This window comes from Labrus mixtus, chromosome 7 (genome assembly GCF_963584025.1).
Source record: "Labrus mixtus chromosome 7, fLabMix1.1, whole genome shotgun sequence".
Lineage (NCBI taxonomy): Eukaryota > Metazoa > Chordata > Actinopteri > Labriformes > Labridae > Labrus > Labrus mixtus.
Window position 1 is genome coordinate 22,629,164 of NC_083618.1, and position 72,089 is coordinate 22,701,252.

The 72,089-nt window shown below is 43.3% G+C and overlaps 3 protein-coding genes across 4 annotated transcripts; all 3 read left to right on the top strand.

The window, feature by feature from the left end:
- The first annotated feature begins 448 nt into the window (after window positions 1-448).
- Window positions 449-2,857, top strand: LOC132976999 (E3 ubiquitin-protein ligase TRIM35-like). Its single transcript, XM_061041330.1, has one exon. It carries the CDS (start codon window positions 657-659, stop codon window positions 2,340-2,342), a length of 1,686 nt encoding a protein of 561 aa, XP_060897313.1. The 5' UTR covers window positions 449-656; the 3' UTR covers window positions 2,343-2,857.
- A 3,762-nt stretch (window positions 2,858-6,619) lies between these two features.
- On the top strand, window positions 6,620-58,766 carry mtss1 (MTSS I-BAR domain containing 1). Of its 2 annotated transcripts, XM_061041795.1 has the most exons (14): window positions 6,620-7,409; window positions 25,410-25,471; window positions 27,115-27,188; window positions 39,658-39,742; window positions 40,818-40,909; window positions 41,028-41,102; window positions 48,055-48,212; window positions 48,408-48,515; window positions 48,664-48,761; window positions 49,329-49,401; window positions 51,977-52,108; window positions 52,372-52,522; window positions 52,951-52,977; window positions 53,818-58,766. In XM_061041795.1, exons 1-14 carry the CDS (start codon window positions 7,338-7,340, stop codon window positions 55,017-55,019), a joined length of 2,409 nt encoding a protein of 802 aa, XP_060897778.1. In that variant the 5' UTR covers window positions 6,620-7,337; the 3' UTR covers window positions 55,020-58,766. The 2 variants fall into 2 exon arrangements, with proteins under 2 accessions (XP_060897778.1, XP_060897779.1); XM_061041796.1 differs by lacking the exon at window positions 52,951-52,977 and having other exon boundaries at window positions 6,621-7,409.
- A 4,484-nt stretch (window positions 58,767-63,250) lies between these two features.
- Window positions 63,251-65,191, top strand: LOC132977001 (E3 ubiquitin-protein ligase TRIM35-like). The gene has a single exon (XM_061041331.1). The coding sequence runs from the start codon at window positions 63,428-63,430 to the stop codon at window positions 64,874-64,876; it is 1,449 nt and encodes a 482-aa protein (XP_060897314.1). The 5' UTR covers window positions 63,251-63,427; the 3' UTR covers window positions 64,877-65,191.
- The last annotated feature ends 6,898 nt before the right edge of the window (window positions 65,192-72,089 follow it).

Consider the following 72,089-nt stretch of genomic DNA (forward strand, 5'->3'; position numbering starts at 1 on the left):
AAGAAAGAGCGGTGTGTAGAAGAGATCATCCTTTTTATTCTGGTGTGTAGCCTATACATAAATACATGAAACGGGGAACAGATACACAGCTTCTTTCGTTTTGTAACAGTTGAAATTGTGGAATGTACCTGTAAGACATGGAAATAAACGTCACCACCCCTGCTCAGGACTGATGCCAGCCATTTTGGTGCCCTAGGCGAGGTTAGGATTTGACGCCCCCCTTTATGATTTGAGTGATATAAAATCATTATATTAAGTTTTTGTTGTTTCTGTGAGGGGAGCCCGTCCCAAAGCTTGCTGCTGTACTCGTCTCCAACACCTTAAAGAGGAGCATGCTTCTTCATTCAGCTGTGGGTGGTGACGTTAGACAGACTTGGCTCCATAAATTTGGGTGTGTAGGGAGTGGTTTGAGGAAGACCAGCTGAGTTACTGAAAACAGATCACCTGATCTACACACGGAAGGAGAGGCAGCTGTTTACACCTCAGAACAACAACTTCCACAGAAGGACACAAGAAGGGACATCGAAGAAAAATATTTCAAAGACTGAATGTGGAATTTAAGGCAAAGGAAACTCCAAAAAGAACACAACTTTGTCGAGTAGTAAGTGTTCTAACTTGTTTTCTGCCTCGTGAGTCCAGCGTTAGTCGGGGACAAAATGTCCTCACGGTTAGAGAAGAATCTCTCCTGTGCTTTTTGTTATGACATATACAGAAAACCAGTCATCCTACCATGCAGCCACAGCTTCTGTGACGACTGTCTGAAGAAGTGGTGGGCAGGGAAACAAACCCGGGAGTGTCCGCTTTGTAAGAGGGAATCTGGAAGAAAACCTCCTCCATCTAATTTAGCATTAAGGAACCTGTGTGAAGCCTTTTTACTGGAGAAGGGTCAAAACGCATCCAGACGATCAGAGGTTCTCTGCAGTCTGCACTCTGAGAAACTCAAACTCTTCTGTCTGGACCATCAGGAGCCTTTTTGTGTCGTCTGTCGAGATTCTAAAGAACACAACGACCACAAATTCAGACCCATCGATGAAGCTGCACAGGATCTCAGAGAGGATATCCAGAGATCTATGAAAACTCTGCAGAATAAATTGAAGCTCAGCCTACAAGTTAAAATGAAATTTGATCAAACAGCAGATCATATTAAAGTCCAGGCCAGAAACACAGAGTGGCGGATAAAGGAGCAGTTTAAGAAGCTTCACCAGTTTCTACAAGAAGAAGAGGAGGTCAGGATCTCTGCTCTGAGGGAGGAAGAGAAACAGAAGAGTCAGAGGATGAAGGAGAAGATTGAGGCTCTGAACAGAGAGATAGCAGCTCTGTCAGACACAATCAGAGTCACAGAGAACGAGCTGAGAGCTGCAGACGTCTCATTCCTGAAAAACTACAAGGCTGCAGTGAAAAGAGTCCAGCAGCGCACCCTGCTGGAGGATCCACAGCAGGTCTCAGGAGCTCTGATCGACGAGGCCAAACACCTGGGTAACCTGACCCACAACATCTGGAACAAGATGAAGGAGAGGTTCTCCTACACTCCTGTGATTCTGGATCCAAACTCGGCTCATCCAAAACTCGTTCTGTCTGAAGATCTGACCAGTGTGAGACACGGAGAGGCACAGAAGCTTCCAGATAATCCAGAGAGGTTTGATGGGAATCCATTGGTCATGGGCTCTGAGGGATTGGACTCAGGGAGTCACATCTGGGTGGTTGAGGTTGGAGACTGTCTTCGGTGGATTGTTGGTGTGGCAGCAGAGTCTTTCCAAAGAAAAGGATGCACAAACATGAGATCTGGGTCATGGACATTAGCGTACGCTGACTGTAAATACTTAATAATGTCCCCACTGAATCCTGCTGCTGTCATCCCGGTGCAGAAGAAACTGCGTCTGGTCCGAGTGAATCTGGACTTTGATGAAGGCCGGTTGTCGTTCTCTGATCCTGATACCGACACACAATTACACACCTTCACACACACCTTCACTGAGAAGATGTATCCACTGATTACCTCTGTGCACGCCCTCCCACTGAAGATATTACCAGAAGGTTCTTATGAGAATGAAGGAGAAGAAGAAGGAGAAGAAGGAGAAGGAGAAGAAGGAGAAGGAGAAGGAGAAGGAGAAGAAGAAGAAGAAGAAGAAGGAGAAGGAGAAGAAGAAGAAGGAGAAGAAGAAGAAGAAGAAGAAGGAGAAGGAGAAGAAGGAGAAGAAGAAGAAGCTGAGGATGAGGATAATAACTCCTCCAATACTGAAAACGATGATGATGAAAATTCTGATTCAGTTGAAGATGACAAAGATAAAAATGATGATGTTGATGACACATGGTTAACTCCTATTTCTCCATTCGAGCTCTGAAATAATGGGCTCCCCATGTATGTTGGATAGTGATCAGTAATCACTCATAGTAACAAAACAGGAAAATTAAGTGTACGTCAAAGGGCGGGGCTGATGACATATCATGCATCAGATGCAAACTTTGTACACATAGTGAAGCTGCTTTGTACTCTTTCTAATGTAAATAACTTCTTTACCACTCTTTGGTTAATACTGTGCATACGTTCAGTTACACGTCGCTCTGATAGAAAGACCATCACAGCTTCAGACTTCGTCCTCCACCCAACCCGACGTTTACATAATTCAAGGATCAAAATGTTTGTGTTTCTTTACATTTCCTTGGGTCACTTACAGATGTCAAATGTTTTCCTTCTCAAGTCTTTAAAAACACTAACACTAATACTATTATTTCATACATCATCTTATGAAATGTTACTTTATTTGATGTTCTTTTTATTGATATATCTTTATGTCAGCATGAATTGCCTTTGTATGAAATGTGTTTCTTAATAAACTCACTGCAGTTGTTGCCTCTGGCCAGCAGGTGTCACTGTTGTCTCTAGAAACACAACATGTAGACTCAACGTTTGTCCTTTGCTTTTTTAAATGATGCTCACCGTTCACCAAAAGTAAACAGACCTGACTTCATTTAGAAACTTTTGGCTCATAATAACCGTCCTGCATTCATAAGAAATACAAACTCATTTACAACAACCTCTTATTATAGAAAACACTTTAGCAGCTGTGGCTCAGTTGGTAGAGTCGGTCGTCTCTCGACTAAAAGGTCGGGGGTTCAATCCCCAGCTCCTGCAGCCATATGTCAGATGTAACCTTGAGCAGGATACTTAACCCATGCAAGTTGCTCCCACTGCTTTGTCAGTGGTGTATGAATGTGTATGAGTGGGATTACTTCTGATGGACTCTTTACCCAGCAGCCTCTACCATCAATGTGTAGGTGTGACCTGTGGTGAAAAAGCCAGTAGTAGTCAGAAGACTAGAAAATAAATATACAAATAAAGACATAGAAGAGAAGTGTAAACAGGGTTTGAGGATTTTTATTGATCACTATTTTCATTGTCAGTAACGAGCTATGAGCTGTTTTTCGTGTGTGTGTGTGTGTGTGTGTGTGTGTGTGTGTGTGTGTGTGTGTGTGTGTGTGTGTGTGATAATGATGATGCCACTGACATGGACGATCTGTAATTAAATCACTGACTGAACCACATCTCAGTTTATAAATAGAACAAAATTAAGGATTTGTTTTTCTTATTTTGTTTGATTTTTGCCATAACATTCTGCACGGTCACTTTTGGTCTCCATGGAAACCAGGCCTGTGTTGGTTGGGTACCTCCTGTGATTCAGCAAAACACACACACACACACACATACACACACACTAACACTGATGAGACCGGGAGGAAGGCTGTCGGAGATGTGACTCAGCCTGTTGCCGGGTGAATCAGTGAAACACACGGTGACACACAATTACACACACACATACAGAAATTGCAAATGTGTGTGTTTATTATGGGCTGGTTGCTATGTAATTAGAGTGATGAGAGTGTGAGCCGCCTGTGTGTTTGTTCAGTTTAAGGAGTGTAAACACAGAAGAGATATATTTAACATATACTATATGTAAGATTTGGCTCATGTCACTGCTCCAAGTTTGTGAATTTTTACAAAAAATAAAGAAGCAAAACGTTTCTGCTGGACCAAAATCAACCAGCTGACATCAGAGGGAACAATTTTATAAGACACATAAAACAAAAACATGTGCAAAGAGGAGTAAATTGCAGGGTGTTTTTTTTTTAATTACAGGTTGAAATATATCAAGAAAACACTAAAGATATGAATAGTTTACGATAAAATGAGGATGAAAAAAAGTTACAGTACAATGGCAATAGTGACACATTATAGACCTTCAAAATAAAACCGAAAATAAGAAGAGACTTGGGCAAAAAGTGTCACCTAGAGTTTCACCTTAACCTAAAAGCGACACCTGCTGGAACAATTTGTGTTTGCACTTCATGGCTCCTACACCCTCAGACTCAATAAACAGTCGGGGGAACTTTTAATGAGCTTTTATTGATGCACCATGGAGAGCATCCTGACTTCCTGTTGCACAGTCTGGTACTCCAGCAGCCCCCCCACCCCACCCCCCCACCCAGCAGACAGGAAAGACCTGCAGCAGTGGCTGAAGACAGACCAGTGGGTCATCGGCTCCTCACAGCTCAACCTGGACAGGCAGCAAAGTGCATGGATAGATCTACAAAAGTAATTAATCTCCATATCTGATAGATTTGTTTAAGTTTCATTTATTTAAGTTTGGTTATATCCCGTTCATGTGAGTGTGTGTTCTCTTCACTTTTGTCACTTTTCATTAAAGTTTAGTTCACTATGTTTTCTTCTCTTGGAATCAAGCCGTCCTCTTTCTGTAGCTCCGCCCCGCCCGACTGCCCCGTCTCCGCAACACAACCCACCTCCACCATCCACTGACACGCAGCAGCGTCAAGCTTGCGGAATTTAGCGTCAACCGGAAGTCTTATGGTGCACTGAAGTGAAGCTGAAATACAGCAAAAGAAAAAGACAATAATGTAGCATTGGTTGATGAGTTTATGATGCTAACTATATGAGCGTATACATACACCTCATTGCTGAATTATATTAGAACTTATTAATATTCAATCTCATTAAAAAGTAATATTATTTAAATGTGCACAGTTAATCCTGCTGTAAAATAAACAACATGCACAGACCACGTGTTTTGTATTTTCTTTCTTTATGTCACAGCTGTGATTAATGTAAAACAGGTCTTGATCATACTCTCAGATTCTTTGGATATTTTTTTGGATTTATGTAAACCTGCAGATATTTGAAAATGAATCTCCAGAAATGAGTAAACACAGATTTCAATGTTGTCTCATTTTTCATTTTAGGAATTGAAGCCTGGCCTGAAGGTGTCAGTGAATGTAGTCTGACATGTCAGGTGTAGCTGAAGTTATAGTGACAGGTTTAATGTAGTTTTGGTTAATTGTTCTCTTAATTTAGTAAGTTGGTTGATTGTTTACACAATAAAGTTTAATATGTTATCACTACTGCAAAAAAAGTGTTCCTCAGTATTACAAAGAACCTGGGCTGCCAGCTTGGAGGACTAGAGCCGCTGTACATGGGCGCGACAATTAGGCCATCTGCACCCATGGAAATAAAGGGTTTCAAGCAATGATACTGAATGCGTATCATGAATACATAACTTGATTCGTCTGAATGCAACTATGATGTAGCTGCCTGTATGTATACTACATTTGTTCTCTTTCCTGAAGCTTGTTTTTTGTGTCTGATGTGTAAATATGTATCTTATTAAATTTCTGGTCACCTCCACATTGCTTATGTGACCTCAGTGTTATTATTCTTCATTCGTCTCTGGAGCTGCTCATGTTGGTTGTAAGCCATTTATTAACTCTGCCTGCATTGCAGTAAGACAACAGAGAGGTGACTCGTCAAGTTAACAACGTCACATAAACCTGCCTTCAGTAATTCCATTGTTGCTGTTAAAGTGAGGGATTACTGTATAAAGTAAATACACATATCTATAATCTTTACAGGACATGGCAACATACTGTAATTGTAAAAGATCATTTAACTTAAGCATACTGGCGGAATGTAAATAAATAAAAATACAACACACATGTAAATATGTATCTTATATTAACTAGCTGCTCACCTCTACATTGCTTACAAATACATCAGAAGAAATACACTTTCTGATAGTTTGATGTAACGCTTTATTTTGAAACATCTGGCCGGATGTGAGGCTTGTCACTGGGTCTGGCTTTTTGCGGCGCTCAGGTTTACATTCACTCAGCATTCGCGTGACACTGGAATAATCGGAAAAATCATCCTCCTATTTGGAAAAATATCTTTAATAGCATTTTAAGATTAAATGACAACTCAGAAGGTCCGGGATAGTTGGTGCACAACTTGACTGACTTTAACATACGACGCAGAACAATAACAAACCAAAATAAACTGCTAATTTAAACGTCAAATAATCTTAATTCATGCATTGCATATACCTTTTTATTGTATTTTAAATTAGGTGTATTACGTTACTTTCTGAGTATGTGTTTCTCTTCACGTAGAGCGACTTTTTTTAGTTCTAGTTAAATAAAATATATATTTTTTTGTAGCTTTATTTGTATTTTTTTCACTTGAAGCTCGTAAACACGTTGAAGTCGGAAGAACGACATCCCAACATGGGGAAATCTAACCGTCCGATGAGTACGTGAACGCAGCATCATTCACTTCAGGTTAGGACTCCCGTTGGCTGTTGGTGGAGTAACCGGAGGAAAGCGGCGGCTCGGTCGTCCAAACTCGGGAGAAAACAACGTGAAATCAGACGTGTTCGTCTCCGGAAAACCAAACTAGTGGGGGATTTATCTGGAGCCTGACCTCGGATAAGAACGGTATCGATCTTTTTAGTCGACCTGATTGATCGCGGAGTGTGTGTGTTGTCGTTTGGGGAGCAAACACACACACACACACACACACACACACACACACACACAGTCACAGGTTGCTAGCGGAGTAAGCTAGCTGCGGTTAGCTGTGTTTTCCCTCTACCGGCCGGGGCTCAACTTTAAAAAAAAAACCCTCTCAGACATTTTCCAGACAGTCTGCTCTATGATTCAGGCATGATGTGGTGTTTTTTCGGAGGTGTATCAAGTTGGCCGGCTGGTAGTATCGGCTGACTAAAAGCCTCAAATTGTCGACCTGGATTTTTTTTTTTTTTAACTCCTGTGTGATTTTTTTTTCTTCTTCTTCTGTTTTTTTGGCTCTTTTTTTTTTTTTTTTTAAAGGTGAACTTTGCCCTCGGGGTGTTGTAACTCTCTCTCCCTTTATAAAATCAATAGAAAAAAGGGCCACCTTGGAGTATTTCAGAACTTGTCGGGAAGTTTTGTTGCTGGACGTAAAAAAAAAAGTTTGGGAAGTTCAGGAGGATTTTTTCCGAGCTTGTGGAAAAATGGATGCGGGTATAGAGAAGGAATGCAGCGCCTTGGGAGGGCTCTTCCAGCTCATCATGAACGACATGAAGGTAAGAAAATACAACTAAATGAACCATTCTATTCCCCCTAGATTACCTAATCATGTCCTTTGTCATGTCATTGATTTAATAGCTTTATTGTTTGCGCTGTTTGCACCTAACCTGCTGCATTTGCATTGAAACGCTGCAGTCTCTGCGATGCATATTCAGGATATCTTCTTATTCGGCCCATTTTGGAATCATTTCTTCATGCAGTATCAGCTCAATTCAAAAGGCTTCATAAGCACGGGAAGCCAACGATTGCATTTCTAAAGCTAAACTCAAAATAAAACACAAAATGAAGGAGTGACACAGATTCAATGTAAGAGTGACAGAGCTGTGCGGGATCACAGTTTTATATAAAGTGTCTACACACAAAAACAGTTTGTGTTTAAGTTAAAATTACAAGCTGATAATGTTCAAACACATACAGATGATTTACAAAACGATATAGTCACAATAAAGAAATGTAAAGAGAATGTGGTTTTAATGTTTTTTTAAAGAAATAAAAGTACATTTACATCTGTATGGTGTGTGTATGGATACAGCACAATAAGGCCGGGGCGATATGAGCTCAAATCAATATCACGATTACTTGAACATTTTACCTCGATTACGATTATTGAACGATTATTTATTTTTACTGTTAATATGCTCAAATATTAAAGCTGGGGTATTTTTCTAATGTAAGAGTGCGCATCTGATGAACTATGTTGATGTTATTTATTGAATATTTGGAACTGAAATCGAAGCTTCGCTAGAAATGAAAACAACACATTTCATTTTTTTTTGTTTTTTTAAGATTTATTTTGGGGTTTTTGTGCCTTTTTAATGGAGAGATAGGACAGTGGATAGAGATGGAAATCTGAGAGAGAGAGAGAGTGGGGAATGACATGCGGAAAGGGAGCCACAGGCCGGATTCAAACCTGGGCCGCCCGCTTGGATGACCATGGCCTCCATACATGGGGCGCACGCACTAACCACTGCGCCACCAGCGCCCCCACATTTTAGTCAGGGCCTCTGCTGATTCCCACCCCTAGTAATATACAGAGATAATTAGACTGTGTTCTTCATGGTGCTGGTGAGCTGTTGGACCAGCTGACCTTAAGGTGCTGCATGCTCCATACTTTTTACAGAAAAATCTCTTTTGGTATTTAGCCGACTGATGACATTGGAACAGTTTGGGCTGTATAAACTGTTAATGAGTATTTAATTCTTAAATGAAGTCATGAATGTATACAGGGCTAAATCTGAGGCTTCTCTGCAAACCATTAGTGCTTTCACACTTGCAGAAATATCCTGAAAAACAACTGATAGTTGCAGAAGGAGGTGATGTGTGAACGCAAACAGCCGGATCTTTCACTCAGACTTCCAGACCTCTAGTATTTTTTTCGCAGCAAGTCCAAGTGAGCTGATGTGAGAACTCAGCAGGATATTATCAGGAGAATTCACCTGGAGCCAATAGGAGGGGGAGAGTCGTTTCTATACACCGACCAAATGTTGTCTGCACGTGACCTCTACGATCTCTGTGCACGTAATCAAACTGCTGCGTTACGTTTTCTATTCTTCTCCGCTTGTCAAACAACACTTAGCGTTGATGAAAGTAAAAATTCTCATTATAGCGTCGTATAGCGGACTCTTCTGCTTCGCCTTTGTTTGTTCTTTTCCCGTTCATGCCTCACCTCAGGAGACCCCGCCCGTCCCCCCTCCTGTCTCACAGGGATAGTCTCCCACTGTGAGGTGCATGTGTGAACAACCAGATCAGGAGGATTTCAGGGCCGGTCCTCCTGAAATTCTCTAGAAATGTTCAGGAGTGCAGATCAGTTTATGACAAACTGAGTCTGTTCTTCATGTCTGTCACGACCCCTCACTTTCTCATTCAGCGCTACAACGAAGTTTAAAAAAAAAAACGTGGCTACATTTAAAATGAAGCTTTGTGAGTTAGCTTGAGACACTTAGCACGGCTTGACATGTGGATTATTTCTGCCTGGATTTAGAATGAGTGGACGTGAGTGCTGCTCATGTTGATTGGGTAATGAATGAGCAGAGGTTAAAACTGGAAGTGGGCCATCAGAGAGAGAGAGAGAGGGAGAGGAGCAGGGCTGGATGGGGGTGGATTTTACCAGCTGTGAGTGTGTGTGTGTGTAGTGTGCGCTCTTTGATGTTTGTTAAGCAGGCTGCCCTTTGCTGCCTGTCTGTCTGTTTCACTGCTCTCAGATGTTCATCGTTAGCAGCTTCTATTTTCTATTTGGCCCTAAACAACTCTCGTCTTTGTCAGGAATAGGCAGGAGGGGGTTGTTGTGTGACGGGAGTTGTACCCCTCTTACACTGGAATCAGTGGTTTGTCATGGGGAACGAGCTAAGTCAAGAAAGAGAAGCTTATAGAGTCACTTAGATGGGACCTTTTTGAGACATGTACCAATTCAGCAGCCCCCTGTTCATAAGAGATGTCCAAAAAGGGAGAATTGAACTTGACAATTAATCACACAAAGCCTTTAAAAACAAACGGCTCTGCTATGATTTTTATGCAAAGTTAGATCTTATAAATGTCCCCAATGTAAAAAAACAAAAACAAAGGCGTTCACATTATTGGAAATCACCTTGCTAAAAATTGAGCAGTTTCAGTCGTCTAATAAGAGGAACCAAAACCACAAGAATCTAAATAATTCATGCATAAAAAAGAGGGTGGTCTAACGGTTAAACCATCTGTGACTGATATGAACAAGCTCACCGTCTTCTGTACGTACAGAATCAAAGTGTCAGCTCCGTACAGCTGCAGAAAATCAGCAGCCCAGAGGAGCACGAGTCGGATGTCATTGATCACATGATGAGGGTTAAGAGAGCTGACCCCGAGTCCTGTAAACAGACAGCTGACAGATAAGACTGTGGCTGAGAATCGACTGCTGAAGATCGCTGAGCATTCACAGACATTCTGGGCAGACGAATCCAAACTTCTTAAACACTGCGAAAGGCAAAGTCAACCGCTTCCCCTGGTCCGCAGTGTCCATGTTTTCTGATGTTAAGTCACTCCGTCCCAGGCGTTTGCAAAGAGTTCAAAATACTGATCTCCCCATTGGATGAAGACCTCCTGGATACAATATTCATGCTTTCACTTTTTCATGCAGATAAATAAAGCTTGTGTTACCTTTCAGCTACCTGCAGGTTAATGGGGAGCGGACTCAGGGTTGGATTCAAGAGAGATCCAGGAGTTTACATGAAGAAAAGCAGATAGACAATAATCAATACTTTTACACCACGTGTCATGAACCAATAAAAATGTTATCTTAGTGATCAATAGTGTCGTAAAGTGCCAAAGCTTTAAAATAAAAGTTATGTGGTCATATTCCTAACTAAAAGCTGCCAGAGATCAGAAAGAGAGATAGAGCTGCGGTGGTCTGTTTAGATTCTCAGGTGGGCTCAGAGTGATGTTGCACGAGTCCCTCTGGTGGGTCATGAAGATGCAAAAAGTTACACGGAGCAGAGGAAGTGACAGCGGGGGGGGGGGGGGGGGGGGGGAACACCGTGTAAATCAACACAAATAATGTAGCTGTGAAATCTGGAGCTCAGACTTTTGTTGCCATGAAGATGGGGCGGAGGTGGTGCCTTTCATACCGCGTGCACACACACGTTTAATCTTCATGACCAGATGTTTGGTTGTCGTTGTGCTTCTTGTTGCTCCTTTGCATAACTCTAAAGTCCAGTGAAGTGTTTGAATGTTCCTCTGCAGACTGTGGTAAACAGACACAAACGCTGACAAGCTGTCTCAGATGAACCATCCCTCCACACCTATGTTCAACCAGACAAACCCATCGGCTGGGGGAATTCAGTTAGCTGAGAATTAGAGACGTGTCCCAAATGTCTCAACTGAAGTCCACGCTCAAGGCTGTATAAAAAAACAACTCTGATATCCACCAAACACGTTTCACCCTTTTCTTCTTCTTTGGCAGCAGCAGACTGATTCACAGAGATGCACCATCCACTTTTACCAGGTCTGACCTGATTCTGATAGAAATGTACTGATATGGTTCTGATTCTGATCTTTTGGTAGTCAGGATTAATAGTTTTATTGTTGTTGGTATTCTGGGTAAGGCTACACAACGCTGTGTGCTGGCTTCACAAACAGGAAGCGGTATTTTGTACTTAATTGATCACATAGAAGAGTTCCATCTCGTCTGAACGTCGTCATGGAGATGATTTGTGAACCCTTCTTACAGTTCAGTCCGTTCGCTTCGACGTGAGACTGTGCGAGCTGAGAACGTTTTAAGTGCCAGACCATCTTTCTTGATATGTGATGTGGATCTGTGCCGTCAGTCCGATATCCAATACGTGAATTACACCAATATCAGACCTGATGCAGATATTAGATCAGACCTGTCCCATCTTTACCAATTACTATACAGTGACACCACCCCATCAGTGTGATTCTGTAATTGCTGTTAGTGATGATAAATCTCCAAGTGCTGTCCTCTGAAGAGATGTTCTTAATGAAAACAGACTTTGACCAGGGTGATACTAAGGAAGAGTTTTTAAATGGAGGACAAACGAAACCATGGTTTCAAAACTGTTATCAACATCATTTATTTTTAGTAGTATCATATCAAAGTATAAAAGCTGGTGACAACCCTTCACTCTTTGTGATTTGTGACTTTATGATTCTTTATTTATTGCACCTCGTGTTATTAGCATATTTCTCTTATATTGTCGAGGCCTGTTCGTCTTTAGGAAGCTGGTGAACTCAGGTCGTGTACTGCACACATTATCTTTCATTTTGTAAAGACTTTGAGACTATCAAACCACAGACGATGATTGAGCATTTTGAAGCACGGATTGATTATGTAAGAGAGGATGTTGTTTCTTTTTATCTGCGCTGATTCTTGATGATGTTAAGACGACAGACGTCAGCCTGGAAGTGTTCTGGTTTGATCTCAGCTCGGATTCAAACGGACAGGAAGCACACAGTGCTGAGAGCGCTGCGGTTTGATCTGCATCTGATGCGGGATTTTAAGGGAAATGAGTTGAGTTTGTGCCTGAAGTTTCAAACCTTTAGGATGAAACGTGACAGGGCTTTTAGACATCCTGTGGTTTGAACACATGAGTCACTTCTGCTGTCAGATAACCGAGGAGAGGGACGGTCAGGGCGGATCGCGTGTGTGTGATTCAGAGCTGGTGGTATCATATCCTGGTACTTTACCAACATGGCACAAAACCAATGGGGGCACTCCTGCCATCTGCCACGCACACAGACACATACACACACATACACACACACAGTCATGTCTAATTAAGTAGAGAGTTGGCGCTCAGATAAATCTCTCCTCGGGGCATCATAACAGGCCTGTGAAGAGCTCACACTCTGATCACACTGCAGACATGAAGGCACACTGACTTCTTCAAGATCACGTGTCATTTTGAGATTGAACTTAGCGGCATTTTAAACTAAATCAGAAACATGTATACTATTGTGACATGTAATGAAGAAAGACAATCAGCCTTGTACTTAAGGCTATATACTGAACTGACTCAACTTTGTTAAATGACGCGACCCAGAGACGCAGAATCAAAGAAGTTGCGACGAATGTTGTGCTACAAGGTGAATATCAAGATGGACTAAGTGTTTTATCTCCTGTTGGTGTTTAAAGGTAGACTCAGAGTATAGCTTCCTGTCTTGCCTCTCAAAAGCTGAACTTACCGACATAACAGCATAGATCCCTCATGTCTGTAAAGTCCACATCAGAGTGGTGAATGGTAAAAAGCTTGTATATTTCTTTTCTAGTCTTCTGACTACTCGAAGCTCTTTTACACTGCAGGTCACACCTCCACATTCACACACTGATGGTAGAGGCTGCTGTGTGAAGTGACCATCAGGAGTAACAATTCATACGCATCTGTACGCCGCCGATGAAGCAGCGGGAGCAACTTGTCTTGCCCAAGGATATGTCGGACATGTGGCTGCAGGAGCTGGGGATCGAATCCCAAACCTTCCCGTACTTGAGACCACCAACTCTACCAGTGAGCCACAGCCAACAGAACATAGTTGTGTGTTCATAGTTAAAGCCTATTCATTTTCACATTTGAATATTCAGGGTTCTGGCATGCCCCCCTAGGAAAAGATAAAACTTCTGATTCATCCCCATTAGCTGTTAATTTTCAGCGTTATCATCTGGCTTATTGCAGCCTGTCACCACCTGCTGTCCCGTTTGTTAGAAAACACACGTGAGCGATCGGAGGTGAAGCAGTGATCTGAAGCAGCGTCGTCACGGGACCTTCAAGTTGTATTGGCGAGTCGCAGACAGCTTATTGATTTCTGTCTAGGCTATATCAGGGTGACATTATGAGCCATCGACCATCTCTGCTCCTGTCACCTCTCCATCTGCACACGCTCAGTTAGCGCCTTCACCTCTCTCCACAACCACTTCGTTCATTTTTTCATTCTCCCTATCCACCTTCTTCCCTTCCTCTTCTTTTTTCTCTACGTTCATTTTTTTTTTCTACCCGTCCCTCATCTCCCCCTGATGTAATTTTTACCCACCAGGATTGAATTAGTGTCTTAGAATTAGATTTATTCTCTTTGTTAAGACATCTTTAAAGGAAAATTCCACCAAAACAACAGTCAACCTGACCTCAATCCTCTGGAGTGTATTAAGTGAAAATTGTGTGTGTGTGCGTGCGCACGTGTTCCTCATCCTGCACTCTGTGCTGAAGGTGAACTGAGAATGTGCTGGCAGCAGCGTGTGTGTGTGGAATAGCAAAGAGCTTTCAACAGCGAGATACAGCCGTGTTCAATTTCCACACGATCACACACACGGACACACACACACGTGTGCGTAGTAAACAATGGTTATAGCTACACACTGCCATTTATAATCTGTGCTATGTATAACTGTGTGTGTTTGTGAGTTTGTGTACAGGAAATACAGACCTGAGGGATGATTGCACAATTAAATCAAACACACACACACACACACACATAAAAAACACACCCTATAATGACAGGCCTTAACGTCACGTGATGTCATCGAGGCTTAGTCACATCACTGATATGGTATTTTATAGTTCCTGATAGTTATATAAAAGTGTGTGTTGGGAGCGGTTGGTTTTCAGAAAGGTCTCAATGCTGACAGGAAAATAGCAGCCTCAGGTGAAGCAGGGCGTGGACACACACACACACACACTGAACAAATACTGAATGATCACACTTTTGTTGCAAGACTTGCCAACAAACACACCATTTAGAGGTACACACATTGTCACACACACATGTACAGTTTGTGTCATTTCTAGGTGTTAGCTGCTGCATAGTAGGGAAGGAAGGATCATTTATAAAAGAGGAGGATGAGAGGAAATGTGAGACAGAAGGAAGAAGATGAGAGGGTGAGGATGCAGGGGGAAGACAGTGATTTCAGAGGAAAGGAGACACATCATGGACTTTGTATTAGAAGTTGGACGAAGCAACAATAAATTCACAAGAGGCGACCTTTGGAGTTTAGAAATGATGTTGATGTGGAAAAGTTCCAGAAACTGCAGTTCCTTTGAAGGCTGGATCCAAGATGAGTCAATAGACTGGATAAAACATGGACGTATTCTCGACGTAATCAGTCATTATTTGTAAAGCAATAAAGTCCAGTGAATAATAACAATAATGCCAGATCACCTCGCTGAAAGTTGGGAAAGCTCAGAGCGAGGAAGGTTGCCATGTTGGAAATGCCCACTCTGCCTCAATTTGGATCAATCTAGAAACAGACGAAGAGCCGACACTAAAGCGGACCTTAGCTACAAACTCCAACTATCAGTAATATAAGCCACGCCTCCAGTTATTCCTACTGGCCAGTAGACCCTGATGAGACGTTTTAATCGTAGTTAAGAAACTAGCAGAGAAGATGCTGCCTATACCAGCATTCTGGCTCTATGTGGATTATGGGATACTAAAAGTTGGACCTAACGCCGGTTGTGCCCTTCAAATTCAGTTAAAGATGGCTGCTTGTCTAAACTTATTTAAAGTACGCGTTCGATCAAACAAATCCATTCTGACATGTTCAGTTTCTTGACTGTGGAGGAAACCGGCTCATTTGATGAGATGCAGCCAGAGAGACTTTGAAGTATGCGGGTAAGGTTTGTAGTGAAGGAGGAGGGAAGGATGAACATGAGTCGACAGGTAGAGAGATAGAGGTAATGAGGTGTTCCGGGTGACTGCGGTTCAATAGAAGGTGTGGACTCAAACACACACACACACACACACACGGAAGAAGCATCACAGCTTCAGCACTGAGCGGGCCTTTTCACTCAGATGTCTTATAAGAATTTAAAAAAAAAGCTCAGTAAGTTATCAAGAAGAGACAAACAGAGAGAGAGAGAGAGAGAGAAAAACACAAATGATATGCAAAGAAGCAGAAATAGTCAAAAGTCACATGGACATCAGCTGCCGTTTGCTTCCTCCTCTCCACACTTACTCTCACAGCAACACAAATGTTAGAGAGGAGGAAGGGAGCAGTGTTAATCTTCACACCATTTTCTAATTTAGTCATTTGTTATTGATTTAATTTAGTCAATTAGTCACTGACTAAAATTGCACATCATTTTAGTTGACGAAATCAGACGCAAGCTTTTATTTTGATTATCAGAAACTGCAGGGGGCGGGGCTTCATGGACCTGCAGGCCAGAGGCTCCAGGCTGCACATTGTTGCACTCGCCACACACACACCTTTGATGACGTATGGTTTACAATGATTTTAGAACAGCTGAGGGGGTATGTGATAATCGTCACTTGTAATGTAGTTTTCGTTTAGTCACATTTTCGTCAATTAGATGAAGTAATATTATTTATTAAATTGCCAAATAGCGGAGTCTCGTCATAGTTGACTGATTTAAAAAGACCTTTGTCAACAAATATTTTCGTCTTTTATTTCGTTGACGAGATTAACACTGGAAGGGAGATAGACAAAACGACAGGACTGCAGGTTAGAATCAGCAGGACTCATTCTTCACATATTCACTATATGATGAAATAATGATCACATACAATACAAGAGGGGGGAAGTTAGTGAACAAACAAAGTAAACTGAATAAAAAATCAGACACTGCAGCAGAATATACATCGATCAATACGGACCAGAGATGGTGCAGTCAGTGTGGTTTGAGGCGCTGTGAGGAATTTGCCGGTGGTGTTTCATGTCTGTCGTTCTGCTGCTAACCCGTCTGCCTGCTGATGGATAGACAGACAGTCAGACATGATTCTGTTAGTGTGGCGCTAACATGTGGTCATCATTGACCGGCCTGGCAGGAGAGAGCTGCTAGACAGAAAGAAAAACGTAGATTGAGCTCCTAAATCTTCGTTTATTTACTCCTCGGCGTCTCTGCTGGGTTCAGGTTTTCAGAATCCGTTTGATTGGACGAAATTTGTGTGCACATACTTCTCTGGTTTAACATTCCTCTCAATGCACAGAGATGAGCATACACAATGGACACCAAAACACACAAAACTACCATCTAAAGGCTGATTTAAAATGTAAATAAAGTGCAATGTAGAGTGCAAAGATGCTTCCTAAGCATGCACCAGGTAGAAGGTTTGGCACATGACTAACAGAAAGTAAAGTTGCAGACGCAGTGGGTGTTTGTGTCCTTGGGTTTTATTGGATTATTGCACATGAATAGTTCCTGACACACTGTGAGTGAGTTATGCGTTCATCAGAGTGATGCTTGAGGAAAGACACTGATTTTAAGTCAGCCTGTAAAAAACCTCCATCAGGCCTGTCGTCTGTGTAAAGATGTGACTATCTGCATTCTATACACAACTTTATTAGCGTGAGTCATACAATCAATCCCAACATCACACTCAAAGGAAACAAAGCTGATGGGAGTGATCGACCAGCTGTTGATATGAAAGAAAGAAAAGATTGTGAGTTATGTAACGGCGATAAGAGGAATCATCATAAATCGCATATTCTCCTCTCTCTGTGTTTGTCTCTGTTCATAAAAAAACTCATTGTTTCATGAATAAAGGGCCGAGCAGTCGACTGTGCTGAACACAGAAGACTTGAACAAACCATTAACCTGATGTTGACACACCCTTTTCTACTTTCCCCCCTCTCTGTCTGAGTGAACCAGAGTTACTCAAACAGGTCGTTAAACAAACCATCAGTCTGCTGTTTGAACAGTCTCAGCCTCTCGTCCCCCTCACTCTCTGTGGAGACAATCCCACCATGTTAGACCCCAAAAGTCCAGTTTGTTTGACTAGAGGGAGTGCTCTAAACTGTGCTCACGCATGGTACACTTACTCGGCGCGGTTGGAAGAGTTTATTTAGGGCTTCGGTATGGTACTGTTGTTCATGCACAGGAACACAACGTGGACAAATGATGCCTTTTCTAATCATTAAAACAAGGAGTGTGAGAGTGTGAGCAGGATATTATCGGATGAATAAACATCGAGCGAGTGGGAGGGGGTGGTGACGTTTAATCCCTGTGATCATCGACGGCCATAGACTGTCTGTGCGAGACCGCTACGATCTCTGTGCATGTGCAGCCATGGAGCAGTGTGAGTGCAGGCCAACGGGGGACAGCTGGTGCAACATCCCAAATGTTAGCATAGCATGAAGTCTGTGGTGGTTTAGAAGTCCAAACTATGCTTTGTTTGAACTCATGCAAAGCGGATGCAACCCGCATCAGAGCATCTTTATTTTGTTCTCTCTCAATAAAAGGACGGCTTAACAACAGGGAAAGCTTTGTAGTAACCTTGTGTTGTCAGGTTTCACTCTCAAACTGGTTTTGGAGGAATTTTTACCGTCACATTCTTTCAACAAATACCTTCTCTGCCCCGTGACAATCTTTGATTTACGATATTCCTGTAAATCACGCAGCGGAATATTTCCCCCGTCTGCAAACAGTGCAAGGCTAAATGTTAAGTGGAACTAGTTGAACCTAAAGGGTCCACCTCCACCTGAAACATGTCTTTTCAGAACAGTGATTTACTGAAGGATGAAGAAAAAGATTTATTTTTTTTCATCTTAGCTGAGCAGTATTTGAACCAGAGTTTATTCTCATCACCTGTCAGCCGCCTCAGAGTGAAGCTGGCCGGGGATTTCTGTAGTAATGATTCTACATTAGAGCTTGTGCAGATTTATGCAGAGTCATAGTTTACTGATGGTAGCTGAGGTTGTTAGAGGAGCTCACACACACACGCGCACACACACACACACACACACATCCAAACAGCTAAAAATAGCTCGGTGCAGCTTGAAACGAGCGAATGAATTGGTCGATTTGACGAGCCTCTAATGAAAGACTGGAACTGGCTGAAACACGTTACACCCAAATCGCATGAAAATCAATGCTTAATAATAATTTATCCCAATTAATCCTGTGAGGGGAAATTCATATTTTTCCATTCTGTTTAATGAACATGCTACACAAACATGCACAAACAGGATCCTATGGACGTGCATTAATGTAGAAATCTGGGCTGGGCTGCCCCCAGCGAGCGCTCCAGAGCAGTTTTGGGGTTCGGTGTCTTGCTCAAGGGCACCTCGACAGTGCTCAGGAAGTGGACTGGCCCCTCTCCAGCTACCAGACCAATTTCTGGACTAAATCCGTGCCGGGACTTGAACCGGCGACCCTCCGATTCCCAACCCAAGTCCCCACAGACTGAGCTACTGCCGCCCCTTACGTCTTCCTTTCAACACATTTCCCTCTGAACGTAAAACAGTTGTAGGCCCCGGCTTTTAGTCTCTAAATGTTTCCCAGATTCTATCCAAAAGCCGGTTCTTCTTTTGTGTTTTGAATGCGTTTCCAGTGAAGAATCTTTTATCTCTGCTCTCCTTTATCATACACACACATCTATCTAAAGTTACCTGATTATCTTCCTGATACCAAACTCAAGCAGCAGTTCTGTCAGCTGTCAGCTGCATGCACGGCTGCACATGCAAAGGTTTCACCAAATACTGCTGAGGATTTTCACTTGTAAAAATACAAATCCTCCATCTCTCAAGTTTCAGCACACCATTAAAGACCCTGAAATAACCTGAACGTCTCTCTGCTGATACATAAAGCTGCTTTTAAAACGGTTCAACCTGCAGAATAACTCTGAGGCTGACCAGCTCTTTGTCAGTTAGCTTGATGATGTTCATACTGAACATACCAACACACAGCAGTAATGCAGGCTGAGTTTCTGAGCTCAGATTCAAGGTCTTTTCCAGCTGGTTAAGAAGGACACTGTTCAGGGTGTCCTTTAAATATTCACTTTAACCCGCCTCTTTTCTTTCATATCACCTTTACTTCACATTTGGTGGCCTAGTGGTTAGGCCACCAAATGTGTGGGCCCCGGACTCGAGTGTGACCTGTGTGACTCCTTTCCTTCATGTCATTCCCAACTCTCTCGCTCCCTGATATCCTGTTCTATTAGCTGTCCTATCAAAATAAAGGACCAAAAAGAAATTCATTGGAGAAAAATCAAACATTATAATCAGTTTTGAACCCAAAGCCAACATTAACACACCATGAGTGAAGCACTTGTCAATAGTTTAAAGAAAAAAGACGTCCCTTTTAACAGGCAGAAACCGACGAGCAGAACCAGACCCTTCAGTGAACAGGAATCTGCTGAGACGGGATGAGCTGAGGAAGTGGAAGAAAGAGGCAGGATGCTTGAAATTAGAAACTGGGATATGTACACAGCACATGATATTGAATACAGTCAGGTTTCTAGTTCTAGTTACCTGACTCCCAGTTTGCAGCCCTTTCTGTCCTAACTATTAGATAAAGGCATTAGCAGCTCAGCGGCGGACTGACTCGATGACTTAATGACTAAATAAGGTCTCTCTAGTCGTCCGGGACTCGAGGACGGTCAACAGATCTGTATTCTTCTGAGATGTCACGCTAACCCCCTCAGCGCTCAGTCCGACTCTTTTCTCTCCGTCGGTCAGTAGAGCAAGTCTGGATTATAATGGTAGGATTAGACGCTGCAGACAGGTGACTACACACACACACACACACACACACACACACACACACACACACACACACACACACACACACACACACACACACACACACACACACACACACACACACACACAGGGAAAGGTAACAGTATACCTGGTCATGCTGTCTGGTTGACTAAGCAGATAGGATGACAGCTCTGTATGTCTACTATACATGGAGAGCTTTGTGAATAGAGTTCAGTGTGTCAGTGCTGCTGGAGCATGAAGACTGTTTCCACTCATCTGAGAGGAGTTAAAGCTCGATGCCGAGTTCATGAAACACCCTCAAACTATGAGGCATGACATTAGTTTAAGAAATATCCTCGGCCAAAAAGATGTTTTTTTTTTCTTTTGATAAATGTTGGCTACTTCTATTTCCATACTGATGTAGATTATTCTTTAACAATCCAAATGTATCGTCAATTATTATGGTTAAGTTGTCTAATTAAACAACCTGTTAAGCACTACATAAAACATTTAAACATATCGCTGAGTCATAGTCGTAGCTGAGGCTGTTAGAGGTCTTAAAAACGTCTCTCAGAGTGCTCCGATCAAGAGTTTTTTAAAGATGCTAGCTAGAAGTAATTTCTTATGTTTTCTTTAGAGATGCGAGGGTTTTCTCAACTAAACGGTTAAACGTCATAAAGGTTAAACGTCGGCACCAGAATTACTAGTTGGTTGAACAAATTCTTAATATTTTAACCCTCGATGTCGGTCAAATGTTGTGCTCAAACTACAACACAGTCATCTGCCTCTAGCTGTAGCCATAGACGGTTTATTGCTCCGATTAATGAGCCTGCTCTCCTCGCTCCACTACCTGGATGTAAACAAGCACAGTGAACAGATAGCGTCTTGTAGCAGGAGCAGTATTTTGATCTAGAAAATTGAGATGAATTAGTATGGAGGCTGTGTCACATATCGACTGGAACAATGTGTAACCGCATATATAGCATGGGCATGTGGACGTTAACCCACAGGGAGGACTGAAGGCTGGAGATGCTAGCGCTGCTAACGTTAGCCACACTAGGAAAACCTAATTACCAAATTTACCTGCTGATGATTTTGAATAAATTGTGCCCAATTCTGAACCATTCCAGAAAAATCAAGCAAAAAGACATAAATGTTTCCTTCAGACCAACATGTCTTCATTATGTTTGTCTGGTCCATTTCTTCTTCTGAGAGTGCGCGGCTGTTTTCTCTGCAGCTGTCTCAAGGAAGCCCTCTGGACACCAGCAGTGACCTTTGTGGCTCCCACGACCCCAAATTAGCAGCCGCAGCTTTAAAGACTGTGTGTATCAGACCACAGCAGACCCTGGTACTCAGTCTGGTGGTGTCAGCTCTGCTTTCCTGGAATATTTAGTCTGCGAGCGAGTGTCACATTCCTGCAGCCACAACAGATCCTGACAGAATTTAAGGTTCAGGCGAGAAGTGGAGGGAACAAGAAGAGCCTCAGAGAGCAGCGCAGACTGAAACACAAGGGAGGAGACGAGTTGTAGCAGCGTGCTTTGTAGTTTATCACGGTTGTTCATGGTGACCTTCAGTGACCGCCTCGATTCTTTTCTTAGATAACGGACATCACAGTGAGGAAGTGAGAGTCAGAGCAACACTGCTCTGATGATTTATGTGAACGGAAGGGTGGGAGAAAATTACACAATCCACTGCATGGTTTGTAACTGCTTTCTTAGGGTCACTGTTCCGTACATTTTCAGTACATGGAATATAACAGTAGTACGTTCTTATGTTAACATACACACTCAAACAGAAGCAGCATACCACCCATGGGTAGAAAAACAATGTGCCTTATATGCTCCTTTCTATTGGCAACTTCATGCTAGGCTTCATGTCATGTCGATTCTGTGGCTGCCTCTTTACTGTGATAGGTTGTGTAATAATTTTTGAATCCTCATTGGATGACAGGATGGCCTACCTGCTGAATACTCGCTCGAGGTGAATTCATCGGATAATATCCTGCTCACACTCCTTGTTTTAATGATTATAAAAGACACACAAGTCTGCAACAAGCTAAAACTGTCAACCTAGTCACATAAACAAAAATGTCCTCAATGCATTCTTGTAAAATTGTCCTGCACAGCAGATTAGCATTGCATGTTTTTTTGTTTTGAGTATTAGTGCTTCTGCTTTTTTTTTCTGGCCACATAAGGAATAGAAAGTACTACAAAAATAGTCTTTGACATGCATTCTGCATATGCAAAGTATTCTACCTCCTCTCCTCTCCAAATCTAGTCCTGTCTTTTTTTTTAATCCACCAACAGCAAACATGACTCCCCAATCCATGAGTCTACAGATTTCAGGTCAAACTCAAGTGATGCTCTGCACTAATGCAGCTGTGAACGTAGAAAGAGTAAGTAGACAAGCATTTACAGAAACGTAATAAAATGTCAGAGGGAGAGAACAGAAGGAACAAGAAATTTGATTCCCTACGAGTGCAGGCAGATTTATGCATGAGACTATTTTCCACGTTGGGATATTCTGAAAGATTAATACGGGGAAAAACCTCTTGCATAAGATGAGTTTTTGGAAAGATTAAATTAGAATATGAATGCCTTCAGTTCCAAACACTCTGAAATGATCAAGCTGTGACCTACTGCCTTGAATTTACTGTCACTAAATATCTGTAACTATAGAGACGCCAAAAACACTTCCATGCTTCTTCTGTGTCGCTGTGGCTCAGGTTCGATTCCCAGCTCCTGCAATTTTTGATAGTTGAAAACAGTAAACTACTCAATATTGGGGGGAAATCCCTTGCCTAAATCTATTTGTTCCTGCAGTGATGAATAATTTTCTGGAGTGCAGTCTAATACATCAGTGCCTGTCTTCGATCCCAGGCTCACTGTTAGTCGTTCAGCGGAGGCATTCGGCCGGTCACCTGCAGTATTTCATCACGCGTGGAGACGTGCTAAATCCCTGCAGTGAGTAAACCTATCAGCCCCACGCTGTGTGCACGCCTGGCTAGCTGTGAAACCAGGGGCTGGGCTAACGGCTTTAGCGGTGTTGAGCTAAGAGGCTAATGTGGCGGTGTTAGGGGTTAAATCCGTCTTATCCGCCCTCCGGTGGAGCAGCAGTGACAGAGGACGGACGTGTGACTGAGTTCAGGAAAATAAAGAGGGAGAGAGTTGCTCTCTGTTCCAGCAGGGCTTTCCTGCCTTTTTTTTCCCAAAATTGAATCACCAGAAGACTGAAGCAGCAGCTGTTCCTCTCCGATGTAACTCGAGGTCAGAGCCTGCAGCAGTAACCAGACTTAGATTACATAATCAATCAGCTGCTGCAGACACAGGGGCAGATTTGACCTCCTGAAGGACGTTTCTCAACAACAACATGCCTCTAAGTCACTGGAAACAAGACATCTTTCTGTCTTTTTGTACAAATGTAAACTCTTTCCACAAAGTATTCTTTATGACGGATGAATGAGAAGGCAGAGTCTTTGGTTTTTGTTTTAATTAAGATGTTGCTCAAATTTCAGACAAAATACTGAAATCCCAGCTAAATTGGAGAATCAATCATGAGCCCTTTTCACTTCATCCCCTCATTACGCCTCCCCGACCATGCACTAACATCACAGTTCTGTTTTTTGAGACTCTCTGCAGAGTTTACAGTCGTTCATGTCATGTGTTGCTCCGTCAGTGATCTGTGAACAATGGAGCCGCGTCAAACACAAACGTTGCAGCAGCTAGCTTGCGGCCTTTGTCCCAGCGTGTTAAAATAAGGAGGAACTTGCGATTTCATTCTAGTTTTTACAGTTTACACCTCATGATTATAGCAAAATTTTTCCATTATCAGCAGAGGAAGTACGTATGAACCTTTAAGCTAGTGGTTCCCAACCTTATTTCCTCTGAGCCCCCCCCCCCCCCCATTTGAATCTTAGAAAGCTAAGCCCCTCCAGCACCCATAGGGAAAGAGAAAATTAGTACTAGTCAAAAAAAAAATGTTTTGCCCAATGACACATCAGACATGCAGACATGGCTGCATGAGCTGGGGATTGAACCCCCGACCTTCCAGTTGAGAGACGACCGACTCTACCACTGAGCCACAGCAGCCCACAATTCAAGAACATAAAGTTAGGACAAAAAGTAAAAAGAGTTTGGTAAAGAAAAGCAAAAGAGGGGAGTGTGTAGAAAAGGAAAGGAGGGTGAAGTCATCCAACGAGGAATCTCATATATTGAATGTTTTTTAAATCCAGGTCGTGCTAAAGGTTCAGCAAAAGATTAGAGTGTGGGTTTAAAGATCAGCGTTACTTGTCAACATGTCTTTTTTCCAACAGTCTGAATGTGTGAACTCTTTAATGTCCATGAATGTAAGAAGACGTCCAGCGTTAGAGATCTCAGCGCGTCTTCAAACAGCAGCCACTCTGATACGTGGAAAAGCAGCCGGCAGCTGACGGACTCAAGCTATTTTTTGGGGCTTCTCTGTGTTTGACATGCGGACAGATGCTGCGGCTCTCAGGCTGAACATAAACATGTAGAAACAGAAGGAAACACTGATAAACACAGGCAGGCTCACAGTGCCGCCGTGAAACTGGGATCCATTCCTGCATGAAACTGCACATTTTTCACTGAGCTCGTCTCAACGTTGGGTTTATCTACACTGAGCTCTGCATCCTGCTCACACCACACCGGAGGGGAAATGTCACGACTCTAATGCAGCTTTGTCGTGCACAATATCCAAAAAAAGAGGACTTTTTAAAACTGCAAATTAGAACCTAGAACTGAGAAATACCTGCATCTTTATTCATTATATGACAAAAAAAGAGCACTAATCAGAGTTGTAGTTTTTTAAACATGCATGAAACATTTCTAGCCCTCCTTCTTTGTCCGCTCTGTGTCTGAATATTCCCACGCTGTGCAGAGAAATACCTGACGGGTTTAAATCTCATGCTGCAGTAAAAGCTGCGTCTCCCTCATTAAGGTGCTTAAGCTCTTTAAGGATTATTGGCACCAGATGTGTTTTTTGTTGAAGTGTTCAGTTTAACTGTTTGGATGCTGTCAGAGGTTTGATATCGCTGCTTTGTTTCTTTCTCTGTTTGCTGCAGGCCAGTTATCCCACATGGGAGGACTTTGTGAGCAAAGGGGCCAAACTACAATCACAGCTCAGGTAAAACACACACACACACACACACACACACACACACACACACACACACACACACACACACACACACACACACACACACACACACACACACACACACTGACCCTGCAGTCGGCTCGGTGTAATAACAGCATCATGGTTTTTGTATCCCATTAGACCAGTTTACTTTGATAAGCATCATTCTGCCTCCTACAGCCAGTTACAGCCCATTATCCCTGCCAGTCAGTCAGCCACACACACAGACACACACACACACACATATACACACACACCTGCTGTGGATAATTAGCAAACAAAACGCTTTGATACACACTTTTAACTCTACAGTTGAACCACTTTAAAAAATCAAAGTGTCCTATCAAATGTTAAACATGAAGATATTAGAATCAGAAATACTTTTTTTTAAATTCAGTAATGTCTGTGATAGTTGAGTCCAAACGTCCCGGCTTCATTTAATCCAGATCTCCACCAAAGATAACCTACATTAGCTTAAAGATGTTTGAAGCGTTCGGAATATGTTTGTGTCGCGGAGCTGCTGTCCGTCAGAGAAGAACAGGACTTACAGGAAATTACTAACAAATGATCTGTAGATGAGTCTACTGACAAGTGAAATATGTCTGACTTTAAATATCAACAGTGCGCCATCTGTCAGTAAGAAATGGTGCCAATGTGTTTGTGCTTTAGATAGTGTACTGGGGTTAGCTTGGAATTTATGATGGTTCATTCCTCTCAATAAGACAATATATAGACTAATTAAGACATCAATAGATTACAATAGACTTTAACAATCATTTAACTAACGGAGAATAAATCATTTCAAAACACGTGGTGACATAAAGGATCAAAGTTTTGAACATTTTCACAAACTGCAAACACTGACTCTGATTAGATATGTGTGTCTGTGTGTGTGTGTGTGTGGTTCAATATGAATTAATTTCCACTAAGGTCAGAGACACACACACACACACACGCACAGTATTGACTGCGGTGTCATCTGATCTCTTTAGTTTTCAGGGTAATGATTGTGTGTGTTTGGGTTATCTGTGTATGTGTGTGTGGAGCTATAGAAACATAAACCTGACTGATAATAGGACACACACACACACACACACACACACACACACACACACACACACACACACACACACACACACACTGACAATAGGTCCATTGATGTGTGTGAGTCAGAAGGTCTCCAGTTGCACCGCTCACATTGACCATGTTGTCTTTAGGTCTTTTTTTGTCTGAACCGGAGAAGATATTATTATTTAGTTTGTTTGTGTTTACTGATCAGTAATAAGTAAACACGTCACATCAGTCACAGGATCAGCCGCCGCCCGTCCTGCAGGAGGGAAGTCAGAGAATTAGATTGAGTTGAATGAATTAGAGTTGATCATAACTGATGTGCCGTCTTCTGTCTCTCTGGTGTTTTGTTCAGTGCAGATACGGTTGCCATGACAATGAGATTGATAACTATGACTGCACGACTCATTAAAGGCAGACTGCACTCAAATGTTTCTAAAACATGAAGGTTCTCTGGGACGTCTGGATGAGACATTTTCAGACTCAGGTGTTGAATTGAACCCTGAAGCTTTTTAAACATGGACTCAGTTAATAGATGTGTCTTTATGTCTTCTTTGAATCAGGACGACCATCATGGTGACTGGAGCCTTCCTCGATGCTTTTCAGAAGGTGGCAGACATGGCGACCGGGACCAGAGGTAAGCACACGCACACACGCACACACGGAACATGGAACAAGATGTACGTACATACAGATGGAAAATAATGCTGAGATTTGCTTATTGGTGTGTGTGTGTGTGTGTGTGTGTGTGTGTGTCTGTGTCTGTGTCTGTGTGTGTGTCATCATGTAAAAGAGCTGAGGGAAATGCTCTCTCTGTTCTTTCCTTCCGTATTGCAGTCCGATCTTTCACTGCGTCTCTATTCTGTTATAAATTGTGAGATCATGAGGGAACTAATTATCTCCATTAACTCCTCCTGGACCTGGCTGTGTGTTTTTGTGTGTGTGTGTGTGTGTGTTTTTGTGTGTGTGGTGGTGAATATTGTAGACACCATTCAAGATGTGCTGCTGGAGGATGTGTGGCCAGGAAAATTAGCAGACCAGATTCCCTTCATTTCTCTTCTCCTTCTTTCTTCACCTCCTCTGTTTTTTTCACCTTTCGAGTCACTCGTCTGCTTTCTTTTCTTCTTTTTTTTTTGCTCTTTCTCTCCTCACTCGTCCTCTCTCAGTGGTGACACAGTGAGACCTCATGTGCAGCTGTCTGGTTTAAACTAGGGTCGGGTTTCTCACATTCGCACATAAGCACTCCATAGTATATCAAAGTATTCCCCCTTCTGTGTCATGACAATCACTATACCCACAGTCCATTGAAAAAAACATTTGTCTGTGATTTGACCTTGCACCCCTGAAACATGTCGGACTCATGATGGGACAGGTTTAAAAAAAAGGAAAAAGAAATGTCACAGCCGAACCTATCGCAGTGAACCAGCTTGCATTGCCAGACAAATCTCCGTTAAACGTTATTTGTTGTAACAGCTTCCACTGTTCCAGGACGTCCTCAGATTCAGCTACATGAGCATCGTTATGGTCCAACACACTCTCACATACAAGGCCTACAAGCTCATTCTCTGCGTTCAGCTTCATCCTAAAGGGAATGAGCAGGTTGAAATCAGGATTCTCTGCCAGCCAATCATCTTCTCCCTCACCTATTTGTCTATATTTACTCTCAGGCTCACTTCAAACATGAACAGACCGTCTCCTCTCCTGAGAGTTTAGTATCAGTACTGACTCCCGGTGATTCAGGCTGCAGGCTCTATAAATACATACCGGACATGGACAGGGACTACCCGGGTTTTCAGAGCTGCTCTCTCCGTGTATTCGATCTCCGCTAAGCCCGTCAGCTGCTGCTGCTGCTGCTGCTATGATTATGTAACTCAGAAGTCAGTTGGTATTCTGAGGAAATTCAGCGGCATGTGGGGGTGTGTGTGTGTGTGTGGGAGGTGAATCATGGCCGCTCCTCTCTGTTAAAGTCTCTGCAGACCTGCTCTGTCATGTCTCAGCGCTCATGTTTGTTTATAAAAAAAAAAGAATAAAACACACATGCAGAGACATTTAATATAAATGATGCGCATTGACTTTTAATGTCCATGTATGCAGTTTCAAAACCCCTAACAGCACGGGTTGCAGGTTAACTACAGCACAGTCCTTAAAGTGGCAGAGGGTCATAAGAAGGAGGTCGCCTCAGGCAGCACATAAAATCACATGCAGCACATTTCCTCCTCTGCAAACCATCATCATGTTATCATAAGGCACCATCGTGCATCTCACATGGTGAGATGTATAGTTCAACAGCAGGAGAGAAAGAAATGACCACGATGTACGACGGGATACATTTATTGTAGGACTGGAGCGTGCACTGTTGAACTGACAATAACTGTTTTTGCAAACTTACATCTCTTACATCCAGCAATTATTTTTACATTCAGTTGACAAGCCTGAATAAATGTTGTATTTCATTTTTCATTTTTTTAACCAGTAAGAATGTTAAGTTAAATCCTTAATGTATAAATCTCTTCTTATTATTTTTTTTATATTTTAAGTGCTTATTTACTATGTGTCTATTCTTATATTGTTTAATTTGCTCTGATGACATGCTGCTGTAACACCACAATTTCCCAGTTTGGGATCAATAGTAAGTAAGTAATTCTATTCTATTCTAACGTTGTGCACCCACATTGAGAAGTGAAATCATTAATCTCATCCACACAGGCAGGCGTCCTCTGTTTGGTGCTCGTAGTGAGTTAACAATGCGAAAGAAACAGCTGGATTAATAGAAAGCCCTTACATAAAGCTCCGTGGCTGTACTGTTCATGATGTAACTTCATTTGTTAAGATATTGTTGTCACACACCGATGTGCCGATGTGAGTTGTTTTTGTCATCGCATCGCAGCCTCGTCCAACTTTTCTCCCCGAAAGATGAACAGTAGACACCAGGCCGTCTGCAAAGAGATATTTCACACCTGGCAGATCTCTCCTGCTCAGGTACCTGTGGCTTTGAGTTAAGTAGAAGAACTCAGAGTAGACAACAGCTGGCCTTACGTCCTCTGTCCTGGTCTGGTCTCTTTATCTTTGGTCATCTCATTAGGTCTAAAAGCAGCTCTCTCGCAGCTCATCTTTCTTGGAGAAACGTGCGTTCAGGTTAAAAACAGGTTGACTTCTGTCGGCTCTGCCTCTCTTTGAACCTGTGCCCAGTTTGACCTTGTTTGACCCCCGCAGCTAACGCAGGCTGTTGCCATCTGTTAGCAGTTAGCTCAGTGAAAAGCTAATGCTATCTTTACAGACGTCATGTTGACCGACGTGCAGTGTGTGTTAACAGCTGTCTCCCCTCTGTGGATGTAAAGTGATAACAAAAGAGTTTAGAGAGCGCACATTTCTGTTTCTGCTGGTCCAAATCAGAGAGAGAGAGAGAGAGAGAGCAGGAGATGTTTGTAAAATATTAGATTTGAGTGAATACTCGTCATGCCTACGGACGGGAAATGAATCCATTTCATCCATAAATCAGATTTGTGTTTCTAGGAGGATTTTCAAAAAAGAAGATTGTCTCTTTAGTTTACTCTGCTGCTCCCCTCGGGCTCCCGTAGTTCACTATGTAGTGAACTTTTAAAGACAAGTGTACAGCTCGCACCTTGACCCCAAAAGAGAAATTCCGGATACTTTATTCATCCTTGAAGGGAACGTCAGATTGCTTTTGTCACATTAATTGATCAAATAAAAGCAAAACTAGTTTTAGTCAGTTCTTTGTCATTTATATATATATTTTTTTTTTTAGAAAAAAAACAACCCAAAATTAACTGTAGGTTTTGGATAATTTCAGACATTTCCCATCTCTTTACGGGCATTTCTTTTCAAAGTGGACAGGAGGGTCATGTCGCTGGTGGAGTCTTTACTTCCAGAGCAAACTGAGCAGGTGTCAGTCAGTCTGCTCAAAGTGATCTTTGCAGCTTTGATCGTTACGAGGATGAGAGTCTCTGCTGCCGGCTGGTATGAACTTTAAAGGATCCTCAAATCTTCTTTCACTATTCTGTTTCATGTCCCAGCAAATCAAAGGCTTGTCTTCCAAACCAGAGGCTTTACGTTTGACTCACACACTGAGCAGTGTTACTTTCTTTAGTTCTCTCTCTCTCTCTCGCTCTCTCTCGTATCTTTTGTCATCTCGTCTGTCCTCTTGTTCTCAGCTCCTTCAGCCCGTCAGCTGCTGAGTGTGTGAGAGACGAGAGGAACAGCTGACTCTCTCTCTCTCTCTCTCTCTCTCTCACATACACACACACACACACACACACACACACACACACTCTCTCACACTCACACATACTGCAGAACTCATTTTATGTTGACAGGTCATGTCAACATGGAAAAACACTTATTGTTTTTTTCACCATTTCAGATCCTCTTAACACCTGTGTTTGTTTGTGTGTGTGTGTGTGAACCGGTCTGTTGGGTTTTGTTGTTGGTTGTCACGGTAATGCTCATGTTCTCGTCTTTCTGTGGTGAAGAGGAGTGTTTTAAAGATTGTTTATCAGACAGAATCACATCTGAGGTCACAGGTGTTTTTTTCACACATAATGTCAAAGCTCTTACTCTAATAATCAATAAACCATCATGAAGTGTATATTGATAAAGGAAATGTATTTAGGACTTTCAAAATAACCCTTTGATTACAATAAATGAACCACAGTAAAAAAAAATGGTTCTGCAGTAAATCCACCTGTGGAGCAATCCTTCTCATATCACAAATACAGTATATATGTGATTCATTCATTCTCTACTTCTTTCTCTACATGAAGTTTAACTCAAAAGTTTCCTCTTTGTTTTATCTTAGAGCAAGTCGTAGATGAAGACTGTGTTCTCATCCCTCGTTCTCTCCCTGTGTTTCTACCTCTGCCTCGTCCTCTCCGTCTTCCTCCTTTGTTTGCACATCACTCACACTTCTGTTCATATGTTGAGCCTTCAGATTAAAGAAGCACAACTTAAGCTCTTAACAATGTACACTTGAGTCCATATTCTGCTTTTCTAGATCACACTCAAAACACTCGAAAAACAGATGACTCAGGTCTGCAGACGTCAGCGCTAACGTGTCGGAGCGACGATGAAGTGACAGTTCGAGGAAAAACAAAAAAAACTTGACGTAAAATTTGTCACAATCAGCTGATTTTTGAGGCAGGTTCCTCTCGTCTCTTCTCTGGTGTTCGTCCACATGACTGGTTCCCCCGGCAACAGGGGAAAAGCTGACGTCTTTGGCATCATGGGGTTTTAAATGCATGCACACACACAAACACACACACACACACACACACACAGATCACAAGACCACCTACTGCATGCTGACAGACTGTAACGGAGGTTTCCTAAGGTCAGCTGTGCGTGTGTGTGTGTTTTTAGATTGCCGAGTCAACTGACTGATCGATCAGTTTGTCAGTTAATCCATACCTGGATCAATACAAATAGAGAGAGGGTGGGGAGGGGTGTGTGTGTGTGTGGGTGTGGAGGGGAGGGGGGTACAGAGAGTGAGCTGGGGGCTGTTTCTGCTGCAGACTGGGGTTTCTTTTCATGATGATCAGCAATGGAAGGAAAAGATGTTAATTAGGAACGATTAACATCTTTACCGTTAGAGATGGGAGTTCATCAGTGGCCCGGGATCTGTCAGAAGAAATACAAACTGGTTGATGGCCCAGCTGCTTGGTCTGCATACTGAGCTCAGAGACCCGATGTTGATCTGAAACCTTCTACGTAGAGAGGTGGCTCACAAGGAGAAAACAGCAACGTTTAAAAACAATTCAGGGCGAACTCACACTCGGCCCTGTTGCCCTGACCCGTGCTGGAGCACGATTGTCCCCCCTCCCCAGTCCCCCGATGGCCTGCACTCACAAGGGGCCAACCGTGCCTGATCACAGTTATCATGTACATACTTGATCACATCCCGATCTCAGAGCCAGCACAATGAACCTGACTCTGCACCTTAACTCACTTTGAGGCTAACTTGGAGTCCTTTAAGTCAGATTCAGACACTTAAACAATGCATCTGGTTCGTCCAATGTATCTGTGATGTCCAAATAAAGTCTATTATTATTATTATTATTATAATGCAAGGCAGCGATCAATTTCATGGCATGTCCACGTTGCGTCAGGTGCTTGTGTTGGTGCACATAAGAAAACCTCTTCCACTTACACTAGTCTAACGAGCTGGACTTTGGGGGTCAAATGTGCTTGGCGCAGTCTGGACGGCTTGTGTGTGTGTGTGTGTGTGTGTGTGTGTGTGTGTGTGTGTGTGTGTGTGTGTGTGTGTGTGTGTGTGTGTGTGTGTGTGTGTGTGTGTGTGTGTGTGTGTGTGTGTGTGTGTGTGTGTGTGTGTGTGTGTGTGTGTGTGTGTGTGTGTGTGTGTGTGTGTGTGTGTGTGTGTGTGTGTGTGTGTGTGTGTGTGTGTGTGTGTGTGTGTGTGTGTGTGTGTGTGTGTGTGTGTGTGTGTGTGTGTGTGTGTGTGTGTGTGTGTGTGTGTGTGTGTGTGTGTGTGTGTGTGTGTGTGTGTGTGTGTGTGTGTGTGTGTGTGTGTGTGTGTGTGTGTGTGTGTGTGTGTGTGTGTGTGTGTGTGTGTGTGTGTGTGTGTGTGTGTGTGTGTGTGTGTGTGTGTGTGTGTGTGTGTGTGTGTGTGTGTGTGTGTACCCTTACTGTCTCATGTCATGTCTACTTCATACGAGTCTTTTGTAGAAAAGTCGTCCAGCAGCTAAACAAATCTCACCTGGTCTCACCAAGAACCAACAAATAAACCGTTACAATGATTCAGTTTAATCATTTCAGCTTTAAATATAACCTGCACACTAATTTCATTTTATGTTTTCTTAAATACAACAAACAAAAAGTTTCATAAAAACCTGACGTTAGTTTGATGAGACTGTTAGAAGTTTGTCTGCAGACGGACAGAAAAGAGTCTTTGTGGAACAACTTGAGAGCACAGAAATCAACAGGCGTTAATATTCACACACACACACTTGCGTCGCACACACACACAGTTACACTTGCAGACCTCTCTGAAAGGCCACATTATGAGCTGTGAGGAGGCGAGTGAAGCGGAAAAATCTGTGTTTGAGAGAGGGCTGAACACTTCTCTCTCTCCGTGTCTCTGCTGTTGTGTATTAGGAAAATGGAGGGAAATGAAAATGATAAATGGACTTGAGCTTGTATATTTATTTTCTAGTCTTCTGACTGCTCAAAGCTATTTTACACCACAGGTCACACCTACACATTCACACACTGATGGTAGAGGCTGCTGAGTAAAGAGACCATCAGAATTAACAATTCATACACATTCATACGCCTCCAACAAAGCAGCGGGAGCACATTGGGGTTAAGTGTCTTGCCACTTCCACATAAGGCTGCAGGAGCCGGGGATCTAACCGCCGACCTTCCGGTTAAGAGACGACCGACTCTACCACTGAGCCACAGCCGCCCCAAAATGACTGCAGCAGTTTTCTTATTTCAATCATCTCTTTTCCACCGAAGTTTACGACAGATTTCAGATTAGAATCGTTCACATTTCTTATCATTAACATCATTTTCTACAATAGTTGCATGATCTGCTCTGAAGTCTATTTTTCTCCTGGTGAACTCAAATTTAAAAACAGATGCCTTCACCAGTTTTTCATGTGCGATCTTTAAACATACAGTCCCAGCAAGGATAAAGGACTTCTCTTCTTGAAACCAACAGAGACAAAGAGATTGGAGGAGAAGCAAACTCTGCTTGAATATGATTTTAAATGTTTAGCTTTAAGCACCAATCAGTCTGTCAGCAACATCTCAGCTGACATTTAGTCCATGACGTCTTATTTTGAAGGTTTTTGCCAAACTCTCTTTAATTACTCTCCACAGGTTATTTGTTTTCAGATAGAAATCTGGAAGGCCATTAATGAAAATGTAAATGACAAATAGGCAGAGACAGTAAAAGCTTATAGACTAAATTAATTATAGGTTTATGGATCACAGTGACTTTGACCTTTAACCTTTCATCAAGAAATGTATTCATTCATCGAGTCCAAATTAAAAGAACAATCCCTCCAGGTTTTCTTAACATATTTAGTTTTCTGAAGAAGTAGACACACAGAGACTCGCAACAAGAAATCATAACGTCTTGAGTGCATGAAAATCTGATGTTTCGGTTCTTGATCAAATTATTCCCTCTGATGATTAAAGAGAAATATGCTTCAAATGGTCATACCAAGGAAAAGGTCCGGCAGAGAGAACTGTGGGATGAATAGATACACAGAGGGCCGCACAGATGTTTCAGTTGAAGATCAGTAATGGACCTGTTAATGAACACCAGCCCTGACTTTCACAATGTGTGCATCTTGATAAACACACATACAGGATTTGATTAATGGATACACACTGTTCAGTAACACTGAATGTGACTGATGTTTGTTCCTGTTTGATACTCTGGAGCAAGATGTTCCTCAATCACAGCGTGCTAACGTTTCAGGAGTCCACGTCGTGTACGTTCAGGAGTTTCTACACACCTCATGTCATGTTCTGATGAAGTCAAACCGATCATTTCTTTAGCTTTAAAGCGATGACTCAGCAGCACATAAACACCAGAACCAAACAACAAAAAAAGAGACTCCCACAGCGAGTCTGTCTCATCTTGTCGGTTTACATTTCTCTCTCAAGTCATCCTCGCTCGACTCTGAGCTCCATTAGACATGCCTGAACACAAACGCCGCAGACGCCCACGGTGTTCAGTAGCCGGCTACGACGGGCACGCGCACACACACACACACACACTATAACTCATGTGTTGCTTAATGAATATTTACAAGTTTGAACAGGGTTGGGCAGGCTGCTGTCATACTGAATTTATAACGTTTTCTTCATTGAAACTGATGAACATATTTATGTAAGGCTGTCAAATTTTTAACCACGATGAATCACTGAATTTTAAAAGTAAATTTTTAATAATCACATTTTTTATTGCATGATTGAAATTCCATTCTTTTGCATTTCAAAACAGTTTTTGCTAAACCTTATATTTGTCTCAAGCTAAGGGTACTTCCTGTTTAGATACAAACCTGCTTTTATCTTGAAAGAAAATAAGGAACGTCCTGTAGATCCAAACCACGCCTTACCTTAGCCACAGAAAAGGGAACTTGTTAGGGATCAAAAAGTAAAGTAAAATACCGGTTAACGGTGTGATGTCATAAGGTGGATGTTACTTTGGACTCGTCAGCCGTCTGCGAGTTTAAAAGTGAAATGAGACATTCAAAGACGCAGATGTGTCGGCTGCAGGAAGACACTGTGGTGGCTTAACTACAGGTGTTAACTTTGGACCTGTATGTCATGGTGATAAAGTCGTTAACTGACAGCCCGAGTGCAGACATATTGATATTTCACTTTAAAGCAGTCGTTTGTGTTGAGACACCAGAATGATAGAAGATGACAGTTCAGAGATTCAGAACAGTCTATCAACGATCTAAAAATCAGGTACGGGGAGCATGTTGGGACATAAAGGACAGACCGGAACACTCACACTGGTCAAAGGAACTGGACTTTAGGGGTGAAGCGTGCTTAGGAACCCAACATTTCGGATCGCCTAGTGTGAGTGCGCTCTTAAAGAAGCAGACGGGTCCTCTGGCGCTGTCGTGTCATCCGGTACATTACTCGTCTTCTTCTTCTTCTTCATGTGTTTAGTTGTGTCTGCTTCCTCTTCTTCTGCGTTAGTTGTTTGATAGCGGTTTGTAAACAGTTTGGAGCATTTTCCGTCACCTCGGGGTGTGAATGCTGCCATGTGTGACTGCCTTTACTCCACTCTGTTGTTTTTGGTCGTATGACTGCATGCACCAAACACTGTGACGTCTGCTCTGTGACGGTTCAGGACGACTACAAACAGTCACAGGCCTCATATCTATACTATGAACTCTACTGTCAGAGAAAAGTCTAAATAGAGACCGAGCGTTACACATCTCGTTTGTTTCTCAACACGGTGTTGAGAAAACGTCTGTCTCAGCGTTTCAGACTGTAATGTTCTCTGAGCTCAGTCACAGGGAGGGAAAAGCAAATAAACCAAACTCACCTCACCACCTCGCCGCCACACCTCTAACATTTATACCCACACCTCATACCTGTGTGTGTGTGTGTGTGTGTGTGTGTGTGTGTTCAGCCTCCCCTGCCACGTTTCTGCTGTTGTCCCTTTAGTCAATAATGACTGTTTTTTTTGTGTGAGGCTGAATGGATGAGGAAAGGAAGGAGGAAAAGATGGAGGGGAGGCAGAAGGATGAATAGAGGGTGATGAGGAGAGATAGAGGGACCGAGTACGGAAAGAGGAGGAAGGATGATTTTATGTGGCATTAAAGGAATAAGGAGTAGAAGTGCTGCTACTTAAACACATATTGGAGAAGGTGGGGGTGGAGGAGGAGTGGAGGGAGGGGGTGAGGGAGGTGGGAGTGCGGTAATCAACACTTCAGAGTGAGTACAGTCAGTCACTCCAGGTTTCGCTCTGACATCACTTCCAGGAGGATGAACACAGTCATTGATCTTTCACTCTGATTGTTCTTTTTTTTAATTTTACATAACCGAGCTGTGACTCAGCGGTACTGTGTGTGTGTGCGTGCGTGTGTGCGTGTACCCGCCTTCCTGCTTCCTCTCTGTGCAGCTCTCTGATTTCGATACTCAAATAACCAGTAATGAGTCGGTGTGAAGCCACACGGCTCAGAGTGTTCTCTGTGAGTCTGCTGTGTCACTGTGTTTCTGTCACAGGATGGACATGACTGATGAAGTGTATGCACCCATGTTTCAGTTGAACATCAGAATCAGCCAATGACGGCCCTGTTGACAAAGATCTGCCCATTGGGAAATAATGTAGAATGCACTGATGTAGTCGATGTTTATCTGATGTGGAAAGCTGGTTTTCCTCCCTGCTGATCCAGAGGAGATGGTTTTTATTGGGCAGCGGACGTCTCTGATTTGTTTTCAGTTGTGAAAGAAAATGTCGGCAGCGTGGGAGTCTTACAACATCTCTGAGGAAGATCAGCGACATGCAGACATGTTCCAGTCACATCTGAAGAGGAGGGGCTACGTTTAACTAAATCTGTCAAATAATGTAGCTCATTTGAAACACAGACACAAAGAAGCCATGGGGAAAACATCTGTATCTGAATGGGCAATCAGCTAAACTGTTATTTTAAACATCAGTTTTGTTGTCAGCCCAGATTTTCAGAGCCGTCCCCATCCTTAATAAGTATGATGGTCAAAATCATGTGATGTCAAATAAGCTCCTCGAGCAGAAACGTGCTCAAACTAGGATCAATATTGGAGATGCTTTTGAAAAATGGAGAGAGGTTAGAACGCAGAAAGGTTTACAGACCGATGCAGAGCTGGCTAAACACTGAAGCTTCAGTGTCCACCACATGGCAACCTGCGTGAGCATGGACTCTAGAGAGGAGGGGGCGTGGGGAGAGAGATCTCTGATGTTTAGAATTTAGACTGCAGTACCCATTTTAAATGCTACATGCTCCTTTAACAAAAAAAGTTGCCCATTCATTTTTTTGTTGTTGATTTATCTATGATTAATGAACTTGTAGTTGCAGTCTTTGTCTCGTCTCCTACCTCAGTAAAATAATCCCAGTACTACTAAAAAGTTAAGAGACTCTGCTCTTTATCTTCACGATCTTTAATAATAAAACATGTTTTTTTTTTTTTTTTATTATTTAGAGTTAAATCTGCAGGTTTTTCTGAAAACATTTTCTGAGCCTGTAAAATACAAGTGTGTGTGTGTGTTTGTATGAGACAGAGGCTGCAGTTTAACAGGAAGTGTTGTGTCCACATTGACCGACTCCCACAAAGAAACCATTATGTAGGGCTTGGCTCTGCGTGAGTGGGTTAATGTGTGTGTGTGTGTGTGTGTGTGGGGAGATGACAGAGGACTCAGTGTAGCAGTGATGCAGCTCTTTCCCTTCTCTTCTCTGCCTGTGTCAACATTTACGTTTCCTCCTGAATGTCTCACCAAACTGAATAAATGATCTCAACGATGTAGTCCAACTTCATTCAGAAATATAAAAAAGAAATTCTAATGTTTTATTTTGAAATGCACTTTTTATTCCTGCAGTCATACTTTAAGAAGCTCTGTAGAAATGACACACAGCTGTGTGACTGAGTGCAAGACAGAGAGAAGATGAATGTTTGATTTAGTGTCAGATTCTGATTATACAAAGTGTAACACACTGTGTAACTGTGTGTGTGTGTGTGTGTGTGTGTGTGTTTTCATGGGCTCATCAAGTGGTGTTAGAAAATGGATCTCTTTGTATGAGACGACGACTGTCGCAACATCGCGTGTGTGTTTGAAACCCAACGCTGTCCCATCCAATTAACCGAGGCCGATTGTGAAAGGAGGCGGGCTCTTTCTTACATAATTAATTGACAAAAGGACACACACACACAAACACACACACAGACCCATGGGTTTAACACACATTACTACACTCGTCATAAGATCTTAATCAGATGGATTTTCCTTAATACGGAAATGTGAAGCAATGACAGCACACACACACACACACACACACACTCTGGTTGAGCTCCTGTAACATGCTGATTGTGGACAGACAGACGTATCATGTATTTAACTTGGACGAACCAGATGAATTGTTTGAAAGTTTCAGCACACGTGTTATTTCTCACCTCTTGTCCACGGGAGGCTTTTGAGAGAAAAATAAAAGTAATGAGAATAATAATAGAAAGAAGAAGAAATAATGAGAACGAGATCAATGATCAACGACAAAAAGAGAAGCATATAAAGAATGACATACTGCAGACCAGGTTAGTCACGGTAACAGGATTCTAAACTCACACTGTAGAACCTGTTGAACCGGTATATATTTTTATGCAAATATCAGAGCATTTATTTAGGGGAGCGACTTCTAGTGTTTGTTCATTAAAGTTAGCACTGATTAGCATGTATCTGTGTCTGCCCTCTTACCAACGGCCTTGTTAGCGCATGTACATTTTTAAATATGGCGGCTTGTTCATTGTTGGCGTTTCCCCGTGCAGAAGAGAGTGAAAGATGATTTGGAATCCGTCCATCTCAGTTTCTATCAAAATAAAACTCATCATCTATTGTGTTGTTGTTTCAGGTGCCACCAAGGAGATCGGCTCAGCGCTAACCAGGATGTGTATGAGACATCGCAGCATCGAGTCCAAACTCAAACTGTTCACCACGTAAGTAAAACACACACACACACACACACACACAGATGAGCACTGCATGTGTTATTTACTATGTTGGGATGACAGGTGAAGGTGTGAATGATGACGATGGCACCTTTTTATAGTATCTGCTTGTGTGGGAACTAGACAGTCTAATTAATCTAAACTGACAAATGCTTGTACCTGTGACTGTGTGTGTGTGTGTATTTTCTTCAGCGCAGATGTCCTAATTTAACCCCAGTGTGTCTGTAACTGTCATCGCTGAAACATCAGAACTGTTTTTCTGTCATTACTGTGTGTAGTCATTTGAGAAACTGACACACACACACACACACACTATGCACAGCTCTCAGGTTAAACAGTGTGTGTTAGTCATGGATGATTCAGGTTTTTATTACAGTTACGATTACTCTAAAGTTTAGAATAATGAGACAAAATGATGATGTGTTAAGTTGCATTGATGAACCTACAAAGAACTTGAACCTGAAACGTCTCCTTCCATTTAAGGAGCTGTTTGATGAATACCAGTTTAATGTAGGACTGACAAGATGCCAACAAACTTAGAAACCATTCAAGTTAAAATCAGTGGATATCAATACCTTTTTTGGTTACCACGGCAACAAAAATAATTCCTAGACACGTAATACTGGCCAATTTTCGGTCTTTTATTACCAAAAATAGCAGCACACTGTTGAAGTTGAGTTGAATTTATACCAATGTGTTTAGTCTTAAAGGAACAATCTGTAATATATTCACCTAATGAAATGATAAAGTGAGCTTACTATATGATCAGACATTAAGGAAACATGCTATGTTGAAGTGCTTCTCTGACAACAATGCAGCAGCCAGTATGTCCTCCTTCTAACTTTAGATTCTGGTCCTGAATGCTCTGGATTTGTTTGGACCAGAGAAGGTAGGCGGTTTTAAGACACCCCCACACGGTCCGTTTTGGAAGCCCCTCGATTTGCCAGATATGAGAGCAGTTATCAGGTCAAACCAACAGGTGTTGCAGCGATGGAAGCGGGGAAGAGAAACTGGTTCAGATAGAAGTGACACGTTAAAAGTTTTGAATCTGTTTTTCTCTCAGAGCTCTCTCAGAAAGTCTCATCACACCGCTCGAGTTAAAGATGGAGGAGTGGAAAAAAGTGGCCAGTCAGCTGGACAAAGACCACGCCAAAGGTATGCCAACATGCAAACACACACACACACACACACACACACACACACACACACACATACACACATTAATGACTAGAAACAAACCATCCCTCACTGACGTCTCATTTCTGTTGTGTAGAGTACAAAAGGGCCAGAGCGGACATCAAGAAGAAATCCTCAGACACAATCAAACTGCAGAAGAAGGTGAAGAAAGGTAAGAAGAACATCTGTGGGGCTCAAGCAGCAAATCCATCTCACATCCATCAGGTTTAAATCAGCACTGAAACGTAAACACTGAACCAAAAGTGTCATTTAAGTGATATTATCGTGCAATCAAAGAAGAGCAGTGTGTGAGTGTTTTTACAGAAGCTGAAGCTTGTTTTCTTCTCCAGGTGAAGACACCTTCTTAGCGTTAAAACCATCTTCTACAGAGTGAGATAATCCTTCATAGTAAACATGCAGAGGCTGTTTGATCCCATCCTCACTGTGCGGAGATTTCAGATCTGAGCTGCTGTGTTGTGTTACGCTCCGTCAGTCTCCCGACACCCAGAGGCAAAAAGTAATCCCTCTGAAACGTGTTTCTCTGACGACGTCACTGACACACACTTTACTCAGTTTTGGTTTGAAGTCTTATTTCTTTTATTGTTGGTTTGAAACTAAGCTATCTCTGCCCGATCAGTGATGAATAATCTTTCTATTTCTTCTCTGGTCTCCTGAGGTAAGAAGTGACAAAGCAACTGAGGGCCAGATTTACTAAGCTCCCAATTAAAGAGTACTAAATTGCGTGTTCACTCCAAAAGTTTGCATTGTTTGCAGTTTGGTTGGTGGGCGTTTTGCGGGTGATCTACTAAGAAAATTTGCGTGAATGACACCAGGTGCAAACCTTGTGGAGGCGGAACTATTTAAGTTAGGCTTTTGCGTGTTCTACTGGTTTACATCACGGAGAGTTTGGACAGAAAGCAGGATGACTGCAAGCGCAAAATATGTATTAGTGGGAGAGGCAAATAAACGCACAATACTTTCGAGTTATAGGATATAAATCTGAATATTACAAAGAAAATTTTGGTTATAACAAAACCTCGGCATTAAACAGGGCCTCTCTTTTCATCCCTTAATCTTAAGAATGAAGTGTCATACATTGCGCAGGAGGTGCGCACTGTGTCCTCTGTGGACCGGGCGCTCTACACTCGGGCCGTTGTTGCGCACCAGACAGCTGACCAGCGCTGTGTCTGATCGGACATAAAATGCCCTGGAAAGAGGTATCGAAGACGGGGGTACAAACAGTGGTGAGGTCCCCCAATACAAGTGTCCTACAGAGTAGCATCAGCGGGCTGTAGAGGGAGGTGACGAGCGCACTATGGAGAGGAGCGCACCGGAGGGGTGCGTGTTGTTTTGCTCATTTGAAAGACGCAATCCTCACTGCGGGCCGTTAGTAGATCAGATAGCACTTCTTTTTGCTGGTGGTATCAAGTTTGCACACGTTTTAAGACACGCAGACCTTTAGTAAATCTGGCCCTGAGACCGCTATATGACGCTATAATGAGAATATTTGTCTTTATATCAATGCTACGTGTAGTTCAGCGTAATCACAATCTGAGCTAAAGAATGGAGAACAGAAAACATCACTCCTTTTTCATCTTGTTTGTGACTCTTTAGTTTACAAAGACTATCAGTGCAGATCTCGCTCTGTTGTAACCTAGGCAGACTGCCAGCTACTCACCTGGGCCGCACCTATCTCTGCTATCAGAGTGACACACCCTGTGGTTGCCATGGTTTCACCTAGCCTCCCTATCCCATAATCAAAAAGACCGAAGGCTCGCCAAGAGAGACGGCAGATCGACTTAAACGGTAGAAATAGAACAGAAACGCCCAAACACGAGCACAAACACACATTTATACATGTGTAAACACACACACACACACACACCACAATCAAAATGTAACCTCGAGGCCCTTACACAAATGTCCTCCCTGTCCTCCCTTCTCTTCTGTGCAAATCCACAGACACAGAAATAGTCTCAACACACACACACACACACACACACACACACACACACACACACACACACACACACACACACACACACACACACGGTCTCAGACACGCCTATGGTACACAGAGTGATTTCTGATGTGGCTTTAACATCTCTGAACACGTTTTTCTTCTGTGGGTCTTTTTTCTTTCTTTCCTCACTCAGGTCAATTTTTTATCACAACTCCTAAAACCTTAAACAACTTCATTAGAAATAATCTAAATATTTGTAAAAAGTCACTTTGCATCTAAAACATCTGGATAAATAACACATTTTAACTAAGTTGATTCAATAAATACCTACCCCCCTCACCGTGATGAAACATGATCTATATATATATTTAAAACTGACTTTAAAGGTTTGATCATAGAACAGCTTTTTTTTAAATTTCACTTCGATTTAAGTTTGTCTAACCGGATTTCAAATATATCATAGTAAGAATGAAGGATTATTTTCAGGAGAAAATTCCAAAAAATGTTTAAATATCTAAAAAACTAAACAAGACAATGGAAGAACTGATGAGTATCTGTAGATGTTTTTGAGGACTGCAGGACCGCCACGCTTAAAGAGACAGAGCCTCAGCTTCACATGTTGTCACCACGTAATGACACACACACACGCGAACACATACACACACCATTTCCCCTCACAGTGAACCAAAACTGTTTCTGCACACTCACCAATCAAGACCTCACATGGTAATTATCCTGCTCTACAGAAGTGTTTGTGTGTGTGTGTGTGTGTGTGTGTGTGTGTGTGTGTGTGTGTGTGTGTGTGTGTGTGTGTGTGTGTGTGTGTGTGTGTGTGTGTGTGTGTGTGTGTGTGTGTGTGTGTGTGTGTGTGTGTGTGTGTGTGTGTGTGTGTGTGTGTGTGTGTGTGTGTGTGTGTGTGTGTGTGTGTGTGTGTGTGTGTGTGTGTGTGTGTGTGTGTGTGTGTGTGTGTGTGTGTGTGTGTGTGTGTGTGTGTGTGTGTGTGTGTGTGTGTGTGTGTGTGTGTGTGTGTGTGTGTGTGTGTGTGTGTGTGTGTGTGTGTGTGTGTGTGTGTGTGTCCTATAATCAGTAAGGACAGACGGAGAATAAACGGTCATAGCTGTTGTGGGTTAAAGAAAACTTCTCCAAACACAAGTCATTTTCTCTCTTTGCCGTCGACTCTTTGTTCAGCTCTTGTCAGATCATAATGAATCTCTTTATTACATAAATTGTTTGATTCAATGTGACCGAGTTAATCAAACACCTAGTCTGTTTCATCAAAGTTACATAACACTATTTTTAATGCTCTATTTTTAACAACTGATTTTCTGTTTTCAAATTCGCAAAAATTCACAAACTCAGGTTTAGTACCACATTTAGATCAAACATAAGAGACTGAGTTCACCTCAGTTCAGTCTCCTCATATTGGACAGAAACATCTGCAGTTTACTGTTTCAATGAAAGACAAGATAAACATCTGGGGCGTCACTAATGGTTTCATATGAATCTGTGTGTGTGTGTGTATGTGCGTGTGTGTGCGCGCAGACTCTGTCATTATGCGGTGTGTGTGGCCACTTCAGATTGGGAATCTCCAGCTTCTTAGAAAGACAGAGACAGATTAATGACACAACAAGAATCCGAGCTCAGCTCATCAGGAGGTTTTCACTAAATATCTTTTCTCATTATTTGCTTGTTTTTTGTTTAAACGATCGGACACACTGGATTCTCTGAATAAATATTTCCTCCTGAAAAAACAAAGTTAGCTACCGACCGGTTCCTCCAGAAGGCTGCATAGAGAAGAGGAAGAGGTGTAGGACAAGACAACTATGGAGGGAGGAGTTGAAGTCATCCTCTCCATGACTTGGCAGCGGTCACTGTGGTTAGAAACATCAAGAGAGGAGGAGGGAAACAAGAACTCCCATGTTTATAATGACAGAGACATAAAAAGGAGATGAAAAACTGGAAAGAGGAATAGAAAGACGTTTGAAATGGAAGAAGAGATGATGGATGATGTACTTAACTCATTCTCAAAAGGTTGAGTTAAAGAAGAGAAGAAGAGGGGGAGGTGTTGGAGGGGGAAAAAGATGGTGTCATGGTTCTAAAAAAAGAGAAAGAAGAAGGAACGGATAACAAAGGAAGAGGAGGAGAAGAAGAGCAGACAACACGAGAAGCATGGAGGAGGTTAAAAGATGAGAGAGGTTAAAAGAGGACGAAGAGAAGCTGGGAATAAAACGAGGGAAAAGCAAAACAGAAGAGAAGTCAGAGATGGAGATAGGAGGAGAGAAGAAAAGAGGACAGAGAGGAGGAGGGGAGGAGAGGAGAGAAGTGGACAGAGGAGGAGAGGAGATAAGAGGACAGAGAGAGAGGAGTCGTGGGGTTAAAGGAGGTCGAGTTCATCACATGCTGACATTTCAATCTGCAGGCCCTTTATGCACACAGCTGCTCTGTGTCTCGACCTGCTGCAGAAAGCTCCACGTAAACTTGTTGATCGTGTTAACTACCCCATCACCTGTCTGACATTGATGACATCATCACTGTGTGACTCAGACGGTCTAGACAGCTGGATGAATGAGCCATTAAAAGCAGCAGGTTACATTAAGACGATGTAAACGAGAGATCAGCTGTTTGGAGGTGTGAGTCATGATGGTTAAAAACAAAGTGAAAAAGTGCATCAGAAGGATCCTTAAAGGTCCCGACTATAGGTGATAGGTGATTAATGTGGTGAGTCGTCTGGACCCACAGGTGGTGATTAGAGTTAGTCCCACGGAAATCAAATGGGTCTTCAATTTTAATTTCTGCTCAGTGTTTTAATGCAGCGCCCCCTGCCTATGTTGCTTGTTTGACAGATGATGTGGTGTGGGATGTGAAAGCCACGGCAACGAGAGAAGCCCCCCTTCTCACTTGTTGTGGTCAGGTTACGTTGCATTGATTGACTTAAATCAGAATGGGGATAAAATGTGGGGCTCCATGTGTGTTAGCTTCTCAGACTTTTTAGAATATTTACAGCAAAGTCAGACACATCAGAGTCTGCAGAAAAAGACCCATGATCTCCTTCTCCAAGTCACAGAGCGACGATAAAGGAACCTTCAAACCCTTTTGGAAACACTACACACACACACACACACACACACACACACACACACACACACACACACACACACACACACACACACACACACACACACACACACACACACACGTTGTTTTTACAGAACATTTCTCAGCTGGTGAGAATCAGCTCCGCCTGAACTGTGTTTCACCTTTAAACGGACTGAATGAGTCCACTCTGCACACAGCCGAGTGTCCAGTCCTGCTCTTTGTGTTTTTGTGGGTGGCGTGCCAGAGTCTTGTAGAAACAGTCTGACAACACACAGCCTGTGTGTGTGTGTGTGTGTGTGTGTGTGTGTGTGTGTGTGTGTGTGTGTGTGTGTGTGTGTGTGTGTGTGTGTGTGTGTGTGTGTGTGTGTGTGTGTGTGTGTGTGTGTGTGTGTGTGTGTGTGTGTGTGTGTGTGTGTGTGTGTGTGTGTGTGTGTGTGTGTGTGTGTGTGTGTGTGTGTGTGTGTGTGTGTGTGTGTGTGTGTGTGTGTGTGTGTGTGTGTGTGTGTGTGTGTGTGTGTGTGTGTGTGTGTGTGTGTGTGTGTGTGTGTGTGTGTGTGTGTGTGTGTGTGTGTGTGTGTGTGTGTTTCCACAGAGGCCAGACATCAGACAGACTAACGCTGACACTGAGCTTCTTTTAGAAGCGTGAAAATAACCCTCTGTACTCTCCATGCTCCTACACACACACACACACCTGAGAAGGGATTGTGTATAGGTAGAGATTTATGACACAGTCTGCACTGTGTGTGTGTGTGTGTGTGTGCCTGTGGAAACCCCTCTCTCTATTTTCCATGACATTTTCTGTCTGTCTCTGTTTCTTTCCCTCTCTCTCTTCTTTCCCAGCTATAAAAACTTTTTTTTTCATATTTGCTCAAAACATATCTCAGCATTTGATGAATAACAACTGAACAACAGTCAGGTGAACAAAAGCGCGTTTAAATCAGGGTTGTTGTCTATTTTCAGCCCAAACAATAATGCTGCGTTCAAGTGAAAGTGGGAAACAGTGATGGGAAAAAAGAAACATACATCCTCTAATGAGGCACTAGAAGTTGACTAGCTCGATTAGCTCTGATGGCTAACAGCCTTTACTGCTTATGTGGGGTTGTGCATCACCATTTTTCACGAGGCTGAAAACGTAGTAATAATAACTCTCTTTGTATTTCACCTTTTCACTCCTCCCTACACGCTCCTTTTTTTACTCTCGGTGCACGACATGTTTCCACAGCTGGGTGGTCCCGCAGGTCAGACCTGCTCGGCCTCTCAGTCCGTCTCGACCTGCAGGTCTGAACCCACCAGACCACAACCAGAACCAGACCCGCAGTCAAACACACACAGCTACACTTCAGCTCAGTCTGCGTCCGTCCACATCACAGGTCTTCAGCCTGTTTTCACCTGGGAGATCTTTTGAAAGAGAGAGACTGTAGGCGGACGGCCCCACTCTCTCTCTTCAGTATCTCTATGAAAAAAAAACGGCACAAGAAGCCCAAAAAGAAACCTTAAAAAACGTTACATGTTCACATGTGTTTGACTCAAACAGGGTAAAAAGGCTGTGATCACTGCATGTGTGAGAGAAACATCTGACGCTGTGTGTATTTGTCTTCTCCTGGTGCCATTACATCAGCTGTGTAGGGTTGTGTCGCCCTCTGCTGGTAGGATAATTGTATTACAACTTGAGTGAGTGTTGTTTACTCCTCTGAGATGTTAAAGAAAAGTCTATTCTCTCTGTAAGACTTTAAGATATTGAGTGTTCTCAGGGTGTCGGGGCTTTATTTTAAACGTTCATTTTCTTTGAAGAGGAAATATTATAGCCCTTTCTCACGTTTTCAAACAGTCCCTTGTGTTTTAATAATGTTGAGCAGGTAGGCCTCCTACTGCACAGGTTCTGCACATTGACCTCATGTCGTTCTGTAAACAAATAGCTCTATCCTTCAGTATGTTGTCTCGTCTCACCTGAAATAAGTAGGCTTTTATTTTTGATTTAAGAGCGGAAATCCGCTGTAGTCCTCTGAGGAGCTGAGTGAGCACCAACCCGGATCTTCATCAGTGTTCTGTGTGTGTTTGTGTGCAGGGAAGGACGAGGCTCGGGGTCAGCTGGACAGCGCGCTGCAGGACGTAAATGTGCGTTACGCCGTCCTGGAGGAGACGGAGAAACGTGCCGTGTGCCGAGCTCTGATAGAAGAACGAGCTCGATACTGCGGCTTCGTCAGCATGCTGAAGCCCGTGCTGGTCAGTACAGTGTGTGTGTGTGTGATGGATGTGATAGCCTGTCTGACTTTTCTATTCCACGTGTTCAACAACAAGACATTTATCTTTAAGTGTGTGTGTGTGTGTGTGTGTGTGTGTGTGTGTGTGTGTGTGTGTGTGTGTGTGTGTGTGTGTGTGTGTGTGTGTGTGTGTGTGTGTGTGTGTGTGTGTTTTTAGGACCATGAGATCAACATGCTGGGCGAGGTGACACACCTGCAGACGATTCTGGAAGATCTGACCAACCTGACAGCCGAGCCCAACAAACTCCCAGCAGCCAGCGAGCAGGTAGCTCCTCTTTAACTCCGATGCAGGAGGATGAAAGGATGTTGTCAAAACGTATTTTTCTTCCATGGGATTTGTTGAAAATGAGTGCTGCAGCCAGGAACTTGAAGTGACCGTAAAGTCACCACTTTTTTTTATTTTTGTCTGTCAGGTGATTTTGGACCTGAAAGGTTCTGACTTCAACTACACCTATCAGACACCTCCAGCGTCTCCTAGTAACACTATGTCCAGGAAGAGCAGCATCAGCAGGTAGCACACGCACACGCGCACACACACACACACACACACATTTATGTCACTGCAGGTTTACTATATACTAAACTTCCAGCAGCATAATACAATCAATACAATATCTAATTAGTCCTAACTTCAGTTGTGTCGTTTGGTTACCATGGAGACGTATGGGTCACCCTAACTGGTAGAGCGTTACGTCCAAACTAGCCAAAATATTGTCGCAGATAAGATGTTTTCACTTCGCAGCAAATCATTCAAAGGCATTTTTAAAATTCAGCCTTCATCACAGCAGCTGTGGTTCAGTGGTAGAGTCGGTCATATCCCACCTTTCCAAACCATCACCATGACAACCGTATTTCACGGAGGACTTTACACCTTCTAGGAGCTATAAGGTATAACTGCTGCCTACGTTTGAACGATCTCAGCTGGTGCGGCACCTTATATGTCAGAGCGAGAACTCTGTCGTGAGTTAGAAGTTGTGTTCAAACGAGGCTACGTTTGAACACAAAGCTGGTGCATTCAGGTACAGCTGTTTTATTTGTTAATTGGAGTGTTCAATGTACGTTCTGTGTGTTTGTGTAGTAACTACCAGTCAGTGAGACACGTTCCCTCTTTGGACTCCATCAGCTGTGCTGTCGACGGAGTTCACATCCAGGTAACACACACTCTCTCTCACACACACACACACACACACACACACACACACACACACACACACACACACACACACACACACACACACACGCCCAAAGACGCCCAAAGACAGAACAGTTTCTGTCTTTTTTTCACATAAAAAACAGACTTTTTACTGAGGAAAGTAATCAATCTGTCAGAAAGTGTCTTATGGACGTTTTCCCCTCAGCAGAATGACTTTCACTTTTCTGATAGTCATCACATCATCTGTTTGATACATTTATATGATTAGTGTGTTTTTGACTGTTTCAAATGTGATGATTTTGCAAGAAATCTAAAATCTGCATGAAATTGAAATGACACAAGTCCAAATATATTCAGAAGCCACATCAAACTTTAGATTTAGCACCAAATAACATTTACATTTGTAAACATTGTTCATCCAACTCAGATTAAATCAGGAAGTGAGTGCACATGGCTTTTATTATTAGTTGTACCCATCAGAGTGTATTAATGAGACTCACAAACTCACCTGAAATCACCACCTTTTAATCCAGTATAATTCTATGTTAGCATGTTTTACATATTAAAAGAACATTTCACTCAAATATAACACCTCCACAGCCCCACACATGAGACACTCCTGCAGACCCTCAACCTTTAAAATGACACTGTTAGCTTTAAGGACCTTCAAAAAAAAAAAGAAGTGACGAGGACCACACACACCGCTCTCACCTCTTCCTGTGTGTAGCGCTGCTCCTCCCCCTATCTGCTGATTGGCTGCGACGAAACCGGGCGGTCCCTCAGCGAGGGGAACTCCCCCTCTCGCCTCGGCCGTCAGGGCAGCCGTGGTCGCTATGGTTACGCCGCTGGCCACGGGCCCCGGCCTGCGTTGAGTCGCCGTGTTAGCCGCAGGGACTTGATCACCGTGAGAAAAAAACTATTTTTACATCCCACCCAACCCAACCCCGAGTTCAGTCCTGTGTTTTTATCGTGGTGTGAGCGTTTTGTCCTCCATCGGTTCATATGTGACCGACTCCATTTCACATCGCTCCTCGTAGCTCCTGAACGTTTATCCCTCATGTTTACGTCTCGGGTTTCATCCACTCCAGATAAACCTCATAAATCTCAAACTCGGCTTTCATCCCATGAAGTCATTCAAGAAGTCATTTTAAATCCTCCTCCTTTTACATCAGACTTCTGTACATGTTTGTTTCTGTGCAGTGATGAGGTGTTGTGTTTACATCCTGGTCCTGGTTGTTTCCTGCTCTTTCAGCATCATCTCCTCTCAATATGTCCTCTGTGTCTCTGACTCGTCTGACGCACTGTGTGGTCCTCAGTCTGTATCTGGATCAAGACTTTAGGGCCTTCTTTCACTTCTGATCATTCTTATTTTTGTTGTCAGTCCGTCCAAATTCCAAGAGTCCTTTAGAGACGACAAAAGGATCAATTACGATCGATCACAAGTAGATTTATCTCACTTCACTCAGGAAGCTAGTCATCCCTTGAGCAGGTGAGGTCGAGGCGGTACATATGTCCCACTTTAATGTCCTGTGCTTTACAAGTCGGAGAACGGGCCTTCTGAGTGGAGAAGCTCACTGTCTCCTGTTTACCTTGATTACTGTAAAGCCCCCTGAAGTAGTGCCTCATAAAAGTAGCAGAGCAGAGCATATAACCCCGATGATTAAAGGGATACTTCACCGGTTGAAACATGAATCTGTATTTACATTGGGTCATATATGTAGTAGAAATGTGAAATCAATTTTGAAGTTGGTGCCTTCTTGGCCGAGAAAAGGCAGAAAGTGTCATTTTGGCTCATGTGGATGAAAGACACCAAATCCCAGAATGCACAGCACCGCAGGCCACTCCCACTAAGGTCAGGTTTACAGACATATTTACTTTACACGTAAGGCCGTTTCCTCAACTGATTCTGAGATTTCTTCCAGAAAGAATTGGTATCTTGGAATTTCCCGGCGGCCAGCGGCGGCAACAGCTTCCAATGACGCAAAATGACGATTTTTGCGTCATCGGAAGCTCCTTTTCAGACTTAAAAATACAAAGATTTCTCATCTCAGGGGAAAATGAGGGCGGGATGCACGACCATTCAAAAATACTACCAGGTTTCTAATGATATAAAGCTTAATGCAAATGGGTGAAGTATCCCTTTAAGGAGCTGGAACCAGGAAATGTGTCCCAGTTTAGCGTTTCTCTTCTCACTCAGTCTTAATCTACAGTCTCAGTACGTTTGACCTCCCCTCTGCATGTCATCACCTTCTCCTGCGCTGCAGACTCAACCGCACCTCATCCCACTGTAACACCTCGACGTATCTCATTTAAATCTGCTGTAACTTCCACGGGTGTTGATATTTCTGTTGATGGCGTCTGGTTGTAGATGTGATGATTGTTGTTCCTTATTTCTGGATAAATGTGTCATAATCTCCTGAAGCTGCTGACTACAATGCTGCACCAACGCTTCATGTGTGATGGGACCGAACCGGATCCTGTTTTGTGTTTGGTTTTTTTTTGTAAACATGTTGTTGTTTACTCTGTTGTTTACATGTCTGTTAATTGGATTCTGGTTGTTTTGTATCTGACAGGATGCGGTCGGCTCCACCAATCAGCTCGCTGCTGGGGGGAGCGGAGCAGCGGAGAACGGCTTATTAGCCCCCCCACACAATGCATACACACACCATGGAGAGAGAGCCCGAGCCCTCTCTGCGTCTGGGAAGGTAACACACACACACACACACACACACACACACACACACACACACACACACACACACACACACACACACACACACACACACACACACACACAGAAAGAAGCCACATGTCGGAATCGAGTTAGGGCTGCCCGCCTCTGTACATGGGGCGCGTGAACTAACCACTAGGCCACTAGAGCACCAAAAACTGCCATGCTTTGGATGTAAAACCTCACCGTCTTCCATACCTCTCTCTCCTCCTCTCTTCATTTCTCTCTCTCTCTTAGTCTTGCTCTGCCCGGGATCAGCTGGCGTTGACGCTGGGTGCGTTGAATTCGGACGCCCCGAGGAGCAGCAGGGACTCTCTGCACTGCTCCAGCGGCTACAGCACTCAAACCACCACCCCATCCTGCTCCGAGGACACCATACACACACACAGTAAGAATATACACACACACACACACACACACACACAAATACACACAAAACCAACACAATTATTCTCCAAATATCAAGTCTGTAAATATCAAAGCATCGCTGGTTTTCATGCTGCTGCAAGACTTCAGAATCAACAGAAACAAGTCTAAAAAAGAGAGAGATGAGAAACAAACACACCCTCCAGCAGGGAGCTTAAACACGAGTCAAACATCTGTATTATGACTCACTCTCTCAGCTGTTCCTTCTGGTTTCTGTCTGGATTAAACTGACTTTATTCACCTGTCTGCTCTCTTACTTCTTCTCTGGTTTCTTCTGTGTTTCTTTGTGTTACTGGTGAACTCTCTCCTCTCTCTCTCTGCTTTTCTGCTGTGGATTTCAGTAGTCTGTTTGTGTGTTTTCTCGGCTAAACTTCCTCCCTTCTCTTCCAGCTGTGAGGAGAGATCCTCCAATCTATGGTAGGTCTCTCTTTGTCCATCCGCTTGTCTGCCTGTCTACATGTCTGCCTGCCCGTCCGTCTGTCTGTTTTACACACACATTGGCCTCCTGACATTTTATGAATAACTTCAGGACACTCAGGTCCTAATATCATCTGAAATAACCTTGTGCACGTGCACCTCAAAGAGGGAGATTATCTGTCCCGGTGTAGGTACCAGATGTGCCCGGGTGGTCAGATCAGCTTCTCCTTCGCCCGCGCCTGTATGATGATGTCGCACGTTGTGATTGGCTGTCAGAGAGTCTCCTCATGAAAGAGGAAGAACTCAAAAACACAGCGTACAAACTAACCTTAAACATCACACGGTTGATAAAAGTCCCTGTCTGAATTGAATGTTTGTAATGACGCCCCCTACTGGTAAGAGACAGTAAGCCTCCTGTAGCATGTTTCACTCAATTACACCGCTCTTGTATTTCCTGGTAAAAATTCTCCATAGATTTATTTTTTTTATTTTTTTTTATTTATTTGCTTATTTTGACAGGGACAGTGTACAGCCAATTAGCTGTACCAGAGTTAGCTATAAGCTAATTTACATCTGTAGTCCCTGGGCAGGAGACGGAAACAACATCTCCATAGATCCATCTGTGAACTCTCCGACAAACAGCCAATCACAAAGCACTACATCATCATATGTACCTTCAGTCGATCATGTTGTGTAACGTCCATGAGTCAGTGATGTTTCTGTGTCCCTGCTGTCAGACGAGGAGATTCAAACTTTAAATGAATTAAATGTCATCAAGATAATCCGGCTGAATGCAAATCTTATTCCTCTCTCTCTCTCTCTCTCTCTCTCTCCTTCCAGTCGACTACGAGTCCATCTCTCTGCACGGAGACGTCGACTCCATCTCCTTACATCACCTCTCCCACGGAAACAGCCAATCAGACTTCGACAAATCCTCCACCATCCCCAGGAACTCTGACCTCAGCTTCCAGTACAGGAAGTTTGCTCAGTCGAAGCGCCCCGCCTCCACCGTCAGCCTATTGGCCGAGCCGGAGAAGATGGGCGGGTCCGTTCGCCAGCTGCCGTCGCACACGGCGACCATCAGGCGCAAGCCGTCGTCCAAACCGGCGTACCGCAGAGGGACGATCAGCGGAGGAGTTCCCATCCCCATCTCCACGCCGCAGGTTCCCCTCAAAGCTCTCGGAGGGAACGGAGGCAGTGATGAACACGTCTTCATAGCGCCCCCTGCTGGAGGAGCCGGAGGTTTAGGTTACAGTAAACTCTGCACCTCCACACAGAGCCTCAGTGCTTTACCGCCCCCCTCACCGTACTACCAGCTGGTCCCAGGCCAGATGCCCATCCCGGTGCCAGTGCCCACTGTACCCTCCCTGCCACCAGAGGGCATTAACGCCAAGCAGCAGCAACAGAGACAGTACCAGCAACAACAGGCACAGTACCAGCAGCAACTACAGGCGCAGTACCAGCAGCAACAACAACAGCAGCAACTACAGCAACAGCAACTACAGGAGAAGTACCAGCAGCAACAGCAACTACAGCAACAGCAGCAACAGCAACTACAGGCGCAGTACCAGCAGCAACAAATCAAACAACAATTAAATCATCAACAACAACGTGGTCAGATCCAGGAGCAAATTCAGATTCAGCAGCAACCGCAGCAGCAGCAATATCAACATCAGCAACAAGTTCAACAACAGCAGCAACCATTGCAACATCTGCATTACCAACAGGACCCGTATCAGCAGCAGCAGGAGCAGCTGAACCAGCAGCAGAAACAGAAGGTCTTCCAGCAGCAGTACCAGGTGGACTTCCCCGCCCCCGTCTCCCAGGGAGAGCCCCCCGGTCTGGGCCACCACAGCGCTCACTACCAGCCCCAGCTCCCTCCACCCTCCAGCCACGAGCCGGAGCAGGTGATCCAAGATGGAGGAGGAGGAGGAGGAGGAGGAGGAGACATGCTGAGCAAGATCAGAGGAGTGCGGCTGAAAAGGACCCTCACTAACGATCGCTCAGCCCCCCTCCTGCCCCCGCCGACCAATCACAAATGAGGCTGAATTCTTTTCTTCTCTTTTTTTTGTCCTGCTTCCTGCTGGACTCTGTAATGACTTTCTGTTATAGACGAACTATTGACAGATTATCGCTGGAACTCGACCTGTGTCTTATTTTTATTTCTAAACTTCTGCTTCCGTTTAGAGATTGTTTGAAACGTTTTCAGACTGCATCGTCTCATTTCTAGTTTCTGCAGCGACCATCTTTTTGCCTTTTTTTTGTTCATGTTTTCTTTTCGCTTGCGCATAAAGTTTCCCGTCTGACCCAGGCTTCCTAGAACTGTTTTAGTTAAGAGATCATTTATTCGACACACAGGACACTTTTTTTAGTGTCTCAGATCCTCTTCAATCCCGGGCGTGTTTGATTTACCTTCGTCTAGACTCCCCGACGGGTGGGGTTTAGAAGTAATCCAGTGCAGTAGATCCACTCTGTCGCATGGTTGAACCATGTGGTGTGTTTGCTGGCTGCGGGTCGTCTCAGAGAGTCAAAAATAAATGGACACTTTGAATTTACTGGATATAAATGTTGACTCAGTCGTAGATTGTATAAATGTTAGAACAAACAACTTTGGGAGCAGCTTTGGGGGGGGGGGTAAATATTTTTGCTTTATGACATTTTTTCTTTGATACCTGAACTGAAGATTTTGATTCTCTCTCATGTGATTTCCTGACATGTCCTCTCCTCTGGGATGCCAAATGGTGCCGGCTGCTTTTTGCGCAAAAATGTTTCAAATGTTACTGAGTGTGAATGTTCGGCTCGCTGTGTTTTCATAATCAGCTGAGAGAGGAGATGAAGACTGTTTGCATCTTTTAGAGGCAACATGTTGTCAACGATGAATCGCACTATCGCTGAGAACAAAGCGGGCTGAGACGCAGAATCACAAAGACTGTGACTGTGATAAAGGGGGGCTGGTCAAACCTGCAGGAGGCGTTCAGGCGTGTGAGGATTTGTGGGATTTTTTAAAAGTACACACCACACAAATATGACGACTCTGCGACTGCAACCTAAGAAAATATATTTTTTAATCTCAATAATTTATTTCCTAGAGCCTGAGTCATCAAACATTTCTGAGGCTGATAAGACCAATTCATATATTTTATGCAAACACGTTTGAAAAGTCCGAGATCTGTTCTGAACATGTTCTGAACATGTTTTCATTGTTTAGCTTCTCTAGTCGTTAGAAACATAAACATGCTAATAGTTCAATTAGCGAATCTAACTGGAACTGTTTCCCTGAGTTAACATACCGTATGGCCTGAAATATAAGTCTCACCGGTGTATAAGACGCAGTCTGATTTTGGAGGGAAAAAAGGTTAAACTGTCGTCCTGCTGTGAGGATTTCAGCAAAGTCTAAAACGTTCAGTTTGTGTGCAGCTCTGTTGCTCTCTATGTACACTTTGTTTTCTCTTTGTGGAGTTTTCTCTCCTATTAGCTGCAGTACGGTAGTCGAGCTGTCAGCCTGCGGTGAAAGTTTTCAATCAGTCTTTCAATCGCTCCTCCAAAATGGCTGTGCTTACGCCTTTGCTGTCCCAAAACTCTGCTGTCTCCCTTGAAAGGAAAAAAATAACTCTTCTGTGTGTTTCTGTTTCCATAGCAACAGGATCTGCTTTGTTAAATAAAGAAACCAGATTCTTGAGTTGAACTTTTTTTAAATTTAGCTCCGCTCACCAAAGAAGGACTGAACTTTGAACTTTAAGCGTTTGAACCACAAACATTTCTGCAGATGAGGGTTTTTTTTTGTTTTGTTTCATAAATTAGCTGCTTGAACTTTATTTATCTGCAGAGTTCGGGCTCGAGCTCCAGTAGCTGGTTCTACTTCGGATGCTCCCCAAAAGTTGTAAAATACTTAGATCTGTTAGTTGGTTCAACTTCTCTTCTGTTGGATTTCCTCTGTGATCTCGTTTTTCATTTTGTTTTGGCTTTGTTCACATCTGCAGAAACGTGACAACAATCAGATCACAGATGGTTATAAGTTAATACTTAACCTCGCTCTTTTCCCCTTACCAAACACAATCATCTAACGTCCTGTGAGTCTAAATAAGAATGTGAACAGACACACATTTGGTAAATGTAGCGTTGCCTCTAAAAGTTGCCTCTCGAGCGACAACTTTGTACGATGGTGGAACGCAGGGCCGAAGCTATTTTTGAGAAACAGGTCCTTCTCTTATTTTAACCTCGAAGTTTCTGGAAACTTCGAGGTTAAAATAAGAAGAAGGAAAGTTAACCAGAGCTGCAAAGAAGGATAATTTTTAGGGATGCATGATAGCCGATATTTTTGCAGATATTTCCCGATGTATTAGACGATGCATAAGAAGTGGGCGTGGATAAGAAGATGTCATCGGTTAGTTTGTAAACAACAATTAAAAGTTTGGCTTCTCGCTTGCTGCCATCTTGATTTTTTTTTTTGGAGCCAGAAGTGACCATATTTAGACATGAGTGGAGACTTCTGTTACTCTCTCTATTCCAGTTGACGAGATGCAATAAGACTTCCGTAAAGTATCACCTCCTTTATTGTCCATTCGACTCTGAATGGGTTCAAAGTTTAAGAAATAAACATCAAGCTGTCTTTAAGAAGACTCAAAACTAGAGGACAATATTTATTAAAACTTCAGATTGATAGAGAATGAGCTTATTTTCTCATAGACTTCTACAGAGTTGCCCCCTGCTGGCCATTAGCTTCATGTTGGAGACCAAAAGGATACGTCGACTTGTTCGATATTGCCCATGGGCGGAGGCTTCGTGCAAATATGTGTGCTCGTTTTATGTGTTTTTTTTTTTTATATAACTGCAGAGACAATCAAATGTCTCATCTTTTTTTGTGCGCCAAAAAAAGTTTAAACTCCAAAAATATTCTAGAAGTCTAAAATACTTTCCCGTCTTGTTCCAGCTTTACATTTGAAAGTCTCATTCTGATTCATTGTTTTTAACCGTATATTTTCTGATGGGACATTTAATGCCAGGAACCAAACTTTAAAGTCGCAGTAATTTACCGTTTTTTTCTCCTGAATTTCAAACCTCAAACTTTAGAAAAGATTTCAGTTTTTGTAAAATGATCAAATATTTGAACACGGTTTGGCTCCTGGTTCTTTAAACATTTCCCCGATGTGTGTTTGAGGCTACGCTCAGGACCCCCCATGTTACTCAAACCCTGGCTACGGCCCAGACTGTGAGCAGCAGCTGCATGCTGGGAAATGCGGTTCAGTCTCTGTTCAGCTTCTGCTCTGTTTTTAGAGAATATTTTATTTTATTTTCCTGACTCGTGTTGATATTGTCGACTGTAGACAAAGAAATGTTGTCTTCTGCTCAGCTTCTGATGCTCCGTTGAATATTTGATTGATTGATTAGTGGCTGATTGATCGGACCCAATGAGCCCCGCAGCAGCTGTGTGTGTATATATTAGTGCTTCTTTTCCTGGGAGAGATCTAAATCTATCTATAAAAATGTATGTATACATATCCTGATTGTATTTTTGTTGATCTATCAATCAGACGATGTGATGGGACCGGACGCCGCAGCCGCCAGTCGTCACTCGTCGTTTTTTTGTAGAAAAGCTTTAAAGGAGACCCGGTGAGCTTCCTGATGTTTGAGGAGCTGAAATCTGATTGGTCGTCTGACCGCCGAGTAGCGAACAAAACACTCAGCAGACGTAGGGCCGACTTGAAGCAGCCGAATGTAGAAATGTTTTGTTGTTCTTCTCTTGCTGTTCGCTGTGGGATCAATAATAATAATGACAACTGATTCATCCACTCTGCTGGTGCTCTCTTCTTTTTGTGTCCTGTCATCACTACACACCTGAACTGTTCATATCTCATCTTTTTTTAAGGTTTTTTCTGCAGGATATTGAATTAAAAATGTTCTCTTGAATAACAATTCTAAGCGAAAGTGAAATTGTAACATGCACATCAAAATGCAGAGGAGTCCTTACGAAGATATGGGAAGAATACAAATTAAAATTGCCCACGGAAAACTGTCCCAGGAGCTCGAGAGGGTGTCGCATGCGCACACGATAATGTTTCTGTGCTCATGAGAAAATGTTGCTTGCCCACGATTAAATTTCTTGCAATCACTTGAAATGATTCTGTGTGCATCAAGTGGCAACCTCCGCTCTTGAAAAATGAAGCCAATGAGGAAGTACAAAATCCTGCAGTTCTTTGAGTGTCCACTAGAGGCTGGCTCCAGGAACACCGAAGTCACATACACACCACATTCAAAAAAAGCCTGTTTTTACAGCATAAATAAACATGTTTGCAACCTGGGGAAAAAAATTAAATAGGTTTGATTAGTTGTTATCATCACTGGCACACACTGTACGGGGGTGAATTAAAAAAATAAAACAGGTATGAAAATGATACCTGTTTTCCATATTTAGTTCATTTCTCTCCAGCTCTCGACACAGGTTCAGTAAAGCCCCTTGAGCATGCCGCTGTAGTATCCATGCTTTCACCCATCATAGTGCGGTTTCTCCTTATTTGTCTCCTCCGCCTCTTTTCTTTTTCCACTAAAAGACCAAGGGCCGACAACGCCAGCGCCATTTTCAACTTTTTATCAGACATTATTCTCCATTAGTAGTACCTATAATACGAGTGGTGAGCGATAGCGGTGTGAAAATGGTCTTCTCGTAGCATAACAACGGACTACCGCCCCCTGCTGGCATGGAGAGTTATTTCCTCTCATGCATGAGCAGAACGTACGTGGTGGTTGGCCGTCGGCTGTAGTGTTTGTGGTGTGTTCATGTGCAACTTGTTGGCCAAGACGTGAGGCGACGCCACAGTCGGCCTTCAGCTCCACTAATTCTTTTCCGTCTGCTTGGTGTGTCAGGGCCTTCACTCCTCTGTCCTATCCAGCAGCCTGTATGATAATCGTTCCAGGACGAGCAGCCAGCTGGCCATTCCTTAACAAGAGGCTTCCTCTCTACCATGAGGACAGTCTGGCTCCAGTCTACAAGGGGAGGAGTCAAGTAACTTAAAGCGGAGGGGTCACCCAAGATAAACAGACGCAGGGGTGAAGGGGATATCCCGCCCCATAATTTGTCCAACAGTCATACGTATCACAGACCAACACTCATGAGTACCGTCTTTGTTGAGACGCCTCCAGCACGTCAGGCCATCAATCCAGCTTTGTTTTTAATGTAGACACAAACATCAATGAACGCCATTCAACCTGTTTTAATACGCAGATCCATTACCAACTTTCTTCATGTACAAAATCTGAATATGTCACTTATATATTCCTCCACATATAAAATATGAATACATTACTTATATATTTTTTGGGCATTTCATTACAAGTCTTGAAGGAAGAGTGTGTGACTTTTTGACCCAGTAGATGTCGCCCTTGAGCACCAGCATGAAACCGAAACAAACTGCTGTTTGGCCACGCCTCCTCCATACTTTTTCTTTTTATTTAACCAGGTTGGTCCCATTGAGATTAAAAACCTCTTTTTCAAGGGAGACCTGGCCAAGACAGGCAGCAGCAAAAACACGAAGTTACAGACGGAAATACAGAGAGACACACCTCCAACCCCCCTCCACTCGAGTTCGCAGGAAGGACTTTAGCGTTGTTCTTGGCTCAAGCTGTAATCGCCTGTGTCCTGCATTGTTGTGTTAGCATGCATGTAAATTGACACAGAACGACGTGATCTAAAAACTCTTACTAACATCCAAATAATCAGTGAGTATGTTCTTCTCTCTAGTCCTTGACTAAAACAGCTTTTATACACAAGGGGAGGAGCCGGTCGTCCCGTCCATGTAAACACGGCTCTGACAACAACACAGCCAGCGGGACTCGAGCTTCTCACTCATTGTAGACAGTCAGGACTCAGAGACACATTTACACAGGTTAGACTGGATTTCTGATATATTTACGTATGACATGTTGCACATTTCTTCCTTTAAAGCAATATAACATCACTCACTTTGGGTGTTTAGACAAACCCCAAACTGAAGAAACAACTAAGAAAAAGTATTTATCTTATTAAATGATCTGCACACCGCGCTCTGTTGATACATTCATTAACAGTTTTGTCTAAATGTTTTTACTAGAAAAACTGAACTTCTTCACCTTATAGGACAGAAGCCTCTCTGTTCCCCTGACTCACATTCTGGGGTTAAACATCCTCAGTGATTACCCACAATCCTCAGGGTGCAATTTAGCCGAGGTTGGAGCGCACACACACACACAGACACACACACACACGAACACTAAACTCTCCAGGCGTCATTATGAATGTTCTCAATGAAAGCCTCTCTGTGAGCTATGATTTGATCTCTCTGTTATCATGTGTTGTCAGCTCAGCGTCGTCTCTGAGTTATTCCCCATGTGAGCAACACATGCTGCTGCCCGCAGACACACACACACACACACACACACACACACACCAAACACACACACATGTATGAACTCTCTGACCCTCATAGTAGAGTTTGGATTTTGGGGTGGATCACGGATTAGCGCTCCGTTAAACAGAACACTCTTTCTACTTTTTCTAGTTCAGTATTTTCTGCTTCCAGGAATTAGCCACAGCCCAACACACTGATCTGAGTCTGTAAAACAAAACAACCTCATCTACTATCCCCGTCTTAACATTGCTTTTGATTTTATACTCATCTGATTTTTGCAATTTAAAACAAGATTTTTTTGTGCATACACACATTTTAAAGCCTCGGAAGATGACCTCTGCCCGCTGCCAAAGTTTCAAAGTGCTGTAAACAGAATCAGAGCGCTCTGTGGACATGAGAGAGACGCCATTCTCCCTGTTATTGTGTTATTGTGTTATTGTGCAATTGAATCGACCTTTGAAACTGTTCATAGGTGGAGGAGTTGCATATTGTTGCTTTAAGGTCGCAGTGAACCGATCTAATATCAACAGAGTCAAAAGGAGTGACTCATCTCTCCTTTTGATCCTCGAAATAACACTCTTCATTATTCAGCCTCCCCTTTCTCTCTCTCTCTTTCTTTCCTTTCTTTTCATCACCTGCTGTGTACGTGAGTCACCTGAGGGGCAACAGGTGGAGGGCGAGAGACTTGGATTACACACACACACACACACACACACACACACACACACACACACACACACACACACACACACACACACACACACACACAGAGTCCTCCGGTAAATCTGATGTTGTTGTGCTGAGATCATTCAGGTCTGCAGAGTCAGATTTACTTTGAACAGAGAGAGAGAGTGAGACAGGTGGGTCGGTCCACATCTCAGATGCTTAGTCATCGTTACATAAACACGCACACACACACACACAGGCGCGCGCGCGCACACAGATGCCCTCCGAGCGGGAAGTCAGACTGACCCACATACCGTAGGAGATAAACGATCCCTCGGTCTTAGCGGCCGGTGACTCAGCGCTCACATCACAGTGACTCTGCACAAATGTGTGTGTCGGGTGTGTGTTGCACCAGTGTTGCACCAGCTGCAGTTCCTCTCAGCGTCAGCAGAGGGCGCACACGACCGCGCCAGAGGAGAATTATTTCACTGGTGGAAAAATCAAATGTGAATCTTCTTTGTTACAGTTCAGTAAACTTTTCTCAAATGAGTCTACAGTCAGTCTCCGGTTTCATCCTTGTGATGTCACCACGTCGTCAGTACCTGATTGGTCACCCCACAGCTGAGCGTCTTTATTAGAACACACACACACACACACACACAAGGTACAGGTCCTATTGGTTATTACACACAGAACCATAAGCACATGCTACCACATAAATTTCTTTCACACTCCCAAAAAACTCCAGAGAAACTCTCAAAAGACTCCAGAAGTTTTCGAGGGTGAGCTGCATGTGTCAGCCACATTTTTCACTCTGACTTTACCCGGCTCACTAGTATTGTCTCTGCAGAAAGTGAGAGTGAGAACGCAGCAGGGTATAATCAGGAGAATTCCGATCGAGTGAGTGGGGAGGGGGTGGTGACTTTTATTCCCTGTGATCGGAGCACGAGCACAGACTGTAAGAGGCACAAAATGTATTTTGAGCTTCACACTATTTCACTGCTTGAACCTCAGCTGACTGGGATGCAAACCCTGAGAAGAAGATGAGAGGTCTGAAAGAGGAGGGGGCCTAGATACCTGCCCTCATCAGACTCCTCAGGGCTCACCAGCTCGGTCCCTCACAGGCTGGATTGTTGGCAGAGCAAAGGTCTTGTTTGGCTGATGGAATCTGGTAAATCAGACGCCCAAAAGTCCGCCCCTTTTATGACTTGTTATACAACAGGAGAGAGACGATAAGATTAACCTTTGGACTACTGTTGAGAAAAGACGGCAGCAGTGCACTGATACCAGACAACTAACACCTACAAAGTTTGAGGGAAATAAGTAATCTGCAGAGATCTGTTCAGAGGAGAGAGGTTTTTACGTTCTGTCGAGATCGTTTTTTTCTGCGTTTTAAAGTGAAGATGGCTTCCATGCCAGAGGAGGACCTCACCTGTTCGATCTGCTACGACATTTTCACAGATCCTGTTGTTCTGACGTGCAGCCACAGCTTCTGTAAACCTTGTCTGCAGGACTGGTGGAGAGGGAGCGATCTACAGGAGTGTCCGGTTTGTAAGAGAAGATCATCGAGAAGTGATCCGCCTCGTAACCTGGCTTTGAAAAACCTGTGTGAGACCTTTGACATGACGAGGCACCAGAGAGCAGACTCCGAGGATCTCTGCAGTCTGCACTCTGAGAAACTCAAACTCTTCTGTCTGGACCATCAGCAGCCCGTGTGTGTCATCTGTTTGCATTCAGAAACACACACTGGACACAGATTCAAACCTGTCGATGAAGCTGCAAAAGCACACAAAGGGAAGATTCAGGAATATATGAGGCCTTTACAGGATAAACTGGAGATTTTTGAACAAGTTAAAGATAATTGTGAACAAACAGGAGAACACATTAAAGTCCAGGCCAGACGCTTAAAGTGGCAGATTAAGGAGCATTTTAAGAAAATTCACCAGTTTCTACAAGAGGAAGAGGACGTCAGGATCATTTCTCTGATGCTAGAAAAGGAGCTGAAGAGTCAGCGAGTTAAGATGAAGATCGAGGCTCTGAACAGAGAGATAGCAGCTCTGTCAGACACAATCAGAGTCACAGAAGACGAGCTGAGAGCTGATGACGTCTCATTCCTGAAAAACTACAAGGCTGCAGTGAACAGAGTCCAGCAGCGCACCCTGCTGGAGGATCCACAGCAGGTCTCAGGAGCTCTGATCGACGAGGCCAAACACCTGGGCAACCTGAGCTTCAACATCTGGAACAAGATGAAAGAGTTTGTCTCCTACACTCCTGTGATTCTGGATCCAAACACTGCTCATCCAGAACTCCTCCTGTCTAAAGATCTGACCGGTGTGAAACGTGCAGACGAACGAAAACGTCCAAACAACCCAGAGAGATTTGAATGCCTACCCATCGTCCTGGGCTCTCAAGCCTTTGAGTCCGGGACTCACAGCTGGAGTGTCGAGGTTGGGGACAGTAGAAGCTGGTCCCTGGGAGTAGCAGCAAAGTCTGTCGAGAGGAAAAGCAAAATGAAGTCTAAACGATGGGCAATAGAATTCTATTATGGTGACTGTCAAGCCATCTCCCCGTCAGCCCGACCAATTGTTCTCTCAGTGAAGAAGAAGCTTCATCAGATCAGAGTGGACCTGGACTGTAACAGAGGAGAACTGTCCTTCACTGATCTCAGAACTGACACACACATACACACCTTCACACACACCTGCACTGAGAAGATGTTTCCATACATTGGCAACGGAGGTGAATGCCCAATCGAGATTTTACCAAACGTGGATACTGATGATGATGATGAGGAGGATGAAGACTGTGATTATGACGATGACGACATTGATGAGGAGGAAGATGATGATTAGGGAGTGCTCAAGGGGTGTTTGTCAGATTTGGTTTTATTTGTGATGTCTGTGATTGAATGTCTGATGAGCCACTGATGCACATCGTTTGGATGAAGGACATAAAACATGTCTGACACACGGAGTCTCTACAGCATGACGTCATCGAGACTTTTCCTTTGCTTCCTCATCCTTATGATGTCACCACATCGTCATTACCGGATTGGTCATCCCACACTTGAGTGTCTTTGAGAACACACAAATACACACACAAGTGAGAAATGTCATTGATCTATATTTAGCTGTTTACCTCAGAATGATAAATCACTTTCAGGTACAGAGAGAGGTGTGTGTGTGAACCGGATTAAAGAGGATTCCACTAGTTTCTCTTTGGCTCGTCCTCTTTGCTCACAGATAAACATTCAAAACTACATTTTAAAACAATACGTAGCCTCGTCTGTAAGGTCTTGGGTTGGGAACAGGGGGGTCACTGGGTCAAGTCCCTGATGCAGAAGTATGAAAGTTCGTCTCGTTGCTGGAGCAGTGTCAGGTCACTTCCTGAGTACTGCCGAGGCGTCCTAACAGCTCTGACGTCTCTCCACTAACGCATGTCCACACGTCCTGTTTGTGCATGTGTGTGTGTGATTCAGGCCGACGTGTGTGAGGAGCATGTCTCTTAATAACAGTGTAAAAACCAGAATTTGCACACAGGGATTAATAAAGTATGTAGCCTACAATTAAATAATAATCAATACTGTGTGATGGGGCTGCATGGTGGTGCAGTGGTTAGTGCTGTTGCCTCACAGCGAGGAGGTTCCTGGTTTGAATCCCCGTCTGACAGGAGCCTCTCTGTGTGGAGTTTGCATGTTCTCCCCGTGCATGTGTGGGTTCTCTCCGGGTACTCCGGCTTCCTCCCACAGTCCAAAGACATGCTCGTTAGGTTAACTGGTGACTCTAAATTGCCCGTAGGTGTGAATGTGAGTGTGGCTGGTTGTCTGTCTCTATATGTCAGCCCTGTGATTGGCTGCTGAACAGTCCAGAGTGTGACCTCTACCCCAATGACAGCTGGGATCGGCTCCAGCCTGTAATCCTTGTAGTGCTGACATGTTTCATTTTTCCCAGCAGGTAAAGTTTGTAATGTGGAGATAAAGGGTGTAATGTTACATATTTATATTTCATGACACAGTTTGTTTACAGCGTCTGCATCTCCTCTATAAAACGCTCCACGAGGAAAACAAACTTTGAGCCCGGGAGCCGTCGTGACATCTGATCACAGCAGCAGGAGCGAACTCAGTCACGGTGAGTCACGCTAAAGGTCGTCCTGATAAAACGAAGACCAAACGCTGTGTGCTCGACTCGCCCGTTATCTCAAAGCAAACAGCGGCTACATAAAGGACGCAGAAGGCCACAGCTTCCACGACTCCGACAGATAACGGAGAGGTGGTGACAGAAAGAGCGGCCGTCTGTTTGTACAGCGTCTCATTTACATATCGCCAGAAAACACTTTCATATTTTTATATACTCACTTAGAGAGAGTTAGGACGTGCAGATACTTTCTGTCTCGGCTCAGCAAGTTGTTGTAAAAACACAGTCGAAGTGTTTCATGTTTAAAGGAGAGACGACCCGGGGCGCTGGTGGGGAGTGCGCGCGTCCCAGGTTAGCATAAAAAACAAAGTCCATCCTAATTTTTATACAACAATGACCAAGTATTTTTTTTTACACCTAAAGCTGTAAAATTTAGCCAGTTTCAAAATGTCAACTCCCTCTTCTTAAAGTGATATAAACCTTATATATTTACATTACAGATAATAGCCGGCCCCGAGGTAGCTAATGTTATCCAGGAGGCTAGCGCTAACACTACTGATCGAATGTGTGTAAGTCATATCCTGGGAATTGGCCCAACCATTTCAGCGGGTGGGCCTGGTGATGGACTGGTGGGAAACTGAACATGTGTGACCCAAACGTCATCAGGAGACTCTCCTCAGTCTGGAGTAGTTTCTGTTTACACAGACTGCTCCTTTATTCCTCCGTTTAAAAACTCACATGGAGCAAAAACAGGAGGACTTTTGATTTGATTTGATTGAACGTCATTGTCCGACATGGTCTGAATTTTGTCTCGCATCACAGCGGCTCCGTTTGCAACATAGAAATTAAAGACAAGACACAAAGATTCAAACTTTTGACTCAACATTTAAACACCAAAACTAATATTCAGAGGCCTCCAATGAGCTTTGATCTTTAACTCCACATTCAATTTGAGTATTGACTGGTGAACAAAAGACTGTTTCAGTCTGACCCTGTACAGTAGCGCTTCTAGAGTCTCTTGGCGCCCTAAGCAAGAATCAAGGGGGGTCCCTCCGACCAGCGTTCATCATGTCTGCCAGTGTCCCAACACTTACTCCTCTTCCTTTTTCTTTCTGTTATTTTTTCTCTCTCTTATAGACAAATCATTCCTCTTCATTTTTCAATGTTGGGCAACGAGAGTGAGTGCTGTCAGATGGGGCCCCCTTACGGAGGTTTCCTACTGTCATTGCAAAATTTGCACATTTTGGGTCACTGCTTTGGTTTAAGTTTTGTGATCCTTCAGGGGCCCCCCTACTGGTCTGTGGCCCCAAACTGTTGCCTGCCTTGCCTGTTGACAAGCAGCACCTCTGACCCTGTAACTCTGGTTTGATGGTCATAGTTAATATTCTGCCTCTTAAACGGACGTTTTTTTCTTGCAACCGTAACTTTGCTAAATGTTGCTCAGTGCTCATGTTGGATTAAAGTTGGGTCTTTGTAGATAATAACAATAAGTAAGGTGTTTTACCTGCTTTTTGTCAAGCGTCTTCAGATAGTTGTGAATTGGCACGATACAAATAAAGATTGATTGATATATCAGAAAGCAGGGAGAGACAGAGAGAGCGAGAGAGCGAGAGAGCGAGAGGTATGACATGCAGGAAAGGAGCCAAAGATCGGATTTGAACCTGAGCCGACCGCTCTCAAGGGCTTTAGCCTCTGTACATAGGGTGCATGCACTAACCAACAAACCACTTGCACCCTGGAATTTGTCCTTTTTAAAATATTTAAAATTTATCCAATTTTTTACTCTGACTCCACTAACACTCAGAGGTAAATTACGTTCATTCTCGTCCGTTCTATCTGTCTCACAACTTTCCACATTTTAGATTTTTCCAATGTTTCTTGCCAGGTGAGAAAAACAAACCTCTTTGAGCGGCAGTCCTCCTGAAACTCTCTCCAAATCTATAGGAGTGCATGTGTGAAAACAGCTATTGTTTGTCCGATCCACGACCTGAAATGTTTGTGTCATGTGACACAAGACATACGCTCGCTGATCGTATTTCCTTTTTGTATGAGATCATTCCCTAATTGTATTACACACACACACAAACACACACATGAACGCACACACACACACACACACAGAAAAACACATGAACGCACACACACACACACACAAAGAGAAAACAGATCCTATTCTTCATTATCTGGACAAAATGGCAGCCTCTGTGTTTTCCGAACATGCAGGCTCATACTCAACACACGTGCGTCCACACACACACACACACACACACACACACACACACACCGGACATTTCCCGCCAAACCTGTCCTCTCCTGGCTGGCTGTGCTCGGGCTGATAGAGCGTATCGACCCTTTCAGTCGGATGGAAACAAGTTGTTTCTTGTTGCCGTGGTGACAACACTAAACACACTCTGACACACCGCTGATCCTGAGCTGGTCGTACACAACACACTTGTACTTTCCCCAAAATCTTTCCTGAGATTCTCACAAAAAGCTTTCACTCAGGTGACCTCCTCCTTTAGTTCACATTGAAGCAAACATCATGAACAATGGAAGAAGGCAAACAACCATCAGACAGTTTCATTGTGTTTATTCTGAGATGGGCGTCAAATATAAAGTATCACAGTATCAACTCTGTCATCGGGCTAGAGCACGCAAGAGGTAGAGAGCGAGCAGGTAGACAGGGAGGCGCCTGATTGGTTCATCAGATTGGTACCTCGTGGCAGACATTGATCAGTTTTTACAGGTTTACAACTGCTACAGATGACGGATTTTCTTCGTTCCTTTTTCAGAGAACATGAGTTATTAATTTCAGTCAGGACCTAAAGACAATTTCAACCAAAATCTGAAAAAAGTGGATCTGGAGGAAAGTAACAACCCTGCCTTTAAGATGACTAATATGAAGTATAATTTTATATTTTCGTGACTAGAAATAAGACGGAAATATTTGTTAAGATTTGAGTTTTTGCAGTGCATCAAATCACTTTGTCTGAATTTACGTTTCTATAATAATGAAGTGGATAAAAGTACATACTTATTTGTTTAAACGTATAGTTTTGTGTATGTGAAAGTAACACATGTCTGACTTTTTAAAGAGAGAAAGTTAAAAGTGTTTTCTCTGATGTCTTTGTCGGCATGTAGGACACAGACATGAGTCTCATGTTACAAGCAGAAAGGGAAGAGGGAGATTAATGAATATGTTTCAGTGTGTTTTCTTACCACTAGAGGGCCTGAGTGAGTCAGTTTGGAAACCGTGCCAGAAACAGACTGCCCCCTCTCTCTCTCTCTCTCTCTGTCTCTCTGTCTCTCTCTCTCCCTTTCTCTCTCTCTCTCTCCCCCTCATTGAGTCCGCTCTGATCCGTTGACCAAAAACAAAAATCTCTGATCCGTCCAGCAAACAGACGTCATTCCAAGCTACACTTTCCTGCCAAGTTTCACCTCTCTCTGTTTGCTCTGGGCTCATCTGACTCCGATATGTTCCTTTTTTCTTCTTCTGTTTCCTCGAAGGCCCTACAGAGTGAATGATTGTCCTGCTCATCCTGTCCAGCTGCTGATCTGATTATAGACCAGAACGAGCCAGCTGCCTCTCTGATATCTAATTTGGGTAAATAAAACCAACGGACGAGGAGAACCCAATGCCTCTGCAGACGTGTGTACAAAATCCCCAACTGTAAAATGCACATGACAGATCACCCAATAAGATTCAACATGTGGCTTTCTTCCTTACTTCCAATGAACACAGAAAATTCCCAACACCTGTGATTGAAGAACATCAGATTGAGAGATATTGATAATTAGCTTTTCCAGTGCTTAAAATATATGTAATATCTCCCCGCACACATTTTTCCTTCATTACCACAAAGATTGAAAATTCTCTTTAGAGCACCACATTTAAATGAATCCGCTGCTGAAAGTAGTCCCACATTTTCCTCCTTGTTGGTAGAGTCGGTCGTCTTTCAACAGGAAGGTCGGGGGTTCGATCCCTAGCTCATGTCCGATGTGTCCTTGTGCAAGACACTTAATGTGTGAATGGATTAGTTACTTCTGTTGGTCACTTATCTTCCTCCTCTGAGGAACATTCATTTTGTGTTGATTTTGCCCCCCCCCCCCCCCCCCGTCGACAAAGACGTTTCTCTTCTCTTTGCTAAATTTTGACCAGACTAGTGGTTGGTGATGTGACTTTATAATGGAACAACTGTAGACTGTAAATATGAATGTTTGAAGCCTGAGTGACGTCACCCGTCTGTTCCTGCAGGGGGCGCTGGAGTCCCATCAATGGCGGTCTCCATGTTGGAAATGCTGTCTCAGTCTAACTTTCAGCTCACCTAGCGACAGGCTGAGAGCTGGAGCTGAGGCGGGTTTTAAACCTCCTGACAAACCGTTACACCGCGCCCGCCTGTCAATCAGGTCAGCTACACGCCTTATTGTGAATAACTCTTATCCTTCATCAAATCAAAACTGATGAGTCATCAAAACATTCACCCCCCGTACAGTGTGTGCCGATCGAGACATGAGCTAATCAGACCTATTTGTTTTTTTGAACCAGGTTGTAAACATGTTAATCTCTGCTGTAAAAACATGATTATTTAGAATGGGTGTGTATGTGACTTCCTGTGCTTCTGCAGCCAGCCTCTAGTGGACACTCATCGGCTTAATTTTTCTAACAGCAGAGGTTGCCGCTTGGAAACAACACACATGCACACATACTCTTCGCATGTGGGTTTGTGCGGTCAGATGATGAGGGGCTGGATGCTGCTCAAAGTGACCCAAAACTTCAAAGAGAGAAAATTTGGGAGTGGGAGTGAGCCGCACAAAAACAGAACTGGGGAGTCCGCCATTGTGGTTGTAGTCCATCTACTCGTGATGGCTTCTGACTTGAATTTTAATGTATTTAAAGTCTCAGTATTCAGAAGAAAAGTTTCCTCTAATATGGAAATATATGTACCATAGAAAGTTCTACAGTAGATCTCATGAGGCTAAGAGTTACTGCAAAGAAATAAAAAACAAAACAAACAAACAATAAGCTTACCTGCTGCAGACGCCTTTCATGGTCAGATCCTCTCAAAAGATCTGCTGAGAATGAATAGTGATGTAACCCACCTGGTCCCCCCCCCCCCCCCCCCCATGTTCGGAGAAAGCCCCTCAGAGTGTTTGTTGAGACTTTCAGGCATCGTGATCTTTGCAAAAATGTGTGAGTGACAGCTCCATGATTTGTGTAAACTTGTCTGTAAATGATCCAAACGTAATTCATGTGAATGAATGAGTTAACCACTCCCTTCAGGGTAGCTTTAGACCTATGAGGCCGGTGATATTTGATACGCAAGGCATCATGGGATATTGGCTTTTACGAGGTCAAGATATTTATAAATGAGCACAAAATGTGTTACCGAGTAACGGTAACCTAAACGATATCTTACCTGACCTACTTCTAAAATTAACGCACCACATCATGACGCAGCAACAGCTGGACAAGCAGGCTGTCTTATTTCACACACTCCTCCTTTAAACCTTAAATTATATAATTGGGATTTGGCAAAGCAGGATTAGAAATGGAGTCTACAGGTCATGCGGTTGTTTGGGGGGTTCAAAAGGTAGAAAGAAAATGAAAGTGCTCTGATTTTATTCAGATTTGAAAATATTTTATAAGCTTTACTTTGTGTTTAGTGCTCTATGTGACCGGATGCTCTATGCGGTCCCTTGTCTGACTTCCTGTTTAAGTCGCTCTTGTATTTGTAGCAGAGCGGGGAAACCGCCTACCTTCTCTGGTCCAAACAAATCCAGAGCATTCAGGACCAGAATCTAAAGTTAGAAGGAGGACATACTGGCTGCTGCATTGTTGTCAGAGAAGCCAGCACTTCAACATAGCATGTTTCCTTAATGTCTGATCATATAGTAAGGTCACTTTATCATTTCACTCACTACACATCTCACT

Excerpts from the sequence above, each read along its gene's own strand:
- mtss1 (XM_061041795.1), top strand. The coding sequence starts at position 7,338 with ATGGATGCGGGTATAGAGAAGGAATGCAGCGCCTTGGGAGGGCTCTTC. Across the intron at positions 25,472-27,114 it reads AAACTACAATCACAGCTCAG|GACGACCATCATGGTGACTG; the intron begins GTAAAACACACA and ends TCTTTGAATCAG. Across the intron at positions 41,103-48,054 it reads GCAGAAGAAGGTGAAGAAAG|GGAAGGACGAGGCTCGGGGT; the intron begins GTAAGAAGAACA and ends GTTTGTGTGCAG.
- LOC132977001 (XM_061041331.1), top strand. The coding sequence starts at position 63,428 with ATGGCTTCCATGCCAGAGGAGGACCTCACCTGTTCGATCTGCTACGAC.
- LOC132976999 (XM_061041330.1), top strand. The coding sequence starts at position 657 with ATGTCCTCACGGTTAGAGAAGAATCTCTCCTGTGCTTTTTGTTATGAC.